This window comes from Phalacrocorax aristotelis, unplaced genomic scaffold, assembly GCF_949628215.1.
Source record: "Phalacrocorax aristotelis unplaced genomic scaffold, bGulAri2.1 scaffold_34, whole genome shotgun sequence".
In the NCBI taxonomy this organism is placed as follows: domain Eukaryota; kingdom Metazoa; phylum Chordata; class Aves; order Suliformes; family Phalacrocoracidae; genus Phalacrocorax; species Phalacrocorax aristotelis.
The window spans coordinates 283,296-352,641 of NW_027441361.1; the positions used below are offsets into that span (position 1 = coordinate 283,296).

Genomic DNA, 69,346 nt, shown 5'->3' on the forward strand with positions numbered 1-69,346 from the left:
CCCTGGCTGCTTCGCCAGCTGCAGCGAAGAGGAGTGACCCTCTCCCAGCCAAAACCAGCGTGGTCACCACCCCTTATTCCACACCGTTTTCGCCATGCCCAGGTCCCATACGATGCAACGCAACCCCACCAACCACCACCCCTCCCCTCCCCAGCCTTTGGCATCATACACAGACATCACTCCCTTCGTCTATGGCCCTTCCCTGTAAAATGTCCATAAAAACGTCCACTTGTGTTTCTCAGGGCAGCTGCGGTGCCGGGTCCGGCCCTGGCACAAGCAGAGGGACAGTCCCACGCGCTCCCATCATGTCACCCCCAGGAGCTCCCCGCAGGGGCAGGGAAGGATGCTCCGGGGGTTGGGAGCAGCTCCCAGGACTTCGGACACCAGGCACGGCCACCCTGGTGCCACACGGGCGGTGTGTAAGCGTTGCCGCGCAGGTGGGGGTTTGTGCCTCGGTTTCCCCGTGGAGAATTGCTGTGTCGCTGCAGAGGGGGGTGATGGCACCCCCGTACCGGGCTGGGTGTACAGCCAGGGCTGGGCTGCTGAGGTGTCCCCTACCCACAGGAGAGAGGGTCAGACAGAGCCCGGCGGTGCTGGAGGGAAACAAGGAGGCAGAAAGGGTTTTTTCTTCTCTATTTTTGTTTTTAATTTGTAAATAACTTTCCATGAAAAACGTTAAATTGCACACGTGTATCTGCAGTTCTTCAGTATCATATAGAGGCCCCAAAACAGGAAAATATCACAAAAACAACAAATAAAAAGAAGCATCAGCAATACAGATACCAACACCTACAGTGACCCCCCCCCAAAACCCGCAAGAGGCATGACCCTTGCTCCCCAGCCCCGGGACACTGTCCCCAGCCTACGTCAGCTAGTGAAAGGCAGAGAGGGTTTATGGTGGTCTAGACCCCTTGGCAACGGCAGCGAGGGGTTTGGGTAGAAAAAATACCAAAGCCAGTTGTGGGAGCGACCCCGTCCCCGCTGCTCCTCTCCTGTCGCGGACAATTCCGGGACCCTTGATGAAACCTGTTGCTGCTGCTGCAGGAATCCTCCCTTGCCTGGTCTTGGTTTACAGAACGATGAACACAAGCCTTTAAACAATGAAAATATAAACCAACTCCCAAACTGCATTTCCCCTAACCCCACTCTTAGGAAATTCTAGTGCTAAAAATACAGGTTCCTTTGAATATATAATCGATAATAGATTCTATAAAAACATCTAAAGAAGCAGACTTGCTGAATTTATAAACCTTTTGTTCTTCCCTAGGTAGAACCTCCCTAGGAGGGAGGTTGAACTCAGAGGATCTAGAAGGGACCTCTACGTACTTGCTAGCTAATTATCACACTATACCTATGACCTACCCTAGGCAGAAAATAGGAAAAAGAGAGAGAGAAACAGAGGGACGAAGGGGTAAGAAAATTGCACTTAGTCTGTCGAGCCCTAAGCCACCAGGATCTCATGTCTTGGATGGGATTTAGCGGGTGCTCTGTTAGCCCTGAAGGAACGTAGGCCGTGTCCTTTGCCACGGGGAAAAAGAAAAAGACAATTCACATGTATTCCTTTAAAAGCAAAAAAATAAGCAGTGTTGTATTTCTTCTCCTGAGGAAACTCATGGACTAGAGACTTCTGACGTGGCCTTTAAAGCTCTATCAAGCTGTTCCTGTGGTGTTGGTTTTTTCTCCCCGCGGTGTTTCTGTGAATAATCTTACAATGAAGCTGGTAAAAGTCCCTGTGAATGTCTCTGTCTCTAGAAACTCTTGTCCCTTGTAAGTCCCAGCAGCTCTGGGGGAGCATCCTACTAAAGCCTGTGCGGGCTTTGGAGAGTGACTGGCCCCTTATAAGAGGGACGCCAGACTGCTCCAGTCGCTCACATCTGCTGGCAAAGAGCCGTCGCTGAGTTCAAACACCTCCTCCACGTTGCCGGAGTTGGAGAGGTAATCGTTTGCCCCTTGGTGCCAGGGGTGCTGCAGGAAGGCCGTGGCCATGAAGGTTTCATCCAAGTCCAGGTTGTCGTGGTTGGATTCGGTGAGGACGTGCTCCTGCCCCTGGGGAGAGGCGATGTGGTGCCCGTGTAGCATCAAGTCCAGGTCGCGTGTTATGGGGCTGATGGGAGGCGTGAGCTCCAGGTCCCCAAAAGTGGAGAAGTCTCCATTCAGGGTGGTGTTGAGGATGGCTTCCCAGTCAAGGCTGCCTTTCAGTGATGCCAGCTCAGTCTGCTCTTCCTGGGTCAGCAAGGCAGGGTTGGAAAGCCGAGGCGCCTTGGCCGTTTGCTCGGGCAAGGGCTGCTTGCGCTTGTGCCCTGCTTTGCCATCCGCTGGGTTCCAGTTCTGGTCACCGGTGACTTCTTCAAACTCTTTCAGCAGCTGCTGTAGCTCCACGCTGACGTTGAGGCTGTTACTGGAGGCGCAAGCTGAAGTGGCCGGGCTGGCGACGCTCTGTGCTTCTTGCTGGGCTCTGTCGGTGACAGCTGGGTGGATCTGCACCGGGGGCATCCTCCGCTTTTTGAAGGCACCACTCTTGAGCCGGTCGGCGTATTGGGGGTCAAGCTTCCAAAACCCACCTTTCCCTCGCTCGCCCTTCTCCCGGGGCACCTTGATGAAGCCCTTGTTCCAGGAGAGGTTGTGTCGGATGGAGTTCTAGACCCAAAACACGAAAAAACCAAGGCTGAACCTCCATTATCTTTGAAAGGTCGTGGAGGACAGGAGAGGTGCCCGAGGACTGGAGGAAAGCAAATGTCACTCTAATCCTCAAAAAGGGGAAGAAGGAGGACCCGGGAAACCATAGGCCAGGCAGCCTCAGTCGAGTGGTTCTGAAGCCCTGAATGTGCCTGGAGTGATGTGACTAATTCGAAAGGAAACTCAGCTATTGGGTAAATGCCCCAGCGTTGGACTCCACAAAGCTAAGACTGGATTAAGGGATTGGATATGGTAGAGGTGGGTGGTTTTTTTTGTAATGTTGCCTAGATACCTTTATGCTTATTTATCCATAACCCGTAGTGCTGAAGAGGAAAACCAAGGCTTGAACACTTAGAGCTGTTGAAAAACATGCGCACACCCACACCGCACCCCCACCCCCACCCCCAAAACCCCTCCTCCGGGCTGAAGCCCGGGTGTGTTGGCTCCTTTCCAAAGCACTCAGCTCCCACAGGGATATCTCCATCATCTCCCCCCAGAGTAGGTGGCATGACCTTTCCAGGCTGTCTTCATGTATGGGAATGAGGAGAGGGGATGAGAACACAGCCAAGAAGAGACCAAACCGAAGAGAGAAGAGACCTAAAAAAGTAGAGAAGAGACCAAAAAGAGAGAGGGAGGCAAGAGAAGCAATAAGAAAAAAAGAAAAAAAAAAGGAGAAAAAACAAAAATGAAAAAAAATTAAAAAAGAATAAAGAATAAATAAAAAAGAAGAAAAAATAAATAGAAGAGAAAAAAGAAAAAAGAAAAAAGAAAAAGGAGAAATAAAAAGTAGAAAAAAAAAGAAAAGAGAAAAAAGAATAAAGAATAAGAATAAGACAAAAGAATAAAGAAAAAAGGAAAAAAGAAGAACAGAAAGCACTGGGCTGCCAGAGGCGCTGGCGACCGCCCTGCGCAGGGAGAAGGTGGGCAGCACCCGGGCAGGGGGTTTGCAGCGCCGTCGCCCTGCCCTGCCCGGGCGAGCACCGCTGCCGGGATCGCTGGCGTGCTGCGGGCGCGGGCTGCGAATAACCCGAGCAGAGGGACGAGCCTCCCGGGTCCCTCCTGCCCTGCCACAGCCGAGAAAGCCCCCCGTGCCGGAGGTCCCGTCGTGTGCCGGGGGAGGGCAGCGAGCCAAGGTGGCTGGGAAAAGCCCCTGTGCTTCAGGCTGTCCCCAGAGCTGGTGAGCGTGGGGGAGCTGGCCCCTGCCCCCCGAGGGCACGCTTGTGCTGGCTGGGGACAGCAGCCCTATTTGACCTCTCTTGGGTTTCCCTCTGAGGCCTCACCGGCTCGTCACAGTGATGGAGCCTCCTTTGCCTGTCCCAGGGGTCAGGAGACCTGCCCTCTGCCCTGCTTGGAAAGCAGCAGCATTTCTGCTCTGGACCTCCGCAGCGAGGGATTTGCGCAACAATCTGCCTGGGGGTCGGCTCCGTCCCTCTCCTACACCTGCTCCTCAGCCCCCAGAGGCACTCGGCCTGGCGATTTCATGTGTGCTCACCCCCGAGGGACTGGGGACCCCACGAGAGCGCCAGGAAGGTGGAGCTGGGCACAGAGACGCCTTCGCCCCAGCACCAAGAGGAGCCGGAGGGACCAGCAGACCGGTGGGTACCTCCTCGCTCCCAACACGGCCCCGGGCTCTCCCCTAGAATGGCTCCTTCCCTCCGCCGCCCTCATGGCCGTGGCATTTCTGCACACCCAAGCTCTTTCCCGTTACAGCCCTTCCCCGCTGGCTGCCGGCATCGCTCTCCTGCCAGCGGGATCCAGCGTCCCCGCGGGACCTTGCCTTGCACCGTGGGGGCTGTGGAAAGCCCTCCCCAGCCCCGTGGGGAGAGGGGAGAAGGCAAGAAGTCTCCAAATCTCGTACCTGCCAGTTGGGATCGGCGTGTCGGAAGTAGCAGAAGTTGTCAGTAATCCACTTGTAGATGGCGGAGAGGGTGATTTTGGGCTTCTGGCTGGCTTCCATCGCCATGCAGATGAGGGTGGCGTAGGAGTAGGGTGGCTTGATGTGTGGGTTGGTCTTGTAGTCGATGTCCTGCATGAGCTGAGGGTGCGCGGCCGTGGGGTGGTGCGCCGTGCTCAAGGTGGGGGAGGAGATGGGCTTGCAGGGAGTGTGGGGCATGCCCATGCGTGCCGGGTCGGCGGCCGAGCTGGGGATGCTGTGACAGTCCTGGGGGTCCGGGTCACTGGGGCAGCAGGAGGACTTGCCCATGCAGGCGCTGATTGAGAAGTCCTGCAGCCACATGAGGCTGGTCAGGCTGTCGTCCAGGTCGTCCGAGTCCCCCACGCTGCCCTCCGGCCCTCCGTCCTTTCCTGCCTGCAGGCAGCGCAGCCACCCCTCAGCCATGCCTCGGCACTTCGGCAGCTCCTGCTTTCACGGGGTGCACGTGAAGGGAAGGGAGGGGATGGGGCAGATCCTGCAACAGCAACAGGGAGAGGGTTGAAGCTCCCTGAAGCGCAGCTGCTCTCCGGCACCCGGGCAGGGCTGGCCCTGGGTGCTCCGGGTGCCGCTGGGCGAGACCCATCCCCAGGGTGCTGCGCACTGGAGCCACAACACCTCCCCGGGGTGCTTGAGCAGCCCCAAACTCAGGGAAATTCCCTCAAACCCCTGTGCCACGGTGTCACCCAGACCCCAGCGGGCCAGTGCTGCCCAACAAGCCTTCAGCCAAAGTAAGAAAGAATAAAAACAGCCAAACCCCCCTCAAACAGCCAAAATCCAGCCCTGCCATCCCGCAAAGCAAGAATGATTCTCCCACCTGCTGCTAGCAGGACAAAATCTCAGGCTACACCACCTCGCCAAAATATCTTAACGTTCCCCTCCTGCTACCAGCTTCCCTTGGTTTCCTGCTCTTTCTGCCTCTCCCTTCACCTAGCGGCCCTAAAACAACCCGGGGAGGGGGCACAGGCCCAGCCCAAGCACACCCTTACTCAGCGAGAGCCGGTGGATCCAGGCGTCCGTTATTCCCGGGCTGGGGCTGTGGTGTCCGGCTTCGCTGCCGGGCTGTGAGCCCAAACTCGCGTGTCTTTGGGCGAGGAGAGGCCCCCGAGGCCGAGGAGCCCAGCACCGGCTGCACTGGGGCAGCTGGGGCCGAGGGTTCCGTCATTCGAATGATGCTGCGACCAACAGTCAGGGGGTGTGGGCGGAGCGGAATCACCCGCTCTGCTCCCTCAAAACAGGCTTTTCCCCCCAGAATAAGGCTCAGCGGGGCGACAGCTTGTTTGGATGCCTGATCCCCAGTGTCACCACCCAGCCCTTGCACATTCCTGTGCCCCCGGTAAGGGAGAGCCCAGAAACCCTCACGGCAGTGGTTGGGGGGAGCGGCGGAGGGAATGCAAATAACAATAACACAGCTCCTGGCCCTGCGGTTGGTCCTCGCATGGCCATGGGGAGGTGGAGGGGACCTGCCAGTTTGGGCTGAGACTCGGCTATTTGAGGGACGGAGCCCCGGGGTGGGGATGGGCAGGGTTGGGGTACGCGGGGAGGTGGCAGGGAGGATGCGGGATCCCACCGTACCCCGCACCCAGTGCCAAATCCATCCCCAGCAATCCCAAACCCCACATCCTGGTGCCCCCGTGGGGCTGGTGCAGGGGCAGCCCCAGCCCTTCCCTCCTGCCTGGGACCCCCCTCCACTTGTGACCGCTGAGGAGCCCACAGTGACCAGGGCAAAGCTGAAGGGGGGAGGGGGGCTGGTAGAGCCCCAGATTCAAGGATGGGGCCTGCCTTTATTTAATTAGAAGGATTACAGACACATGTCTCTCTAAGAACTCCCCAAGCCCCACCACTGCCCGCCCAAGGGCTTTAACAGAGACCAGGGAGGGACCCCCAGCACCCCAACCGAGGGGGCCAAGAGCAGCCATGAAAGCCAAGGGAAGCCGTTTGCTTTCCCCTTACACTGTAAGGCCTGCCCTTTGCGGGGTGGGGGGCTTCGGGGTGTCTCCGGGAAGGTTTAACCACCAGGCACTCGTCCTGCCCACTGCCCCACGGGGGAAGGACCCCTGAGACCAAGGGGCAGGGGGGCGGCCAGACCCGCTCTCGGGGGCTGCTGCTGCCACCAGTGGTGCGGACAACAAGGGCTTTTCCTGCCAGGACCCCCGGGGGTTTGGGCCAGACGAGCTGGGAGGGTCAAACCCTCTCCCCAGCACATGGGCAGAGTCTCCTCTGCTTGCGCCCTTCCCCAGCGGCCGCAGGCTGGGAGCTGGCGGGTGCTGGGACCAGCCGTGGAGGAGGGAGGAGGCGACTCCCAGGGGAGCGGGAATCTCTATCTCCCTTTTCAGCAGACCGACAGCCAGAAACCAACCCCAACCCTCAGTTTGCTGCCCTTCTAACAAGTCACCTCCCTCGGGAGCAGGGCCTGCCTCTGCAAAAACACACCTGAAGGCAGCAAGAGCTCGAGGGCTTTCCTGAGCAGCCTGCAGCAAAGCACTTCAGGCCTCAGCGCTCCCATCCCCACCCTCCCCCTGCGCAGGATGGGGCTGTCTGCGAGCAACCCACTTGCCGCAAGGTGCTTCCCCCCACCACGCATCAGCCCCTCCATTAAAACCAAATTATAACCCCCCCTTACAGCCCTTCTCACCTTCAAGGCATCAGCTCCCAGCACGAGGTTTCTTCCCCGGCGCTGGAGGGATTTCTCTTCAGCGCTCCTCTTCTCCCCTTCCCCTCCAGGAAAGGTCCCCTCTGGGTGTCTTCATCCGTCCCCGCAGTGCCGGGGCCCCGGCGCCTGTGCCCACTGCCCGGCCACCCGCACCCCGCACCAGGAAGCTGCCGCTACCCCCGGCCAGGCTCTCCCTGCAGAGGTTTCGTTTGCATTTGCACCTTCTCCATCCTGGCAGGGCTCGGAGGAGGCAGGATTTAGGATGGGTCGGTAATGCGGGTTGAAAGGGACATTGGGAAGTGTTTAGGAGACTTGAAGCAGCTGGGCTGGTTTTGGGGAGGTGCAGGGGGACGGGTGGGTGGATGCTCCCAGCCAGAAAGGGTTTCCACCCACCGAGCCCCCAAGACCCCGACTGCCCTCGCCTTGTAACCACAGAACGACTCTGGACACTTTGTTGACATAAGATACCCTTTATTAAACGCGCTCTTCAAATCCAAAACACGCTCAAAGCAAAGCCGTAAGCAGCAATCTGGTTTCCTTCCTTCAATCCCTGGCGGGTGGATCCCTGGAACAAGGGGCTGCCCTGCGAGGCAAGGGGCCGTTGCTTTTCACGCCACGCTGCCGGCACTGGCAGCTCCTGCCCACCCCTCGTCCCTGCTGGGTGGCCGAGGGCAGCGCTGGCATCACCCACGCCAAAATCCCGTCTCTCCTGAGCCACGGCGGAGGATGCTCGTGGCTTTGCTCGCAGCACGCTGCATGGGCACAGCCTCCTCCCGGCTCCTCTCCATCGCCGTGCGCTCGCTGGCAGCCACTTGCTGCCGCTTCTGAATTTGCAGCGGAACTGCTCTAGAGCTTTCCTGCACGTCCTACCTTGATAAACGCTCCAGTTTCTGTCGATGACCAGCGTAGTAGCTCCGAATCAGAGGATAATTGTAGAAAGGTCTAGAGAAACGCATCTCATCACCTACAGGCAATAAATAAGAAGTAAGTTAAAGAAGTCATATCACATTTTCAACCTACAGTTTTTGACTAAAAAGACAGAAGAACACACAAGCTGAGCATCAAAAGCACAGGCCAGCCTCCGACTTTGAAAGAAGCCCATCCTCCTTCTGCCTTTGCTAAAAGAGACCTACGACACAGGAGTCAATTCCTCCTTGTCCTAAGTGCCATTTCAAGCTTACAGGTGATGTAGCATCCAGAACATGTAGTGTCAGCTGAAGTTCACTCTAAAAAAAAAACCCCAGTTCTCAAAGGGAATGGGTTTTTAAACATGTCATGTGAACATGCGTAAGACAGTTAAGGCTGACAATAGGGTTTATAACCCATCCAAATGATGAACTATTTCCAAGGTGTATTTTTTCCTCAAACAATCCGTAAAAAGTTCAAAACACGCACGTCAGGCTTTTACTGTAAAATCAAGCATTCCCGTGTTGGTGCTTTAGGAGTTACTTGTTTACAATCCCAAGGATTTCAAGCTGTGGGCACGAGCAACTCCTTCACTCAGAGGCTTAGTGCTGTTTCTGAGAAACACCCCGGAAAGAAACTGCTTCCATCATTCTACACGACGGAGTTGAAAAAACAGTGAAATCTCAATTTCAGCAGCAGAACTTCAGCATCTGCTGTCACTGAACCGGCACGACTTGGTGTTGATGAAGCCTTGACAAAACCATGGGGAAGCACGTGTTCATAGGAAGCACTGACTGCTACAGATGCGTGACAGTTTAGGCTTACCTGAGCCCTCTGGCAGGAGACGGGACCCACAGAACCAGAGGACCACTCGTGCATACAAAGCTGCGAGGCTGGTCACCGCCAGCTTGTTTGTCAAGTCTGCAAAACATGAAAAGAAGCTTAAGAGGACTGTTGGTGTGCAATTTCTTTTGTTTTTTTATAAAACTCCCCTCATTGCACTAAAGAGAAAGTAGAAAAATAACACGGTAGGAATCTTTGCCTGTGCATTTTTCACTCCGTATCACTTCCTTAACTGAAGTAAAAGCCCACAATCACAAGCAACCCCTACAAAGAAGAAGATTCACTAAAGGTTTAATAAAAAAAAGTGAAGTCGGAACTACTAAATCCACTCATGGATAAGGCACTTGTTCTTCACGTAGCAGAGAGGTTTACTCTAGCAAAGGGATTTTCTCTTTTCTCCTCGATATGCCAGGAACAAGTTCTAACAGAAACAGCTACAGAAACTCATGCAACTCACTTCACATGTTACTCATTTAGGCTTCCTCTCTGATTTTAGTAATTTCCAATCCAATATTTGCATGCAATTACGCACTGCTAGCTGACAATCAAAGGGAGTATTTGTCACAGTGCCACATCCCGTTGCTGTAATTTCAAGCCGGGTGCTTGCACAGCTCCTTGCTGAACGCAGCCTCCCCACCCACTCGCACGAGCTCCCCAACAAACTCGTGCCCTGAACTCAACGCGCGTTAAGTGGCAGCCCCAACCCCTCCCATTTAAGCCCCTTCTCCCCGCTACATTTGACTTTCTGCCAATCAGCAAAACCAACAACAGCTCCTCTTTCCACAATTACAGCCCCAGCATCGTTCCAAATCTTCATAAGACACACCAGAGAGTTAGAAATACTGTGACAAACCTTTTCCAGCGAGCTCTTGTGCCTCTGTTAGAAAACAGTTTAAGACTGTGCTAAGGTTGCTCAAAAGCAACTGGCGGTGCTGCAGAGCCTGTAACCTCTGCGGGTCAGTGGAGCTGCAGGAGCCGTCAAACAGCGCAACACCTTTTCAAGAACAAGTATGAAATCGTTAGCCTACAGAGCCATTTCAGAGTTTCAAAGTGCACTTCCAGATCTGCGGGCAAGACCATCTACCAGCAGATCACTGAATAAGCTCAACTGGAAAGACTGATTCTAGGTTTGCAGCATGGCTGCACTAGTACTCACAGATTTGCTCAAATGCGCCTTTTGTATAGATCACTCTGCTCCACGTCCAGTCAAGGGCCAACTGTAAATTAGCAGCAGAACTTGGCTGCTCTTTAAAAAGAGAGAACAAAAAAGAAATGAATCAAGAATTCCAAACGAAGAAACCATGCAACATAAAAAAAACATAACAAGTCTTACCTTTAGATGTCCAAAGCTTAATGCAGCCAGTCAGAAGCCCTAAAGAACCTGTCTGGGCAGCAGCTGACAAGACCGCCTCTAACTGCTCCTCCTAAAAGTAACAGGCGAAATCAAAGGAGAATCCTACCTGCTTTCAACATCCAAACCACCAACAGTAAGTGCTTGTTTCTAACTCTACACTCACTCAGGCATCACAGGCTGGGCTGCTTGTTGCTTTGAGGAGCACATGGAATTTTTCCCCTGACACATGAACTTCCCAAAGGCTAATTCTAATCTTTATTTGCATGCCTCTACATTACCCTCTCAATTTACTGCGTTCCAATTAACTATTCCCAGCAACGTGCCCTGCTTATACCCATGGCACATGGGGTGCAGAGAAGTTTGCCATCAGGAATGCGCGAAGGGGACAGAACAAACAGAACTCTGCAACGTTTGCATGGAAGCAGTGAAGCCAAGATCAAGCAGCTTTCCAGGCTATGAAGACATGAAGGAGTTACGACACCCCAAACATTAAGTTGTCATTTCCCAAAACGACAGAAAAGAAGTGAAACATTGATGTTCTAATAGGTTTCAGTTTTAGGCGCTTCAAACACTGTGTTCTAATGCCATGGCAATCCTTCAGAAGGGCAAAGCACAGGCAGGCACAGACGTGCACTGTTAAGGAGTAGCTTAGTGCAGCTGGTGTTCTGATACTTCTTCCAGGTGAAATGATCATCGAAACATAGAATCATAGAATCCTTAAGGTTGGAAAAGCCCTCTAGGATCATTGAGTGCAACTGTCAACCCAACACTACCATGTCTCCTAAATCGTGCCCTCAAGTGCCACGTCTACATGTCTTTTCAATACCTCCAGGGATGGTGAGTCCCCCACCTCTCTGGGCAGCCTCTTCCAACGCCTGACCACCCTTGCAGTGAAGGCATTTTCCCTAATATCCAACCTAAACCTCCCCTGATGCAGCTTGAAGCCGTTTCCTCTCGTTCTATCGCTAGTGACCTGGGAGAAGAGACCAAGCCCCACCTCACAACAGCCTCCTGTCAGGCAGTTGCAGAGAGCGATAAGGTCTCCCCTCAGCCTCCTCTCCTCCAGGCCAAACAACCCCAGGTCCCTCAACCTCTCCTCATGAGACCTGTTCTCCAGACCCTTCCCCAGCTTTGGTGCCCTTCTTTGGACACGCGCCGGCAACTCTATGTCCTTCTTGTCCCGAGGGGCCCAAGACTGAGCCCTCAGCAAATTTTCCTTTTTAGGGCTTTTGCTTTTTGTTTGCTTGTTTCTTTGGCTTTTTAAGCACATTCAGAAGTATCTTTCCCTTCTAAATAAAATCATCACATTCAACGCCATTTCTACACATTCGAATACACACATCAGATTTCCATCTTTTTCTGAAAACCAGCCTCAGACAAGGAAACACACCGAGTACAACTTACGGTGGCAAACAAAACCCCAAACCAAGCTTCTTGCCCCTAATTCTGAGATTTGTCTTACTCACATTCACAAGCAATTCCTGCTCAAATGCCTAACAAGCCTCTGAATGATCTAGTCTCAATTCAGCAAAGGGTGTGACAAATTTCTGCATTTCCCAATTATTTCCAACGTGGAGCTGACATCAGATCACCCAATCTGAATGGAAGAGCCTACATCAGGCTTGCAAAAGAGACAGCCTATGGGCCAGGCCAACCTGCCAAGACGTTCATGTTAGCTACCACACTGTGCACAAGTGCTCTTTGCCCCAGCGCACCCCCACAGATCTGGTGAGGAATCCAGTAGAGAGGAAGATGAGGGCAGGGAAAGCCTGCTCTCCCCTTCCTACTAAGTGCTCCTCTGCCTGATGACTCGCTCGCTCAGCATTTCGCTTGGAGCCTGCCTGGGTGAAGATGGGTTCTTCATCACAAAGGCTGCATCTCTCAGGGAAATCCTTCAGAGGAGAGAGAAAGGTTGGTGCCCTGCAAATGGGAAACCTCTGAAGGAGGGGGGTGAAGTCACTGCGGTGGGATAAAGCAGAGAGAAGGTGGTGGGTGTCACGAGCTAAAGGTGACTGAGGTGTTGCAGCAACAAGAGGGCAGTCCCAGAGGAGTCAATTGGGCACCTGTAGCACAAGGCAAAGGCTACAGGGGTGAAGATCTGCTTTGAGAGGCTGCAGCAAAGCCGACCGATGAAGGGAAAATACAGGGAAGTCATCGGGTAGAGCTGCCAACAGCAATTGTTTGCTGCAGCTCACTGCCTTGGAAGCAAATGATCAGGTATAGTCCCGCAAGCGGATGTTCGCAGACACTCGCATCCGAGTGAGACACCCCCATCGTCAGGTTATGCACGGAACCTAATGCTTTGAGAGACTGACGGGGTAGAATGTTGTTCTGAGGGAACGATGCTTCCTTTTCTCCGTTCTGTCCTCTTTTCCAAGGTAATCAGGGATCAAAACCCGAACTCAGGACCACGCAGGCAGTTGCACTCATTGATGAGAGAGAAGGAACAGCTTTCCCCGACTTTCTCTTCCTGCTCCTAGAGCAGCGCTCTCTTCCTTTCTAGACATTCAGGCCCTGATCGTGCTTCAACAGGAGACAACGGTGGGTTTACACTCCCAAGAGGGGACCTCAAACATTACATTTGATAAAACTGGTAGGGTACAATTGCAGTTACACGTGTGGATGGGCAGGAGGAGCATTAAATGGTCCCTGACACCGAAAGCAGCGCCATGGAAAGCTTAGGGAAGGTCCATCTCTTGACATTCTCCATAAAGATACAGTAAAAGCTCACCTCCTTCTGGAAGCCGCTGCACGTCATATGAACAACTCCAGAGCTCAGCAGGCACGTGCCATCTGCAGAGACAATGAACGTTGGACAACATTCCATACTCTCACCGTGATGGTGGCACCAGTTTACATTTTTGTCACAGCAACCTCTGGAAAGGTACAACTGAGTACCCGTTCTCCTCATCACATCACTTACAGCCTTTTTTAGAAAAACGATGACTGAGTGTAGAGATTTTCCCTCCGGGGCTATCGAGGTGCTGCGCTTTGAGCTTCAGCCCAGAGTCATTTCATTTGATCACCAGCACCACCTCACGGGCTGCGTTACAGAAGCACCCAACCCCCAGACCCAGCCGCCTGTCAGGCAGGTGTCACAACAGCACACACTTGGTCAGTACAACGTCATCAGAGTTGGGTGGGTGGGGGGTTGGGGTGTTTCGGTTTGGTTGGGTTTTTGCGTGACAAACAGTGAACAGGAGAACCAATAAATGGCATTTGAGCTCGTTTAAGCTTATCACTATTCAAAGCCGTGTAATACCTACCAAAATTATAGGTGCTTGGATGAAAACACAGCTCAGGTTGTGGATAAGAAGGAGGAACTCTCCAGCTTAGGCTGCGCTCCTGCACCACAACATCCAGAAGGAGGTTTGGAGCAGTCGTGCTTGTTACAGCGTCCAGTGACCACAGTGCAAAATAGGGGCAGTCCTGAAGGGATTCTTCTGGCCTGAAAGAAAACAAGCGCAGAAGCTAAACGCCGACTTTCCAATGAATTATGGGGAGGGATACTGAAACCAGCTTCATAAAAACCTACCTTAGCGAGCCTGGCTTTTGAGCCTGATACCAGCAGTCAAAGTCAAATACACCCAAATAAGTAGATGGTTTTCCCTGACCGCGTGTATTCACTTGCCAGCTGAAGACTGAGACACTGGTGCCAGGAGATATGACTGGAAAAGGCAAGACATTGTTTCTTAGTGGGAGAAAATACAATCTATCTGACATTTTCAAAACATCACTTTCTATTTTGGATTCATTCTGTTACGTCACTCATGAAATGCAACACTTGACTAAGAAGAATTTTAACAATGTACACCATAGCATCACCTCTGTGATAGGTTTCAGTCATGCTGCCCCCCTTTGCGAGTTCAACCTGTATCCGTCCTAAGACAAATCCAATACACAATTGTCAGGTAATCAAGTTTCCCATACAGTAAGAGTGCATCAAGATGGTTAGAAAAAAACAAAAACCAGAAACCAACCCACCACCCTAGGAAAACATACATTGCTGCTTTTAGAAAGCATACAAATTCTTGTCATATACACTTGATCACTCAGCTGGCATGATTAATTTCCAGATTCGACTCGATTACGAGTGTTACGAATAGCTCCTTTCCAGCACAGTCAGAATGAAAGAACACAATTATCACACAAAACAAACACCAAAACCCAACCCCAACAAACAGGAGATTGGAACAAAGAGTTTAACATCAAACATTGACCATGTTACACTCGGGTTCTCTCAAGAAGTGGCATGGTCTGTCGCCTCTGGGGAGAAGGCATTCTCCAGATGTGAGCAAAGTGGGGGGTGCATCCTTTACCCTGACAGAGCAGGGAACCAGGAGACAGGTCATTTGGCAAAATGGGTCTCTGTTCTCTGCTGAGTTCATCAGGGCTGCTCAGGGAGCCTCCCACGCTTTACTGTGTTTCATCGTGAGCTTCTGTGCCCTTTCACTTGTGTGAGCCGCTGAAACTGCCTTTGAAGATGTCAATTAGTTTCATAAATCAGAAGCCAGCTGCATTTCTAACCTCAACCCACATCCAACAGAAGCTCATGTGGGCCTACAACTTGAATAGTTTCTGGATAAAAGCTAATGAGGAGCCATCAGAAAAATGACAAGCATTTTTCCATGCCTCAGACTTCATGAAAAGGGGACCGAAAGGGCCTTTTTTGTTGGTTTTGGTTTGGGTTTTTTGGTGGGTGTGTGTGTTGTTTGTTTTTGACAAGGTTTTAGAAGGCCCTCTCCTCAGAATCGTGACACAAGTGGAGAAAATCCAAAGGAGTTTTCATTAGATTTTGACACGCTGTTGTTAGAGGGTGGCACCCCAAAAGAGGTGGAAGCTGCCTCTTCAGGACTAAGTCAAAGCTAATAAACACAAATAGCCTAGAAAGTCATGCCAGTGTCGTCTTTGTAACAAGCAGACATAAGTTAACGCCAGTAAGAAGAGAGGGAAGGGCATTCACACACCCAAACAAAAGGCTGTGAAAGTTATCACTGCAGCCGGCTCAGAGATGTGCTCAGAGCATCACTGGATGTGCAAACCCAGAGATGCACATCTCATTATTGCAAGGTAATGAAAGACACCAGAGGAGTTTTAACTGTCAGTCCGGACGAGGGAAGCCAGAAGCTATTGCTTTAAGAGCTTGTAGGTGTAGGAACCTATTAGACACAGAGAGGGCAAAGTGCACAGGCAGATCATAGACTCGTAGAATCATTTAGGTTGGAAAAGGCCCTTAAGATCATCGAGCCCAACTGTAAACCTCATACTGCCAAGTCCACCACTAAACCCTGTCCCAAAGCGCCACGTCTGCACGTCTTTTAACTCCCTCCAGGGATGGTGACGCCACCACTTCCCTGGGCAGCCTGTTCCACTGCTTCGCAACCCTTTCTGTGAAGAAATTTTTCCTAAGATCCCAACTAAACCTTGTGCTCTAGACCCTTCACCAGCTTCGCTGCCCTTCTTTGGACACACTCAGCACCTCAGTGTCTTTCTCGTAGTGAGGGGCCCAAAACTGAACACAGGATTCGAGGTGCAGCCTCACCACTGCCGAGTAGAGGGGGATGATCACTGCCCTACTCCTGCTGGCCACACTATCTCTCATACAAGCCAGGATGCTGGTGGCCTTCCTGGCCACGCGGGCACACTGCCGGCTCATCCAGGTGGTTGGGGAAGGCATCAAACAGATCTGGCCCCAGGACCGAGCCCGGGGAAACAGCACTCCTGACCGGCCGCCAGCTGGATGCAGGTGCAGGCATAGGTTGGAAGAGGGGAAAAAAGAAAGTTGAGGGAACAATCCTAAGCAATGGAGGGGATGATCTTACTGTTCAAAGACGAGAGCTGGAGGAATAAAATGACTGACAGGCGTTATAGAGGTGACCCCACCATACATCGCTACAGCATGTCAGCAAGCATTGAAGGGAAAAATAGGGTTTATTTTAACAAGTCCCACAGAATTTCAGCACCCAGTTTTTCCTTTGAAATAAGCCCAAGAAGTTAGTTTATACAGAGACTTAAGACTTTCAGGCTGTGGGTATGGAACAGCATTCATTGCTTGGATGCCAAAACCATTTAGTTTAGAAAACCCAAACAGGGACATCAGGAACAAACCTTCATCAACGCTGCCTTCTCTGTCAATGCAGTTGGGAAAGGTTTCTATAGCCTGACAGCTGAGTAGTTTGGCCTTGCTGCCCTGCCCTCGCAAGGGAAAGGCTCCGCCCGTCAGATCTAAACTGTACTTTTCAACACAGGATGCCAAACGCTGCGGAAAAAATCACAGGAGAGAGAAGGGTCATTCTGAGAGAAAAGCAGACATTACACCTCAGTAGGAAAGAATGTCTATGTCTACTAGAACCTGCATATTGTACTGTATCTCTCCCAGGCGCTTAATCTGATGGCAAAGAGAAACTACAGCTGACAAGCAAGAGAACTGAGTGTCAAACCGTAACGGGTAAGTTTGGCCGTAAAAAAGCTTTGCACATTTTCAAAACTGAGCATTTCCCTCACATTATTGGTTCTAAATGTGTTTTGCAGAATTCCCTGCACCATCCCGGTTTCTTCACAAACCTACGTATTTAGCTACAAAGGGAGATCTGAAATAATGCCATACATAGGCATGCAAAGCGCTTTGTTCCATGACTTGATCACAGAACTGATGAAGTTAGAGGAGTCACGGCCTTCCAGCAGCCAAAGCTCTCTTGCGAGGCATTATCTATAGGCACACACCGCTAGAGTGAAAGCCCATCCCTCAGGAGTAGCCATGAGAACTTCTTACTGAGTCACACTCTTCTCTCAAACCACGTCAGCTCCTGCCAGCTCCTCCTCTCACCTCCTCAGGGACTAAAGGGTGAAATATGCCTCCCTGCCTTCACCAAGTGCAGCCAACAGCAAAACAACCCGGCGGACATGGCATGCACGTGGGCAAGGCGTTTAGGATCACAAATCCCTACAGAGTCAGCAAACTACTTTGAGACCTACAGAAACTCCAGCAGGATTGTGTGGAACCTCTGAGACCACCATTTGCTAAGCAAGCATTGACTGAAATACTGTCTTTCCAAATACAGCACTTGGTCAAATGCTCTACCCTACGACACATGGGTATTACTCAGCCCTCAGCCCCACCACCCTCCTCCTTCTCCCACATCTGGCCATCTCTGAGGCCACCGCCCCCCCGCGCCCAAACCCCCCATATTTGGCCACACGCGTCGCCCACAGGCACAATCAACACCACAATGGGCTCCTGCTGCCAAGAGCCACCTCGCTGTTGCTCGGGACCTATAAAAGCAGGGCCCTGCAGCTGGCCCACACTGTGCCGCGCTTTCAGGACGTCGCGTGCCCAGCGTGCTGGGGAGGAAGAGGAAGAGGGGTTTAGAAGCTGAATGTGAGGGTTTGGGTGTTAAAAATGATGCTTTCCTGTTAAAAAAGGGGTTTGGGTGCTTTAAAGTGAGTCTTTTGGCACCTAAAAATGAGGTTTTATTCTTTAATAGAGGGGTTTGGACCCTGAAAGTGAGGGTTTGGCACCTAAAAGGGGAAGCTTTTAGCCTTAAACAAGGGGTTTGGAACACCAAAAATGAGGGTTTGGGACTTAAAATAAGGATTTCAGCATTAGAAGAGGGGTTCGGCACCTGAAAGTGAGGGTTTGGGACCTAAAACTGAGGCTTTGAACTTAAAAGACAGGTTTGGACTGTGAAAGTGAGGGTTTGGCTGTTAAAAATGAGGCTTTGAGCTTAAACAAGGGCTTTGGACTCTAAAACGCATGGTTTGTAATGAGAAAATGATGGTTTGAGCATTAAGAGACTGGATTTGATGCTAAAAGGGCACGGTTTGGGGCCTAAAAAGGAGGTACTGAGCATTAAAAGAGGGGTTTGGACCCTGAAGGTGAGGCTGTGAGACCTAAAGCTGAGGCTTTGAACCTAAAAGACAGGTTTGGACCCTAAAAGTGTGGGTTTGGGACCTAAAACTGAGGCTTTGCAGGTGAAAGGAGGGTTTTGATCATTAAAAATGAGGTTTTGGCACCTGAAAGTGAGGGTTTGGATGCTAAAAGTGAGGGTTTGGGGCTTTAAAAGTAGGCACTGAGCATTAAAAGAGGGGTTTCGACCCTAAAAATGACGCCTTGGGTGGTAAAACTGAGGCTGTGAGCTTTAAAACAGGGGTTTGGACCCTGCAAGTGAGGCTTTGGGTGGTAAAACTGAGGCTTTGAGCTTTAAAACTGGGGTTTGAACCCTAAAAGTGAGGGCTTGGGACCTAAGAATGAGGGTTTGACCCTAAAAAAGACAGGTTTGGACCTGAAAAGTGAGGGTTTGGCACCTAAAAATGAGGCTTTATTCCTTACTAGAGGGGTTTGGACCCTGAAAATGAGGGTGTGGCACATAAAAATGAGGCTTTGAGCCTTAAACAAGGGCTTTGGACTCTAAAATGCACGGTTTGGAACTAAAAAATGAAGGTTTGAGCATTAATATGCTGGATTCGATGCTAAAAGGGAGGGTTTTATGTCCCAAGCCTGTCTTTCAACACTCAAAGCCTCAGCTTTCAGTCCCAAACCCTCACTTTCAAGGTCGCAACCCCTCTTTTAAGGCTCAAAGCCTCATTTTTAACACCCAAAACCTCACTTTCAGGGTCCAAACCCCTCCTTTTTAGGGACAAACCCTCACTTTTAACAGCCAAACCCTCACTCTCAGGGCTCAAATCACTCTCTTGACTCTCAAAGCCTCAGTTTTCAGTTCCAAACCTTCACTTTCAGGGTCCAAACCCCACTTTTAAAACACAAGGCTCATTCAGGGGTCCCAAACCTTCACTGTTAGGGTCCAATCCTGTCTTTTAGGCTCAAAGCCTCAGTTTTAGATCCCAAACCCTCACTTTGGGGATCCAAACCCCTCCATTTCATGGAGTAACCCTCATTTTTAAATACCAAACTCTCCCTTTCATTGTCCAAACCCTTCTTTTAATGCTCAAAGCCTCATTTTCAGGTCCCAAACACTCACTTTATAGCACCCAGACCCCTCTTTTAACCTCAAAGCTTTATAGTTAGGACCGCAAACCTCACTTTTAGGGTTTAAACCCCTGTTTTAAAGCTCAAAGCCTCATTTGTAAGAGCCAAACCCTCACTTTCAGGGTCCAAAGCCCCATTTTTACACTCAAAGCCTCAGTTTTAACACCCAAAGCCACACTTTCATCATCAAAACCCCTCTTTTAATGCTCAGTGCCTCCTCTTTCGGTCCCAAACCCTCACTTTTAGCATCAACTCTGGTCCTTTAAGGCACAAACCATCATTTTTTCTTTCCAAAGCCTCACGTTTTAGAGTCCAAATCCCTCGTTTAAGGCTAAAAGCCTCATCTTCAGGTACGAAACCCTCACTTTCAGGGTCCAAACCCCTCTGTTAAGGAACAAAGCCTCAGTTTTAAATTCCAGATCTTCAGTTTTAGGGTCCAAACACCTACTTTTAAGGGACAAACCCTCATTTTTAGGTCCCAAACCCTCACTTCTAGCATCGAATCTGGTCTTCTAATGCTCAAACAGTCATTTTTTCGTTCCAAACCGTGAGTTTCAGAGTCCAAACCCCTGTTTTAAGGCTCAAAGCCTCATTCTTAACACTCAAATCCTCACTTTCAGGGTTCAAATCCCTCTTTTAACTCTCAAAGCCTCAGTTTTCAGTTCCAAACCCTCACTGTCAGGGTCCAAACCTGTCTTTTTTACTGTCAAAGCCTCATTTGTATGTTGCAAAGCCTCACGGTTAGGGTCTAAATCTGTCGTTTAAGGCTCAAAGCATCATTTTTACGTCCCAAACCCTCCCTTTCAGGGTCCAAACCCCTTTATTATGGCTCAAAGCCTCATTGTTAACACCCAAACCCTCACTTCTAGGAACCAAAGCCCTCATTTAACAGTCAAAGCCTCATTTGTAACACCCAAAGACTCACGTTCAGTGTCCAAACCCCTATTTTAATACTCATTGCCTCCTTTTTAGGTCCCAAACACTCACATTTTTTGCTCCAAACTGTGAGTTTCAGGGTTCAAACCCCTCTTTTAAGGCTAAAAGCCTCAGTTTTAGGTTCCAAACCTTCACTTTCAGGGTACAAACCCCTCCCTTAAGGTTCAAAGCCTCATTTTTAAATTCCAAACCTTCACTTTTAGGGTCAAAACCCCTACTTTTAAGGGACAAACCCTCATTTTAGGTCCCAAACCCCCCCTTTAAAGCACCAAAAACTTCACCTGTAACAGCAAAGCCTTATAGTTAGGACCGCAAACCTCACTTTCAGGGTCCAAATCCCGCTTTTTAAGCTCAAAGCCTTATTTTTAGCAGCCAAAGCTGCACTTTCAGGGTTCAAATCCCTCTTTTAGCTCTCAGTTTTATGTTCCAAACCTTCACTTTCAAGGTGCAAACCCCACTTTTAAGGCACAAAGCCTCATTCAGAGGTCCCAAAGTCTCACTGTTAGGGTCCAAACTCCTCATTTTCATGGACTAAATCTCATTTTTAAATTCCAAACCCTCCCTTTGATTATTCAAACCCTTCTTTTAATGCTCAAAGCCTCATTTTAAGGTCCCAAAGACTCTCTTTATAGCACCCAAACCCCTCTTTTAGTCTCAAAGCCTTATAGTTAGGACTGCAAACCTCACTTTCAGGGTCCAAACCCTTGTTTTAAAGCTCAAAGCCTCATTCTTAACACCCAAATCCTCACTTCCAGGGCTCAAATCCCTCTTTTCACCCTCAAAGCCTCAGTTTTCAGTTCCAAACCTTCACTTTCAGGGTACAAGCCCCTCTTTTAAGGCACAAAGCCACAGAGCAAATGCTTGATATGGGAGAGGAGGAAACCTTGGGGCTCAGGGGTTGGGTCATTTTTGCCCACCTCTGTGGGGAAAAAACAATGTATAAAGAAAAGGATACCTTGTGATGCTCACTCCTCTGTGTTCCTGTCCTGTGACACGTTGCTGTTGATGTAAACCTCCCTGTTGTCACTGGGGTGCATTTTGCAAGGAGGCCAAAGGATCGCCGGTATTCAACTTATGGGCTGTTCCGTCTGCACAAGCTGGCGGAGACGGCGCTGCGGAGGCAGCCTCGGATGGGTCTGACCCACGTGCTGCTGCCGCCGGGCGTTGTGTCCTGCCAAGAGGGGCCCCAATGGGGAGAAGCGGGCGGCAAGCAGGCCAAGGGAAAGCTGGACGGCGACAGGGCAGTGCAGGTGGCAGCGGGCTGCGGGTGGGAAGCAGCAAGCGCAGAGCATCCAATACCACCAACGTGCCTGCCAAGCGACGTAGGACCCAAGAGGAAGCCAGAAGGCAAAGGCTCTTCATGGGGCGGAGAAGAAAGGTTTAATGCAGCGGCCCACCCAGACACCACAGCACGGAGGCCTTGAACTGCTGCTCTGGGACTCCCACCCCACGCCCCACCCCAGCCTTGTGACCCTCAACTGCTCCAGTCCCACAGACCCATGCTGGAAGCTACGGCCCCCCGCTGCCCGGGGGCTGCGATACGTTCCAGGGAACACACAGCATTGCCAGGTGCCAGCACAGCCGGTGTCAGGGCCCAGCCGGGCCCCGCAGCTCCCGGCAGCACTGGGCCGCACGCCCCTGCAGCACCCCAGGGAGGCCCCAGGAGGCCCCGGCCCGGGAGGAAGCCGCGGAGCAGTGGGTGCAGGGGCAAGGCAGGGCAGACGCGCTCACCGCTCCAGTGAGACATGGGAGTCCCCTCTGCCCGCCCTGATGGGGCCAGTCCTAGGCCCACTGGGTGCCACCTCTGATCCCACCGCCTTGACCCTGCGCCGCTGCCGGCATCCCCACCGCAGCCGGGAACCGGCATCCCCAGGAGCAGCATCCCCACCCGGCGCTGAGGACGCTCCGCATCGTCCTGAGGGTGCCCTTGCTCAACTCCAGCCACAGTTTCCACCTCCTGGGGCACACAGTGAAGGTGGTGGGGCTGATGCCCCAACCACCCAACCCGGAACCCAATTCCTTGATGGCAGCCCCAAGACCCAGCGCAGCACTGGATGCCTCAAGCCCCCGCTGACAGCAAGAAGGACACGGCACCGGCGGCACCATTGAGCAGCAAGGCACGCACCAGGTCTGCCGCCAAACCCCAGCAGCCGAGCGGGCTGTGCTTGTCGCCCACAGAGGCCAAACCCCACGGGAGGGGCTGCCGCAGCAGCTGCACATGCCGCCACAACCTCCCAACGACTCCCCGCTGTCCTTCGGGCCCTGGGGGGGCTCACGGCTGCGCCCACCCCGCTGGAGGAGCAGGAGCAGTCGGTGCCCATCACACGCAAGCAGCGGCCCCAGCGGGAGCGTGTGAAGGCGCTGGCCCAGGAGGAGCGGGAGCGGGCGGCCCTGCAGGTGTCACCGGGCAGCTGCACGTTTGTGTGCAGAGGGAGGCCAGCATGGACATAGCCAACGACTACGGCTACCCATAACCCACCGGCCCAGAACCGTCCCCCCCTCTTCGGAGCTGCCTTTTCCTCTCTAGCATTTGACTACCGACAGAGCAGTGCCGCGGTGACGGCCTCGGTCAACACCTTCCTTCCGGCTGCCCTGCGAGGTCCTTGCACCTCTCGTGGTCAAGACAGTGTGATCCTGTTCTACCTCATTTGGCTGCAAGAAGAGTAAAGGAAGAAGCAGCTCCCAGAAGCTTCAGCAAACAGTTTGGCAAGGTCTTCTAGCCTGCTTCCACAGTCACAAGACCCAGTGCTGTTAGTATAATGTCTCATTGCCTTCTCTAGAAAGGCACTGAAGCAGAATGGCCTCCCTGTCACTGCTCGCTACCAGCAGCAACAGAGGCCTCAGAAAGGCCAGGATTTCGAGTCTTTCACCAGCAGGCCAGGAGTAGTGCGTTCTACGGGATGTGGCCACTTGTAGCCACTTGCAGTCCAGACACTCAAGGTGGTTTTAGCTTCAGCTGCGGTGGTTGTAGGCACTGAAGCTTAAACCCAAAAGGAAAGAGAAAAAGAACAGCTCTCCAGGCACACGCTGTTCGGAAGTTAAAGCAGAAGAAAGGCCAGCGTGGCACACGCTCAAGGACAGGGCTGCCTATAGCCCTTTGGCAGGGAAGCTTCTCCCCAGCCAAGCGCATTTCTCCTCCTCTCCTACAGTTCTCCTTCCTCTCTGTCCCCGTACCTTCAGCTGCAAGGCCTGACTGCGATTCAGCACTGCCCGGAAAGTGAACTGTCCCAGGAGCCTTCCCTGCTCCTCAGGTTCCTACTTCAGGCCCAAGAGAAACACGGGGGTGGAGAAACCAGAGCGCCTCACACACTGTGGGAAGACTTAACTTCAGTCGGTGAAGCACGGGTTTATTTCAGCTACGCAGTCAAAGGAAGACGAGCGCAAGGAGCAGACAAGAAGCTGCACCTAGGTAGCACGCCACGCTTGCCTACTCAGCGAGTCTAGGCTGCCACTCAGAGAAGGAGCAGATGTTCCCAGGGGGAGGGGGGTAACCTGAGGGTCACAAATGCCCACGGGGATTGAAAGCCAGAAGGGCTAGGACAGTGCGCTGTGCCACCTCCTCTTCCCTGTGGCTCCCCGAGTTCCATCATGCCCCAGAACCTTCCTTTCGAACAGTATATTGGACAGAAGCGCAATACAGCTCCAAGGAGCTTGCTGCTTCTGCGAGCCAGGAGGAGGCCAGAGGCCGCTGGACTCTTTGACCCATACTCACCCCCGGCTTAGAAACGCTGTGCAGCACCCAGCCCCCCACTCTGGAGAAACCACTCACGTAGACAGCCATGTCCTTTGGAGCTCTCCTAAGCTATCTGAAAGCACTCTGAACATGAGGGACACAGTTTTACCTCAAACACAGCAAGTGAAATCCACCTGAGGGTGGCACCCCAGCGCCTCTCAAGGGAGGCCAGCCGTGCAGCCGACCTGCTGAAACAACCAGCCAGAGAGCGCAGCGTGACCACAGCAGTGCCCAGCGCCTTACGAGACGCACTGCTGGCGCTGCTGCAGGGACAGGGTTTGTGTCCACTGGAACAGAGGCTGCCGTCAACCCAGCGGCAGCCGCCAAACCCAAAATAACCCTTAGACCTGGTAGCATTGCCCCAGTCCAGGAACAAACCCTAAATCCAGACGCACCCCACACCTGGCTGCTCCCACCAGACCTAGCAGCATGCACCTGACACAGCAACACCCCCAAATCCTCAAGTTTCCCCCAAAATTGGCAGCAACCAGCAGACCCAGGCACACCCCCCAAAACCTGTCAGCGACCTGTCAGCACAATCAATAATTATACAGCTAAATAACAAAAGGATTAGACAATACTTTGTCTTCACTGCCCCCCAATCCATTTTCTTTCTCTTATTTCATTTTTTTTTTTGCATTTTTACTTTCAGCTTGTTTTGCTTGTGATTTTTATATAAGACCTGCTTTTGTAGAAGCGTGAAAGGTCTCTGTGGTCCCTCTGCTCATGAATCCATTTGCTAAAATAATGTTTTTGAAATCCTCTTTTTTGAAAACCTCTGTTTTAGGTATCTTACTGACCAGTTCATTCATGTCTAATATTGAAAGCTTTTGAAAAGCAGGAACGGGTTTGTTTCTATACAGGACAGCGTTGCTCAGAAATGGACCCTAGTCCCTGCTGGCCTCAGCGACCCAGTGGCACACACTCCTGTTACCGGCTCATCTGGTGGCTGGCTGTAAAGAAATGTCATCTTTTTTGCCGTGGCTGGGGGTGGTGATGGTGGTGTTGCTGGTGTTCTGTCTCAGCTCTATAATCCATAAAGGAACAGAGACTTTAAGGTGTATCATGTTACTGGTTTGACGGGACTTGCATGCTAGAGAAGAGTTGCTCAAGTGACTTGCTACTTTTACAACCTCTTGCTAGAAGGAGCAAGAGGGAACAGGGAAGGGTGTAGAGGAGGACTGGAGCAGCCCCGTAGCCGGTGTGTGCCGCCAGCATCGCCCTCGTACAGCCGTCTCGCCAGCAAAACGCAGGAGGAACAGAGCAGCTTATGGCCACTGCACAAAGCAGCTGCAGCGCAGGAAGGGGAATTTAACTGCGAGGCTGTGGGGCACAGCCCGCGTGGTAGCCGAAGCCTCGCGGGAATCACGCGGAGATGTCAAGCTCTCTAAAGGACCCTGAGATATGAACAGGAAGAACTTAGCAATTGTTGACTTGGTATTTCTTGCAAACGGAAGCAGCTGACGGCTTCCTCTTTATTTGCTTCTAGTCCAGTCCTTGGGCCGATAGGCCAGACCTTGCAGCAGGGCATACCTGCTGGAGAAAAACTGCTAAAACCGCCTCTTTGTTGCTGCTCCTGTAACCAGAGCGATCGAATTAACCAACCATAGACGTTGCTATACTTCTTGTACAGCCTTATCCAACTGGACGTTAAGTCTGGGGACATGGAGTATACCAATCAGTGCATTCTTTGATCTGCGTTTTAGTCCCTCGGCAATCATTAATGTGAACGAAACAATAGACAATGTGCTTCTGTCAGAAAAGGATGACAAAATGTGGTTTCGTGTAGTGGACTGAGAAAACTGGCCAGGACTGCCAAGATTAAGAGCCAAGTAGGTAAAAGGTAATTCCGACAGGGGGAGATCGCGACCACCGACTCACGGACCACCACCGACCCAAGTAATACCACCTACTCAAAAGAGAACAACAAAGAGGATAACTGAGTCTGCGCAGTAATTTACATACGGAACGAGCAAGTTTGTACCAATCGGTAGAAAGGACAATAATGAATATCTATGAATATGTAAATTTTTGATCTATAAATTGTACGGGAAAGGTGCGTAAGGTACGCACGTTAGGAGCGGCGATCCCGCGTGCATCCGGCGCTGTGAATAAAGAATGCCTGCTCTTTAATACTAAATTGCTGTTAAAGAGTTGTTTCTGATTTTACCGCGTTTTTCGGTAACACTCCTACCAGTCTGTCACGATCCACTGTCGGGCTGAACAATTTGGCAGAGGTTAAACCCCCTTGCTTTCCAACCGACCTCAGGGAATTCTGGGAGGTTGGGGGCGGCTGGGCTTAACTTCTGACTGACTCCAACGTGTTGCCGTGGCCACGTTCCTTCTACATTCTCGGGAACAGAACTAAGACTCAAAACGGAATCAAAGTGCCAAGTCCCTTCATTTGGCCAGCGATGGAGACGCGAGAGAAAAGCAGAGAAAGAGAGAAAAAAGGGAGAAAGGGGGGAGAGACAAAACGAGAGCGACACGAGAGTGTTGTAATACCTACCGCCGCGGGTCTGGGGCGGTCCGTCCTTCCGCGGGGTCCGTCCCTCCGCGCGGTCCGTCCTTCCGTGCGGTCCGTCCTTCCACACGGTCCGTCCCTCCGCGCGGTCCCTCCCTCCGCGCGGTCCGTCCTTCCACACGGTCCGTCCCTCCGCGCGGTCAGTCCTTCTCTGCGGTCCGTCCCTCCGCGAGGTCCCTCCTTCCACGGGGTCCGTCCCTCCGTGCGGTCCGTCCCTCCGCGCGGTCCCTCCTTCCACGGGGTCCCTCCTTCCACGGGGTCCCTCCTTCCACGGGGTCCGTCCCTCCGCGCGGTCCGTCCCTCCGCGCGGTCCGTCCCTCCGTGCCGACTGTGAGATTTGATTCTGCGCTTTTGAACAACTGAGGAGACGATAAGCAGTGAGTCACGTGTCTCTCTGATAATGTTTTCCTAGCGTAAGCTTACCTGGGGCTGGGGGCATGATATAATTCAATAGGCTGGAAAAGGAGAAAGAGGACAGTTACCCTTTTTCCTTGTGGTAAAGCTGCACTTGAGCCTGAGCTCTCAAGAAACACTGCTGAGTTTATTTCAGTAAAACTGAAATCGAGAGGTTCTAAGGCAGTGTTGCAAAGCCCTTCAGGATTCAAGGGACACCTGGAGTTATAAACGTGAAACGCTCTTTTTTCCAGGTCATAGACGTTAAATAAGTCCATCAATCGCTCTCTGAGAGCTTGCTTGCATATTTTTATGTATTTCAATATTGCTGGAAATTTTTTCAGTTTTCAAGTCCTTTAATGACAGTTCACGGTTTTTAGTATTTCGTATAAAACCAAGATGTTGCTGCTGACCCCACCTATTGAATAGTTGCGTGTTTTAATTGCCCAAGCCTCTGGCTGAGTATTCATGCTATTGAACGTTACTCACTGAAGGTGTGTGCGTGAGGCATGAATCCAACCTTCGTACCCAGGTGGCGAATAGGAGTTTCCCCAGGGACGGATCCAGAGCAGGGAATTAAGCTCTCACTGCACTGCGCTTTGGAGGAGGAGCGGGTTTGTGCCCCTTCTCTGAGTGGATGGTGAGCTGAGGGGTGTTTCGCCCTTAGGGAACCTGAAGCTAAGCCAAAGAATGTCGAGTGAGTTCAAAACCCTGCCCAAGCCTTTGGAACATCCCGGCTCTATTCACTGAGGCAAAGGAGTATTTTAGTTGAGCAACACTTATGCTGGGTAAAATGAGAGGATGAGAGGCTTTTGCTGCTTCAAATACTCATGGAAATGTCATTTTAAACGTGGTTCTTCAGACGAGATAAGTCTGCACCTCTTTTCTTAGCAGGACAAAACTTCTGAGCCTGTTCCCAGAGATAGAAAGAGCACAGGAATTCCGTGGAGTTCCATGGTGGAGGTGAAAGATCCCAACCCAAAGGGTGCTGTGCTGACAAGCAGTGGGAAATACGCGATGCCAGCTCTTCCTGCGTAAGTATGGAATGAATTGGACTGACCGAGCAGTGAACAAGAGAAACCACGTGCACAAGTGTGAGTGGCAATGCAACCGAACTGGCCAGCGCCTGCAGTTACGGGGGAGGAAGCACTGTCACTGCGTCTTAATCTTAAAATCTGTGATACTGTCTAACGTCGCAGTAGGGTGGTCCCCGTGTTCATGCCCCTGGAAGCTGGTTAAACCTGTGCTGTGCTAAGAACGTGTATTTCTGCAAAGCATTTTGGTGGTGTTTGTAGCGGAGTTGTTCTCTTTGAGAGGTCGTTTTGGTTCTGTTTGATGTTGCAAAGGCTCCTTGCAAAACGTAAGAAATTGCCGCTGGACTGAGATGTCCTCCCCCTCTGACTTCTATGAACTCCCGTGTGTGGAAGAGACGGAACTTTTCCTGTTGCTGTAAATTAAGAAAACACTCCTGTGTGCTGAGAGGAGCGGCTGTTTTAAACTGCACTTGGTAGCACTTCTGTTTTGCTGCCATGGATCTCCTTCTGGAGAAGCTGTAACACAGGCTCCTTCCCTTTCTAAAATGTAATCACTCAGAGACTAACTTGATCGGAGACTAACTTGGTGCTGCGCCTGCAATGTACATTTGCCGTCTGGCAAAGGAGAGGTGGGATTCATTTCACCTGATTTCTCGCTGTCAAAAAGTTATTTTTCTGGTCTGAGCTAATTTCTTGCTTGATCAAAGGAAAGGGAGAGTTCTGCAGTAGGAAAATTGTTCCCCCCTCCCTCTTCTGGTGGTGTGGCTCTAGAAGAGTAGTTTAATCTGAAGGCCTATGTTTTAGAAGGCGAATGTGGAGTGAGAAGAATTCCACCTGTTCTCTTCCTTTGATAAAATCCAAAGCTTGGAAGAGTTTTCTTTGACCCATCTTTAAACTTTTCTCTCCCACCAGGCCCTCTCCCCCTCCAGGGAAGCTTCTGTGCGAGGAAAGAAGGAAAAGCCTCCCTTTTTGCCAGAGGAGCCATCGCCCTCTTCTTTCTCCTCATCCTGCTCTGGTGATCCTAGTCCAGATGAGTTGTTGTGTCTCATTTGTGAAGATACAATGTCCGATGCCGCTGTTAGTGCCTGCTGTGGAAGCAGTTCCTGTGACGGATGTAAGTGCAGCTCCCATGGTTGTTACTTCAAAACATCACATCTGATCTTCTGAAAGCAGAAAGAGGAGATCAGGGAATTACTTTGTCACCAGTTCTATTTAAGACTTAAGCAGAGCCTGAATAGGAAAGGACTTGTCTCACTTAAAGGGAAAAAAGGCAGGAAGCTTTTTTCCCTTTTTACGTATGTAGTTAAATCCTCTTGACAGGTGGAAGGAGGAGTTTGAGAAGAGAGCCTAACTGCGCAGGTGATTACAGTATTAGATATCAAACGCGTTTGGTTTGTCCGCAGCCCTTTCCCTCACACAAAATTATAGAGCCATCTCTGGTGCCTTCCTGTGGTCTGCAGCCAACGGGGAGCTGGGCACTTCATCCACACTCTTCTCCACGGGAGAGGTGGTTAAAAACTTCAGAGCTGTGCTGGTTGTAGCTGGGATAGAGTTAATGTCCTTCAGCGTCGCTGGCATAGTGCTGAGGGCACACTGATGTTTCAGCTGCTGTTAAGCAGCGGCTCCGTGTCGCTAAGTAGCGCCTCTACTAGTCAGGGGCCTCTCCAGCTTCCCGAGCTCTGCCCGACAGGTATGAGTGGCAGCGCCAGGGACCCCTCTGCCCGCCCCGCTCCATCAGGGGTGATGCCCAGGTGCGAGGGCAGAAGGAGGACCCGAGCCGTGCGTCAGTTGGCCAGAGTGAGTCGGCCAGCGTCAGTCGGCCAGCATCACCTGCCCGGACTCAGCTGGCTGGCGTCAGTCAGCGTCAGCGTCTGTTGTCGGGAGTCAGTCAGGACTTAATCCTGTCGGCACCGCTGACCCCCCGTCTGGGGTGTGGGGCTGAGCGCGGTGGTTCAAGTGCCGCCTTAGGCCCGTCAGTCAGGGTGGCTGTGTCAGCCTTGGCTGGCAGCTGTCACCTGTGTTTGGGCACACGGTGCCGTGTCCTGCTCTGCTGAGGGCGGCTCCTCATTCCCTGCCTGCTTCAGCTCGTTTTCCTGCATCCACATGCCTGGGGTTTGCTGGTTTAAGGCAGTGAAACGAACTTAATCAGGCTTCCCTTAACTTTGTGTCTTCTGCCTAGTGAGCCGTCGGACGGAGCTTTGGAGGAAGAATGGTGACAAGCCCCTGCTGGTGTGGTGGTGTTTTACTGGTGTGGAGGAGAGGATACTTCAGTTGGTCGGAGCGAGTCCCCAAACCCCTGGGCCTGTCGCGTGGGCTGCCAACGTTTCCGCAGTTCCCCTCGTCGGGCGGCTGTTTGCAAGGGGTGTGTTTGAGCACTGGGGGTTCAGCAGCCGCCGGGCCCTGGCCCTGGGCAGCCTGCTCTGGGTGACCCTGCCTGCGCAGGGGCTGGACCAGCTGCCCCCAGGGATTCCGGAAGGCCTTTCTCTCCCTTGTGACTCCGTGACTCTGGAACCGGTGCTGCGAGGGGCCAGCGCTGTGGGAGCACTGGGAACGTTGTCTTCGCTGGGCTCTGCCTCTGTCAGGACGGCTGCGTGTGTGCTCTGCCCTGAGACACTCGGCGCCTGCGCCCGTCTGTCCAGGTACGCCAAGCAGTGTGCAACAGAGCACACTTTCAGGAGTGACCTGAGGAGCTTTTGCTAGCTTTGCCGCGTTGGAGAGGGACTGCAGCTCCTGAATGCAGGAATAGTCATGTTGGAGAATAACCATAGGAGGCAGCTGGGTAAAGTGGCTCTAGTGTCAAACGCTGATGTGTCTCGGGTTTGGGTTTTTTCATGTAAAGGGAAATGAAATCTGTGGTCTGCATCAGATACGGGATCGGGGCTGTTGGGGGCTGTATTTCTGGGGAAAATGTCACTGAACCAGTCATTAATAGTAATTCAGAAAGCTCTATAATTGTGATCTTTCCCTGCTGTTCAACAAAGCGGATGCTGTTTTTTCTCAACAGAGGATAGTTTTTCTTCCATTTCTTCTTCTTTGGCTTCTTCCCACTCTTTGTCCTCTTTCCTTAGACAATGTGACCCGAGCAGTGTCAGGCAATGGTGTCCCTTCTCTGACCACCAAGTAACTAACGCTTCCCTGAGATCACTTTAGCTTCCACATCTGGCTGAGTGAAAGAATGACGCCCGTCAGCCTCAGCCTCCCTCCGTGCGAGAGTGAGCCTCTACGTGCACGAGGGAGTCCAGAGTTGACTGAGAGTGCCTTGGGTGCTGCCCTTTCTAAAAGCAAAGGGGTTTCTTGCAGCTCTCCTTGCAAAGTGAGCGTGTGGTTTCACACGTGCATGAGCTAGCAGGACGGCTTACGGCCACAGAATGGAGATGGGCAAATCCCCTCTCCTTCTCCCCGGTGCAGTGTCCTGCCTCCTTCCTTGTGCCAGCTTTTATGCTTGCTGGCTCTCTCTGCAACCCCGTTTCACTCTCTAAGCTGGTGGGAAACTCTCTGCTCTTGTGGGTGCGTTCCCTGTCTGCTTGGGGAGTTAATGTGGCTCCTAAGGAGCTCTAAAACGTGTGCAGGTCAGGGCAAGGGAAGGCACAGGGATACAGGAGCAGAAGGAAGGAGCAGATGGAGAGAGGGGGGCAGCAGCAAGGCCTCTCTTTTGGTGGCACTGAAGTGAACCTGGTTTGTGATATCACGTCTTCAGCTGCGACTGACCGTATCTTTAGCTTTTCCTTCAGTAAGCCCGTAACATTGTTGGCCTTTGAATCTGACTTTCATGTACTACATGTCAGTCAACGGTGACATCCCAGAACACTGACTTGGCTGGATGTGATTCTGCTCAAACATGTAATTTCTCAACTTGTTCTTTCTTATTTATTTTCTGGAGCTTTTTAATGCAAAACTCGGTCTCTGACTCGTGCCGTGTTGCTTGACTTGACTCCAGTGTCTTGGGCTTTTTCCCCGTGTTGTTTATCCTGTCAATACCCCTGCGTCCCTTTTTGTTGGTGATCTCGTAGGCATCAGAAAAGCAAAGGATTCTCCTTTTGCTCTGCTGTGAGATCCAAACCTGTCCTGAGTGCCCTTTTGTTAAGGAAAAGAGCCGCAGGAGGTGGACGGGAGATTTTTCACGGCAAAGGGATGAAAGTTCTGTCAATCTCAAAAATGTCGATGGCTGTCAGGAGCCTCTTTTTGCATTTTTTTCTCTATTCACAGTGAAGAATGCGAGACCTCGCGGCTCAGGTAACGAGCAGCCTGCTGCAGTTTCCCGAGGTGACCATTCAGGCTCTTGGGGAAGATGAGCTCACCCGAGGTTCTGTGCTGCGTGGGCGGTTTTCCAGAGGTGAGCCTTTTCCTTGAAATTGGGTCTTGCTCTGAAGTTGTTACTGCCTGGAGGTGACCTGAGGCACGGGGTCACAGTATCAGCTGTGTCAGGTTGGTGCTGCTCAGGTGCATCAGGTTTTGAGAGAACAGAAAGGATGAACTATGACAAAATGATGAAAAATGTTAACATTAAAACATTAGTAGAGTTAAACTTTGAAAGGACAACAGCCTGCGCCAGTCTTGAGCTATTAAAATAACACGGGCAAGTCAGTGAGCCCTCCTCAACTTCTAATTGAACGAAAGGCAGTTTTCAAAAAAGTCCTGGTGTGGTTTTGGGCTGTATTTATTTGTACCATCATAACATCCCATGCAGAACTAGTTCTTCCACAGTGTTAGAGAGGCAACCCCCCCTGCTTTTTCTTTCCTAGCCTGACTAAAAACAGAAGGAAGAGGAAAGCCCTGTTAGGCGCTGCAGCCAGGTTTGCAGAGTATTTAATGGGACGCAGAGGAGTGTCCCGGGAGAGCTGCTGAGAGCGGCTGAGCAGATGAGGTAGCTGACTTTGTCGGTGATCTGAAGGTAGCGCTGGGGGCCTGCCTGGGTGTCCGGGCGCCTGTGAAGACCATGTAGGATCTCTCTGTGTGACTGTAAGTGCAGTAGTTGAGTTAATACTCCCTTTGTGTTGGAAGTAGTTCAGTGAAACTAAATGTGCTAACTTCTCTCTGTGATCAGCGTGTGTAAAAGTTGAAATTGGCTCCCGCAGTGCCCATTTTAAGGTAATTCCTTGTTGAAGTCCAAATCCCTGCCCAAAGTAGGCGTGTGTCGAGCAAAGTTAGTAAACTAGAAAAGAATTGGCTGAGATTTTGCCATATTTGAAGTATATGCTTTAGGAGTTGTATTCTCCTATGTATTTAGATGATTTCTAGCAAAACCAAGCTGAATATGGTATAAAGACTAGAGACCAATCTATTGTAATCTTTATCCCAAACAACCAGAATTCTTCAGTGCAGGAATGACAAGTCCAAATGCAAAATAATAAGGTGGTTCATTTTACGATGCATTGGTTGAGGATTCAGTGGGTGATTTTCAATAATCGACCGGAATTGGGTAAGCCTCTCTTGCTCTGTGAGGTACTTCTGTTGAAGCAAAGGGGCAGTGATTGTGATTTTCCTGTTGTTTTCAACCCTCTCTTGGGAGTTTGCTTTAGCCAGCCTTTTCTCTTCTTCCAGGGAGAGATGGGCTGGCCTGGCTGGCGTGTGGCCCTCAGCTGGAGGTCGTGAGCGCTGTGACGGGAGAGCGGCTCTCTGCACACCGTTTCAGTGGAGCCCGTGAGCAGCCTCCCACCATCCGCGTGGTGAAGGAGGTTTCCTGGCAGACGGGAACGGGGCTGCTGGTTGGCTTGAGAGAAGCAGAGGGAAGTGTTCTCTGCCTGTACGACCTTGGAACATCAAGCGTGGTTACAGCAGTAGTTCTGCCAGGAAGGGTAGGTCCTTTTTAATGGGGGAAACGTTGTCAGGTGCTGCATAACGCTGTTTCAGGAGCAGCTTTGGAGCGTCTCTTTGCTAGGACGTCCATTTTCTCTATTGTGTCATCATACTGTCACTGCAGAGTGTCCAGTCGAGAGCACCTTGATGTGAAATCGTGGGGTTAACGGTACCGTTATCCTTTGAGTTTGCTGAGAGAGTCAAACAAGTTTTCTGGTTTTACAGTAGAGCACGTAGTTACCTAATTCTCCACTTTGACAAAAAGGCCTTGAAAACTACCTTTTTTTTTAGCCAGAGTGACAAAGACCTCGTCCTCACCCTGCCTTTCAAGTGTTGGTAACATACATGTCCTGAATGGTTCATTATGTCAGAAATACTGTCTTTAAAATATCTCAGACTTCCATGGCTGTGCTGTAGCTGACTTCGGCACATTCCCAGGAGTCTGGGACTAGCAAGCAGGTGACTTTAGAGCAAAGCACATTTTTCTGTTGACTTAGGATGGGAAAAAACAGGCTTCACTGCGTTACCTGGCAGGTGGTTACAGACTGACTTTCAGCCTGAAGCCCTTGAACCTCTGCTTATTGCATATGGTGCTTGTGCGGGTGGGATACTCTGGTGTAATGTTGCTAATTTTCCCTGCCTTCTCTAACCCATAAACTCAAATGACGTCCTTTCCCCTCGGCTCCTTATCTGAATGTAGACAAGAGTCACCTTAAGGTAATGGAACATCAAGGTTCACTCTATCTTTACCACCTTAGAATCTGCGACAGATAAATACTTCCGTATTACTCAGCTTTCCAGAGCGTGATTGGGTTTGACTTGCTAGAATCCAGGCGGGGTTTGTTTGTCTGTAGCGCTACAGTGTGATTGCTGGCAGCGAGCGTTTGTGTGGTGGTGATTTCTAACGAGCTGAGCTGGGTTGGTGCTCCGCTGTGTGGGTTTGCCGATCGTCCTGGTAAATCTCAGCGTTTGAGATGGAAAGGCAAGCTGTGTGCTGACATAGACGTGCAGTCATTCAGACTTGTAAAAGCAAACCTGAATTGAAAATATTAATGGTATTAAATTGGTTTATAACGGTTGCATGTTTCAGAGCTCTGGAATGGTATTTTCCCCACTCTTCCTGGTTTGTGTGAGGCAGAAGGGCAGCTTTCAGAGTGAGGGAGCTGAGACAGGATTTCTGCGTTCGTTCCCAGAATGAGCTGGCAGCAGTGTAGGAGAGTGTGCAAAGCGAGTGCCTGGTGCCGTGGGAAAATAGGCAGTTCCAGGAGCTTCTACAGGGAAAACTGAAGCGTTAAAACTGGGAACCTGTATGCAAAGGTGGAAAAGGTGGATTTGGGGCCAGTAGTACAACAACAAAACGAGACCTTAAAAGAAAAAAAGTTAACAGGAACACGGGAACTTTGGCTGATTCTGCAGCACGATATGTGCAGTGTTTCTGCTTTCCTCCTGAGAGTCATCAAGGCTTGGAGCAGCAAGAATTCGAATAATCAACGCACTTTTGGTGGTGCTTTGAGTAGCTGAGAAGATTGGAGATTTCATCTGATTTCCAGGAAGTGTGAAACAATATAAAGTTGTGTCAATTACTGCGGGCACTTGTAGGAGTAGAATTCTTGTGGCCCAAAGGAAAGGTAAATTCTGTAGCAGATTGCCAGGCAGCGCAGTCACAGCAAGTGCTTGATACGGGAGAGGAGAGAACTTTGGGGCTTGGAGGTTTGGTCAATTTTTCCCCACCTCTGGGGAGAAAAACCAATATATATAAAAAAAGGAATCCTTGTGGTGCTCACTGCTCTGTTCCATTGTCGTGTAACAGGTTGGTGTTGATGTAAAGCTCCCTGGTGTCACTGTGTGACATTATGCAAGGAGGCTGAAGGTCAGCCCGTGTTCTTTTGTTGTGGAGCCTTAGTGCAGGAGCCCTCACGTGCTGGTGTCTCTGCTGGAGCAGCCAGGGCTGTCCCGGGAGGGGCTGCAGGTGCTGAAAGGTCTGTCTTCATCAGGGCCTTGTACTAAAGCTGCTGGCAGGCGGCTCCGCGTGTTACAGAGCAGCGTGCGCTTCTCCTCAGCGGGAGCTGGCTTTTGGCGAACCAGCTGCTGGGCTTTTTGCCGCTGTTTCGGCACTGAAAACTTTTCTGCTTTCCCTGGTTGCTCTTTTGATTCTAAATGAGGACTGGTGTAACTTTCCCTAAGCTGGTATCTCCCTTCCACTATCTGTAACAATACTCCATTGCCGTGGCAGCGGTGTGTCTCCCCTGCAACTTGGCCGCTGCCGCGTCTGACTGAGAGCCGAGATTTGCCCTAATACCTGTTTGGCAAAGAAGGCGTGGGCTGTATCCCAGTGCTGACGGGCTGGGGGCCGTGGGAGAGCGAGAGTGAGTTTGGTCTTTCTTACTCCAGTCCCTTAAATACGGTCAAGTTTCTTGCATTTAACGGATTTTCTGTGTTGTCTTCGAGTTAATGGTTTCTAAGTAGAAAATGGAACTTGGTAAGCTGTGATAATAGACTGCACCATTGCAGTTGGAGTGAGCTCAGCGAAATCCCTGCAGGAAACCCAGTAAACGGAAGGCAGTAACGGATTTTTGTACCGGACATTTTTGGGGGTTGGTTTGTTTGTTTGTTTTGTCTGGATATAATTGGGATCAATGCTGTGTTTTTAAGTCTTACAACCCTGTATTTACTTTCTTGCTTCTGATGGGCTGGTTCTGGCTTCACTTTTGAGTGATTTCTATTTAGCTTGTCAAAGAGCTTAAATACTAACTTGTAGTTTTCCTGTAGGTAACTGCTGTAGAGCCCATAACTAACCCCGGAGGAGCCAGCGTGAGGCCTTGGCACCTGCACCAGGCTCTGCAAGGGTTTTGTGGCGTGGCAGCAGTGGCGACAGATGTTGGTCATCTGCTTGTGGTGGACCTTGGTTTGGATGATCTCTCTTGCAGTCAGAGGGAGAATGAACCATCGGGTGAGCTTGCGGTTTCTAAACTTGAACGGAAAAGTAAGAAAACTTGTGTCTTTTAAATCACCAACACGCATCCCACTTTGAAGCTACTACTGTGCAGACGTGTATGGCTGCTGATTACAGGTGGCGGTTTGACATCGTCTAGTCCTGAATGGATTAAAAATGGGAGTGGCTTCATACTCCTCCTAAGGTTACAAATACCCCCTCCCACCAGGGTCCCTCTGTCACGGTGACTCTCGCCAGTGAGGGGTAGGAATTTGACCATCCGAGTCGGTGCAGCTGCCTGACAGGAAGGTGTGTCGGACGTGCCCTATTTCCTGGGAATGTTCTTCTGCTTCTGTTCATTGACGTGGGGCAAAGTTTAGGCTTGTTTTTTAAAGTAAATATGCCTTACCAAAATCCCTGCATTTGACCAAACGGAACCTGTACTTGGTATACTCGGATTGCATACGCTGTTTTTGCTCTTACAAGAGTGGCCTCGGGAGCTGGTGTCACTTCAAGTAGCTTCACCATGAGGCCCAAACTCCTGATGTGCAGAGCCCAGGAAGAATTTGTCTATGGAGGTTTCGCTTTCACCTGGTTTTGAAATAGGAGCGAGGATACCTGTCCAGTCAGAGAGTTCCTATGTGCTCTGAATGCGTACAAAATGGGAAGAGCAGACAAAGTATTGCATCAATGGGTATTTTGCCGGGGACGGTAGAATTAGATCATACATGTTGTCACGTCAGTGTTTCAAATGCAACCTGAATGGCATAACGCATTCCTTTATTGTGTGGTTTTGTGCGTGCAGGTCTAACAGTTGTCACTAGAGCTGCTGCTGGCGTTTCACAAGGAAGAGCAACCGTGACCAGAGCAGGGAGACATCTCTGCCTTCAGTTACAGTGTTCTTCAGGAACAGCAATATCGACCCTGTGCTACATCAGCAGAAGCAACCAGCTCGCCGTGGGTTTTTCCGACGGCTCCCTGTCACTGTGGAATATGAAAACTCTGCAGCGGGAGTAAGTCGGCCTTTGCACTTGGTCACGCCTGGAGGTGCAGGGCTCTCAAGGCTCTGCTTGAGGAGGAAGTCTGTTAATTTAAAGAGCCCTTTTTCAGGGAGGGAAATGTGGAGTGTAATCTTGGAGTGTTTAGGAATCCCCTTCTGAAGTAACCATTGAGCCATACCTGGATTCAGTGGGCCGCCTTCTCCCCAGCGGGCTGGGATTGTTCTCCTTATTGTGCCTGTGGGCTGAGGAACTGTGGAAAGCTCCCTTCTCTGGGTTCTGTCAAGCAGTTAGGGCGTGAGAGAGCTGCTTTCCATAAGGCAGTTTGTTCCACCAGCAGTATTCAGTGACAGCAGGAGTTGTGTGTGTTTCAATGAAAGAGATTGTAGACATTATTTCTCAGAACCAGCTCCTGCAATGAGGGCACCCATTGAAAGGCTGAAGTATGTTAATGATGGGATTGTGGTGATAATATTCTTTAAAGCGTCCAGGTTGAAAGGAGTGAGACATGAAAGCTCAAGAGCTGATCTGTGGCTGAAAAGACATTCTCTCCCACATTTCAGCCTCGACCAAAAGAGGGGACTGACCCATTCCAAGGCAGCGATGCATGGGAATGAAAGTCTGCTTGGAACACTTGGAGGTGGAATAAGGGTCGTGTCAAGGGATAAGCAACAGAGAAATTAGGGAGATGATTTCAGCTCTGCCAAAGAGCAATCCCCCCTGGAATATCTGACCCAATTCAGATCGGGATTCACTTAAGCAAATCTGCAGTGACTCACCGGGAACTATTGGCGGCATGAATAGAGAGTGGAGGGATAGTGAGGTGGCAAGAATAGATTGTGAAGGTGCAAAGAAGGTTCAGAAGTCTGGAGGAGAAACGCTTTAGATAGTCCAAGTAAAGAAACAAGACACTACTGGTGTTTGGCACTGTTTTCAGCTTGTGCAGAAGAGAGGCTGCATTTTCAGTTCAATATTGAAGCAGGCGACAAGAGTAGGAAGAATCTTTTGCCTGGCAGCTGAAGGAATCTTTCATGTTCCTGCTCCGCAGGTAGAGGAGGAGATAAAGCCAGGTTATTGCCCGTGATGGACAGTAATTTCCTCACCTCGTGGCTGTTGCATCAAAAGCAGTCGCTCCCGTGACTCCCTTGTTTGAGACGGGAGTGTGACCTTCTGTGCCTTGAGGAGAAGCACGTCAGGGGCTCTTTGCTCAGAAGATGCTTCTCCCCTTCTACAAACAGGCAGGGCCACCAGGCTCACCTGCTTTCTTTGTTTTTTTTAACCCTGCAGGCACCACTGTCAGCTTGAAGGAGGAAGGATTCCTGTCTGCGCCGTTACTTTTCAAGAGCCTGAGCATGATCCTCGCAACTGTTGCTACTTGTGGGCTGTTCAGTCGACGCAAGAAAGGTGAATAAAAGCTTACTATCGGCCACTGATTTTTCTTTTTTTTTTGAGTATTTGTTCACCTAGAGTTGACCCACGTGTATTTGTTTTGTTGAATTAGCCGTGCAGGAGATTCTCTCCAGTATGGAAGGAGCTGACGGTGCGATTTGTACAGGATGTAACAGGGATGAAGAGGGACCTACTAGTTCCTCCCTGCTGAAAGGCAGCAAAGCGACAGTGGCTCTATTTCTGTGCTGGCATTCTTAAATGGCTTCCTTTGTTTCCTGATGACTGCTTCATGGTTTGCTTGATATTCACACCGTGGTGTTAAGATACCATGGAGCGCAGTGGAGGCTGCAGCTCCAGAGCACTAAAGGTGCGGATCCACCAGCCTGCTGCCCCTAAAGGAGGAGGTGACAGCATGGCCGGTTCCCTGGTGCCAGCCTGAGCCTTGGTGAGCCAGCTCAGCTCGGCTGGCAGGGAAGGTGTTCAGCAGCCAAGTCGGTGGTTTCCTGCTGGGCTAATGACTGAAACGAGGGTGTGGAAGGTGCCGTGTGTGCAGGGGAGGGACTGGAGCTCTGGTGGGAAGGGAAGGGGAGAAAGATCTGCCCCCTTCCGCATCAGCAAGCTATTTACTCAGCTCGGCTGCTCATGGAGTGGCAATCTTTTTCAGTTTGACTGTAAAGCAGTTTTGATTGCGAGCTCTTCAATGCAAAGAACTGTTCCCAACCATTTTTATTCCATAGAACACCTTGAAGCTTCCAGATTGTATGGGTAGCCTTTGCCCCAGAAGCTGTTAGTGTCCAAATTTCCTCCTTTGTGGTTTGGTGGCTAAATGTGACCAATTCTCAGGTTTTGGGAAGGGCTGTTTTTCTTTTGAGCCAGACAATGCTATTAAGGAAACCTCAGCCTAGATCTAAGGAAAGGGTAACGAGGACTATAAAGCAGCTTTGTAACCAAATGTCATCATTTATACCTTTTCCAGTGAAGGCGATGCCGTGAGTTTACATCTGTTGCAGTTAGCGTTCGCAGACAGGAGGCGCTTGGCTTCAGGACAAGTCATGTACGAGGTAAGACGTGCACGTCCGTGAAAGGCTGGAAAGAGTCCTTTTCCCTAAGGGAGTATCAGTGAAGTTGGCAGGGGGAATATTGACCATGACAATTCAGAGATGACTTAAAAAGAAAGAATCTTTTGCTGAGTCTTCCTGGGCACGGCCTTTGTCCATACTTTTTGAAAAGAAGTCGTACAATTTCATACCGCCGTGTCGTGTGTTCCAGCCAGAGCCGTCTGCAAAGAGCCCGTATAAGTTCAGTTCCTGAAGAGGCAGCAGCTTTTACAAATAAAATGATTCTTCATTTAAACACCAAGTGAATGGCATGTAGGAAGAGAAGACAGGGCTTTGAGTAGCTCTGTTTAACCAAACTGCAGAATTGAATAAGGTTCTGTCTGTCTCCCTTCCTTAAAACACGGGCGTACAGCTTTATTCTGTTCCAGTCTTCAGGTTTAAATTCTTGCTTTCCCTTTGAGCTCTGTCAGCAGGACTTCACATGACGCTCACCTGCAGGGTCTCTTCGGTGCTGGTCCTGAAACTTAGTAGCTCTAAAGAGAACTCTTTCTACTTTTTGGCTGCGTTACCTATGAACTCTGCTCTTGAAGCCAGCAAAATACGCAAATACAGTAAAGAGTAGTCTGATTTGGTCAAAAAAGTATATGTAAATTTTTAGAAGTGGCTCCAAAGAGGTTGTGTTTAAAATAGAGATGAAGTAGCCTTACCTCTCTGTTATCTAACAGATAGAAGACGCGTTTTCAGAATGTATAATTTTATTCAGTGTTATGCCTGAAACCCTTGCAAAATCTTTTTGATGGGAAAGTAATCTTAATTCAGAGCATGTCTTTCCTGTTGAGGTGCAGTAGGAGAGGATCTGTGCTCTACAGCCTTGATATTTATTAGCAGTATTTCCTAGAATGGTTAAGAGAAAGCTTGCCTGTTCTCAGAGTAGGTGAGTTAAATGTAACATATCAGGTCATACGAGAATGGATTGTCTCGTGCCAGCTCATGCCAGTTCCTTCTAGAGCTCTGAAACTTTAGGAAACTTGGGTAGAATGAGGTACAATCAATTTTTTTATTTTCTGGTAGGTTTTTGGAGATTTTTAGCTGCTTAGCTTTTGGTTTTGTTTGGTTGGTTTTTAATTGTAGAGCTGCTCTTTGTCCACAATCCACACGCCCATGTGTTGTAGGGTAGATCATTTGACCAAGTGCTGTATTTGGAAAGACAGTATTTCAGTCAATGCTTGCTTAGCGAATGGTGGTCTCAGAGGTTCCACACAATCCTGCTGGAGTTTCTGTAGGTCTCAAAGTAGTTTGCTGACTCTGTAGGGATTTGTGATCCTAAACGCCTTGCCCACGTGCATGCCATGTCCGCTGTGTTGTTTTGCTGTTGGCTGCACTTGGTGAAGGAAGGGAGGCATATTTCACCCATCAGTCCCTGAGGAGGTGAGAGGAGGAGCTGGCAGGAGCTGACGTGGTTTGAGAGAAGAGTGTGACTCAGTAAGAAGTTCTCATGGCTACTCCCGAGGGATGGGCATTCACTCTAGCGGTGTGTGCCTATAGATAATGCCTCGCAAGAGAGCTTTGGCTGCTGGAAGGCCGTGACTCCTCTAACTTCATCAGTTCTGTGATCAAGTCATGGAACAAAGCGCTTTGCATGCCTATGTATGGCATTATTTCAGATCTCCCTTTCTAGCTAAGTACGTAGGTTTGTGAAGAAACCGGGATGGTGCAGGGAATTCTGCAAAACACATTTAGAACCAATAATGTGAGGGAAATGCTCAGTTTTGAAAATGTGCAAAGCTTTTACAGCCAAACTTACCCGTTACGGTTTGACACTTAGTTCTCTTGCTTGTCAGCTGTAGTTTCTCTTTGCCGTCAGATTAAGTGCCTGGGAGAGATACAGTACAATATGCAGGTTCTAGTAGACATAGACATTCTTTCCTACTGAGGTGTAATGTCTGCTTTTCTCTCAGAATGACCTTTCTCTCGCCTGTGATTTTTTCCGCAGCGTTTGGCATCCTGTGTTGAAAAGTACAGGTTGGATCTGGCGGGCGGAGCCTTTCCCTTGAGAGGGCAGGGCAGCAAGACCAAACTACTCAGCTGTCGGGCTGTAGAAATCTTTCCCAACTGCATTGACAGAGAAGACAGCGTTGATGAAGGTTTGTTCCTGATGCCCGTGTTTGGTGATTCTAAACGAAATGGTTTTGGCATCCAAGCAATGAATGCTGTTCCGTACCCACAGCCTGAAAGTCTTCAATATCTGTATAGACTAACTTCTTGGGCTTATTTCAAAGGAAAAACTGGGTGCTGAAATTCTGTGGGACTTGTTAAAATAAACCCTATTTTTCCCTTCAATGCTTGCTGACATGCTGTAGCGATGTATGGTGGGGTCACCTGTATAACGCTTGTCAGTCATTTTATTGCTCCTGCTCTCGTCTTTGAACAGTAAGATCATCCCCTCCATTGCTTAGGAATGTTCCCTCAACTTTCTTTTTTCCCCTCTTCCAACCTATGCCTGCACCTGCATCCAGCTGGCGGCCGGTCAGGAGTGCTGTTCCCCAGGGCTCGGTGTTGGGGCCAGATCTGTTTGATGCCTTCCCCAACCACCTGAATGAGCCGGCAGTGTGCCCGCGTGGCCAGGAAGGCCACCAGCATCCTGGCTTGTATGAGAGATAGTGTGGCCAGCAGGAGTAGGGCAGTGATCGTCCCCCTCTACTCGGCAGTGGTGAGGCTGCACCTCGAATCCTGTGTTCAGTTTTGGGCCCCTCACTATGAGAAAGACACTGAGGTGCTGAGTGTGTCCAAAGAAGGGCAGCGAAGCTGGTGAAGGGTCTAGAGCACAAGGTTTAGTTGGGATCTTAGGAAAAATTTCTTCACAGAAAGGGTTGCGAAGCAGTGGAACAGGCTGCCCAGGGAAGTGGTGGCGTCACCATCCCTGGAGGGAGTTAAAAGACGTGCAGACGTGGCGCTTTGGGACAGGGTTTAGTGGTGGACTTGGCAGTATGAGGTTTACAGTTGGGCTCGATGATCTTAAGGGCCTTTTCCTACCTAAATGATTCTACGAGTCCATGATCTGCCTGTGCACTTTGCCCTCTCTGTGTCTAATAGGTTCCTACACCTACAAGCTCTTAAAGCAATAGCTTCTGGCTTCCCTCGTCCGGACCGACAGTTAAAACTCCTCTGGTGTCTTTCATTACCTTGCAATAATGAGATGTGCATCTCTGGGTTTGCACATCCAGTGATGCTCTGAGCACATCTCTGAGCCGGCTGCAGTGATAACTTTCACAGCCTTTTGTTTGGGTGTGTGAATGCCCTTCCCTCTCTTCTTACTGGCCTTAACTTATGTCTGCTTGTTACAAAGACGACACTGGCATGACTTTCTAGGCTATTTGTGTTTATTAGCTTTGACTTAGTCCTGAAGAGGCAGCTTCCACCTCTTTTGGGGTGCCATCCTCTAACAACAGCGTGTCAAAATCTAATGAAAACCCCTTTGGATTTTCTCCACTTGTGTCACGATTCTGAGGAGAGGGCCTTCTAAAACCTTGTCAAAAACAACCAACACACACACCCACCAAAAAACCCAAACCAAAACCAACAAAAAAGGCCCTTTCGGTCCCCTTTTCATGAAGTCTGAGGCATGGAAAAATGCTTGTCATTTTTCTGATGGCTCCTCATTAGCTTTTATCCAGAAACTATTCAAGTTGTAGGCCCACATGAGCTTCTGTTGGATGTGGGTTGAGGTTAGAAATGCAGCTGGCTTCTGATTTATGAAACTAATTGACATCTTCAAAGGCAGTTTCAGCGGCTCACACAACTGAAAGGGCACAGAAGCTCACGATGACACACAGTAAAGCGTGGGAGGCTCCCTGAGCAGCCCTGATGAACTCAGCAGAGAACAGAGACCCATTTTGCCAAATGACCTGTCTCCTGGTTCCCTGCTCTGTCAGGGTAAAGGATGCACCCCCCACTTTGCTCACATCTGGAGAATGCTTTCTCCCCAGAGGCGACAGACCATGCCACTTCTTGAGAGAACCCGAGTGTAACATGGTCAATGTTTGATGTTAAACTCTTTGTTCCAATCTCCTGTTTGTTGGGGTTGGATTTTGGTGTTTGTTTTGTGTGATAATTGTGTTCTTTCATTCTGACTGTGCTGGAAAGGAGCTATTCGTAACACTCGTAATCGAGTCGAATCTGGAAATTAATCATGCCAGCTGAGTGATCAAGTGTATATGACAAGAATTTGTATGCTTTCTAAAAGCAGCAAAGTATGTTTTCCTAGGGTGGTGGGTTGGTTTTTGGTTTTTGTTTTTTTCTAACCATCTTGATGCACTCTTACTGTATGGGAAACTTGATTACCTGACAATTGTGAATTGGATTTGTCTTAGGACGGATACAGGTTGAACTCGCAAAGGGGGCAGCATGACTGAAACCTATCACAGAGGTGATGCTATGGTGTACATTGTTAAAATTCTTCTTAGTCAAGTGTTGCGTTTCATGAGTGACGTAACAGAATGAATCCAAAATAGAAAGTGATGTTTTGAAAATGTCAGATAGATTGTATTTTCTCCCACTAAGAAACAATGTCTTGCCTTTTCCAGTCATATCTCCTGGCACCAGTGTCTCAGTCTTCAGCTGGCAAGTGAATACACGCGGCCAGGGAAAACCATCTACTTATTTGGGTGTATTTGACTTTGACTGCTGGTATCAGGCTCAAAAGCCAGGCTCGCTAAGGTAGGTTTTTATGAAGCTGGTTTCAGTATCCCTCCCCATAATTCATTGGAAAGTCGGCGTTTAGCTTCTGCGCTTGTTTTCTTTCAGGCCAGAAGAATCCCTTCAGGACTGCCCCTATTTTGCACTGTGGTCACTGGACGCTGTAACAAGCACGACTGCTCCAAACCTCCTTCTGGATGTTGTGGTGCAGGAGCGCAGCCTAAGCTGGAGAGTTCCTCCTTCTTATCCACAACCTGAGCTGTGTTTTCATCCAAGCACCTATAATTTTGGTAGGTATTACACGGCTTTGAATAGTGATAAGCTTAAACGAGCTCAAATGCCATTTATTGGTTCTCCTGTTCACTGTTTGTCACGCAAAAACCCAACCAAACCGAAACACCCCAACCCCCCACCCACCCAACTGTGATGACGTTGTACTGACCAAGTGTGTGCTGTTGTGACACCTGCCTGACAGGCGGCTGGGTCTGGGGGTTGGGTGCTTCTGTAACGCAGCCCGTGAGGTGGTGCTGGTGATCAAATGAAATGACTCTGGGCTGAAGCTCAAAGCGCAGCACCTCGATAGCCCCGGAGGGAAAATCTCTACACTCAGTCATCGTTTTTCTAAAAAAGGCTGTAAGTGATGTGATGAGAAGAACGGGTATTCAGTTGTACCTTTCCAGAGGTTGCTGTGACAAAAATGTAAACTGGTGCTACCATCACGGTGAGAGTTTGGAATGTTGTCCAACGTTCATTGTCTCTGCAGATGGCACGTGCCTGCTGAGCTCTGGAGTTGTTCATATGACGTGCAGCGGCTTCCGGAAGGAGGTGAGCTTTTACTGTGTCTTTATTGAGAATGTCAAGAGATGGACCTTTCCTAAGCTTTCCATGGCGCTGCTTTCGGTGTCAGGGACCATTTAATGCTCCTCCTGCCCATCCACACGCGTAACTGCAATTGTACCCTACCAGTTTTATCAAATGTAATGTTTGAGGTCCCCTCTTGGGAGTGTAAACGCACCGTTGTCTCCTGTTGAAGCACGATCAGGGCCTGAATGTTTAGAAAGGAAGAGAGTGCTGCTCTAGGAGCAGGAAGAGAAAGTCGGGGAAAGCTGTTCCTTCTCTCTCATCAATGAGTGCAACTGCCTGCGTGGTCCTGAGTTCGGGTTTTGATCCCTGATTACCTTGGAAAAGAGGACAGAACGGAGAAAAGGAAGCATCGTTCCCTCAGAACAACCTTCCCCCCCCGTCAGTCTCTCAAAGCATTAGGTTCCGTGCAGGACCTGACGATGGGGGTGTCTCACTCGGATGCGAGTGTCTGCGAACATCCGCTTGCGGGACTATACCTGATCATTTGCTTCCAAGGCAGTGAGCTGCAGCAAACAATTGCTGTTGGCAGCTCTACCCGATGACTTCCCTGTATTTTCCCTTCATTGGTCGGCTTTGCTGCAGCCTCTCAAAGCAGATCTTCACCTCTGTAGCCTTTGCCTTGTGCTACAGGTGCCCAATTGACTCCTCTGGGACTGCCCTCTTGTTGCTGCAACACCTCAGTCACCTTTAGCTCGTGACACCCACCACCTTCTCTCTGCTTTATCCCACCGCAGTGACTTCACCCCCCTCCTTCAGAGGTTTCCTATTTGCAGGGCACCAACCTTTCTCTCTCCTCTGAAGGATTTCCCTGAGAGATGCAGCCTTTGTGATGAAGAACCCATCTTCACCCAGGCAGGCTCCAAGCGAAATGCTGAGCGAGCGAGTCATCAGGCAGAGGAGCACTTAGTAGGAAGGGGAGAGCAGGCTTTCCCTGCCCTCATCTTCCTCTCTACTGGATTCCTCACCAGATCTGTGGGGGTGCGCTGGGGCAAAGAGCACTTGTGCACAGTGTGGTAGCTAACATGAACGTCTTGGCAGGTTGGCCTGGCCCATAGGCTGTCTCTTTTGCAAGCCTGATGTAGGCTCTTCCATTCAGATTGGGTGATCTGATGTCAGCTCCACGTTGGAAATAATTGGGAAATGCAGAAATTTGTCATACCCTTTGCTGAATTGAGACTAGATCATTCAGAGGCTTGTTAGGCATTTGAGCAGGAATTGCTTGTGAATGTGAGTAAGACAAATCTCAGAATTAGGGGCAAGAAGCTTGGTTTGGGGTTTTGTTTGCCACTGTAAGTTGTACTCGGTGTGTTTCCTTGTCTGAGACTGGTTTTCAGAAAAAGATGGAAATCTGATGTGTGTATTCGAATGTGTAGAAATGGCTTTGAATGTGATGATTTTATTTAGAAGGGAAAGATACTTCTGAATGTGCTTAAAAAGCCAAAGAAACAAGCAAACAAAAAGCAAAAGCCCTAAAAAGGAAAATTTGATGAGGGCTCAGTCTTGGGCCCCTCGGGACAAGAAGGACATAGCGTTGCCGGCGCGTGTCCAAAGAAGGGCACCAAAGCTGGGGAAGGGTCTGGAGAACAGGTCTCATGAGGAGAGGTTGAGGGACCTGGGGTTGTTTGGCCTGGAGGAGAGGAGGCTGAGGGGAGACCTTATCGCTCCCTGCAACTGCCTGACAGGAGGCTGTTGTGAGGTGGGGCTTGGTCTCTTCTCCCAGGTCACTAGCGATAGAACGAGAGGAAACAGCTTTAAGCTGCATCAGGGGAGGTTTAGGTTGGATATTAGGGAAAATGCCTTCACTGCAAGGGTGGTCAGGCGTTGGAAGAGGCTGCCCAGAGAGGTGGGGGACTCACCATCCCTGGAGGTATTGAAAAGACATGTAGACGTGGCACTTGAGGGCACGATTTAGGAGACATGGTAGTGTTGGGTTGACAGTTGCACTCAATGATCCTAGAGGGCTTTTCCAACCTTAAGGATTCTATGATTCTATGTTTCGATGATCATTTCACCTGGAAGAAGTATCAGAACACCAGCTGCACTCAGCTACTCCTTAACAGTGCACGTCTGTGCCTGCCTGTGCTTTGCCCTTCTGAAGGATTGCCATGGCATTAGAACACAGTGTTTGAAGCGCCTAAAACTGAAACCTATTAGAACATCAATGTTTCACTTCTTTTCTGTCGTTTTGGGAAATGACAACTTAATGTTTGGGGTGTCGTAACTCCTTCATGTCTTCATAGCCTGGAAAGCTGCTTGATCTTGGCTTCACTGCTTCCATGCAAATGTTGCAGAGTTCTGTTTGTTCTGTCCCCTTCGCGCATTCCTGATGGCAAACTTCTCTGCACCCCATGTGCCATGGGTATAAGCAGGGCACGTTGCTGGGAATAGTTAATTGGAACGCAGTAAATTGAGAGGATAATGCAGAGGCATGCAAATAAAGATTAGAATTAGCCTTTGGGAAGTTGTCATGTCATGGGGAAAATTCCATGTGCTCCTCAAAGCAACAAGCAGCCCAGCCTGTGATGCCTGAGTGAGTGTAGAGTTAGAAACAAGCACTTACTGTTGGTGGTTTGGATGTTGAAAGCAGGTAGGATTCTCCTTTGATTTTGCCTGTTACTTTTAGGAGGAGCAGTTAGAGGCGGTCTTGTCAGCTGCTGCCCAGACAGGTTCTGTAGGGCTTCTGACTGGCTGCATTAAGCTTTGGACATCTAAAGGTAAGACTTGTTATGTGGTTTTTATGTTGCATGGTTTCTTCGTTTGGAATTCTTGATTCATTTCTTTTTTGTTCTCTCTTTTTAAAGAGCAGCCAAGTTCTGCTGCTAATTTAGAGTTGGCCCTTGACTGGACGTGGAGCCGAGTGATCTATACAAAAGGCGCATTTGAGCAAATCTGTGAGTACTAGTGCAGCCATGCTGCAAACCTAGAATCAGTCTTTCCAGTTGAGCTTATTCAGTGATCTGCTGGTAGATGGTCTTGCCCGCAGATCTGGAAGTGCACTTTGAAACTCTGAAATGGCTCTGTAGGCTAACGATTTCATACTTGTTCTTGAAAAGGTGTTGCGCTGTTTGACGGCTCCTGCAGCTCCACTGACCCGCAGAGGTTACAGGCTCTGCAGCACCGCCAGTTGCTTTTGAGCAACCTTAGCACAGTCTTAAACTGTTTTCTAACAGAGGCACAAGAGCTCGCTGGAAAAGGTTTGTCACAGTATTTCTAACTCTCTGGTGTGTCTTATGAAGATTTGGAACGATGCTGGGGCTGTAATTGTGGAAAGAGGAGCTGTTGTTGGTTTTGCTGATTGGCAGAAAGTCAAATGTAGCGGGGAGAAGGGGCTTAAATGGGAGGGGTTGGGGCTGCCACTTAACGCGCGTTGAGTTCAGGGCACGAGTTTGTTGGGGAGCTCGTGCGAGTGGGTGGGGAGGCTGCGTTCAGCAAGGAGCTGTGCAGGCACCCGGCTTGAAATTACAGCAACGGGATGTGGCACTGTGACAAATACTCCCTTTGATTGTCAGCTAGCAGTGCGTAATTGCATGCAAATATTGGATTGGAAATTACTAAAATCAGAGAGGAAGCCTAAATGAGTAACATGTGAAGTGAGTTGCATGAGTTTCTGTAGCTGTTTCTATTAGAACTTGTTCCTGGCATATTGAGGAGAAAAGAGAAAATCCCTTTGCTAGAGTAAACCTCTCTGCTACGTGAAGAACAGGTGCCTTATCCATGAGTGGATTTAGTAGTTCCGACTTCACTTTTTTTTATTAAACCTTTAGTGAATCTTCTTCTTTGTAGGGGTTGCTTGTGATTGTGGGCTTTTTCTTCAGTTAAGGAAGTGATACGGAGTGAAAAATGCACAGGCAAAGATTCCTACCGTGTTATTTTTCTACTTTCTCTTTAGTGCAATGAGGAGAGTTTTATAAAAAACAAAAGAAATTGCACACCAACAGTCCTCTTAAGCTTCTTTTCATGTTTTGCAGACCTGACAAACAAGCTGGCGGTGACCAGCCTCGCAGCTTTGTATGCACGAGTGGTCCTCTGGTTCTGTGGGTCCCGTCTCCTGCCAGAGGGCTCAGGTAAGCCTAAACTGTCACGCATCTGTAGCAGTCGGTGCTTCCTATGAACACGTGCTTCCCCGTGGTTTTGTCAAGGCTTCATCAACACCAAGTCGTGCTGGTTCAGTGACAGCAGATGCTGAAGTTCTGCTGCTGAAATTGAGATTTCACTGTTTTTTCAACTCCGTCGTGTAGAATGGTGGAAGCAGTTTCTTTCCAGGGTGTTTCTCAGAAACAGCACTAAGCCTCTGAGTGAAGGAGTTGCTCGTGGCCACAGCTTGAAATCCTTGGGATTGTAAACAAGTAACTCCTAAAGCACCAACACGGGAATGCTTGATTTTACAGTAAAAGCCTGACGTGCGTGTTTTGAACTTTTTACGGATTGTTTGAGGAAAAAATACACCTTGGAAATAGTTCATCATTTGGATGGGTTATAAACCCTATTGTCAGCCTTAACTGTCTTACGCATGTTCACATGACATGTTTAAAAACCCATTCCCTTTGAGAATTGGGGGGTTTTTTTTAGAGTGAACTTCAGCTGACACTACATGTTCTGGATGCTACATCACCTGTAAGCTTGAAATGGCACTTAGGACAAGGAGGAATTGACTCCTGTGTCGTAGGTCTCTTTTAGCAAAGGCAGAAGGAGGATGGGCTTCTTTCAAAGTCGGAGGCTTGCCTGTGCTTTTGATGCTTAGCTTGTGTGTTCTTCTGTCTTTTTAGTCAAAAACTGTAGGTTGAAAATGTGATATGACTTCTTTAACTTACTTCTTATTTATTGCCTGTAGGTGATGAGATGCGTTTCTCTAGACCTTTCTACAATTATCCTCTGATTCGGAGCTACTACGCTGGTCATCGACAGAAACTGGAGCGTTTATCAAGGTAGGACGTGCAGGAAAGCTCTAGAGCAGTTCCGCTGCAAATTCAGAAGCGGCAGCAAGTGGCTTTTCCATCAGCAGCTGTATTTGCTATGCTTCATGCGTTTGCTGGCAACACTCTTGACTGGAGTGATGCGTGTGTCCTGCTGAACAGAGAGGTTCCTTTCCTGTGTTGAAATGTTGATATATACCTCTGCTTAGTGCCCTTTGTTGGTATCATCATTGTTTTGACGTGCACGTAATTCACTGGCAATTCTGTGTCATTTGTTACCACTGGAAAAGGTCGTGTGGTGAGGACAGGATCAGTCACGGCCAGGTCAGCAAGGCACGGCCTTTGCAGAGCAATTGTTCTGGACACAGAAGAAAGCATGTTTTAGAAAAAAAAAACCAAAAAACAAAGCAAAAATAATCTCTCTCAATGACCAGTGATAGATGGCGATAAGGGGATTGGCCCAAATCTCCTACTCCCAAGCACCGCGGTGTCATTGAAGGAGATGGGCAGAGTCACATGCAGCTGGCACAGCCAGCGCGCTCCTGGCTACTGGATAAAAGTGCCTTCCTCACGGGAACTGCCTTTCCTGGGCTGGCTCATGAGCATAATGGTGATGTGCCTTGGGTTAGGTGAGAACAGATTTTTCTTTGGCAACTGTTCTGTAACCTAAAGAAAGTCCTCAAGTAGCCGTGGCTGTGGCACTGTGAACAAGGTGCAGCAGGAGGAGTCCAGGTGGAAGCTGCTCTATGTCAGGCGTTGGCTTTCAAGCTCCTCTTCCTGCGCGTCCTTCTCAGGTAACTCTCGTACAGGCTCACGGGTTCCTTAGAAGCACCACCTCCAGCGTGCTGCTTCTGCTCGTCCTCCTCGGGAAATGAAAGGCTGGCGTCGCAGCCCGCAGGAGCCTGCGATGGGCTTCTGAGCACTGCCGTGTTTAACAGGCCAGCCCTCCGTCACTGTGATGGCATGTGCAGAGGCACAAACGTGCTGCTTCAGGTGATACCAGAATTCAGCTGTGGGCTCAGCTTTCTGACCGTGACTGTTTTTCAGTAACAAAAGCGAGGTGCTGAGACCAAAGCCTGACATTTCCGTGCTGTGGTCTCACCGCTGTGTGTGGGAACGCTCCCACTGGAGGCGTGGGGTTTGGGTTAGCTTTGCTCACACTGCCCTTGTATTACAAGTAATGCGGCACAAAAGAAAACCTGAAAACTAAAAGGTCGCTGCAACTTTCCCCTTAATAAGGGAGCTTTTTGGATTCCTATTTGGAGCTCCTTTAATAATTCACTAGGATCTAATGAGCACCTTTCACCTGACTCCGAAATTTCTTTCCAGTCTATTTCAAGTCACGATCATGCCTTTGTCTGTTTGTTCCTTTCTTGGAGTCGTGGGAGCTTTAGCTGGGTTTGTTTTGGCTGGAGGAAATCTGTGACACCGAGAAGCTGGAATTAGTGTTTTCCTCTGTGCAAATCCTCGCTAGGTTTTGTTCCAGAAGAAAATGGGACTCTGACTGCCTGATGGTCGATGGCATGGTTTCCCAGTTAGGAGACCGAGTTGAGAAGTTGTGGCAGAGAGATGAAGGAGGAACGGGGAAATACCCACCTCCTAGTTTACGGGTGAGTGTTGTGTTCGCTGAAGGCAACAACAACAGCCACAACAAACCCCAGCCCCAGCCCAGCCTTCCCCCAAAGTCAATGATTTCTCAAAGAGAGGAGTTTTAAAAAGCTTCTACCTTTTCATTCCAGGCACTGCTGGAGCTCTATTTGCTAGAAGGTGTTGAAGAAAGCCACAAACATGCAATCGTATCCCTTGGAGTTATTTCTGTTACACCTCCAGTATACGCGCATCAGGGGTCTGAAATGTCTGTCACCTACGTGTTCGATGCATTTTCTAATTTGTGCTTCAAACACACTGCGGATGAACACGTGTAGTTAAGAATTAAGTCGCAGACAGAAGCATTGTTTGATTTCTTTGTACTGTGGATTTTTTAGGAATTTTTAAAATGGTTTGTTGCAAAGTCTTTTCTGATGTGAGAAAACAGGTCTACTAAGCAATGTTAAAGGTAGAAAGCTCCCCTAGATTTTCTCAAAATGTAAACTGTTTTTCATTTTTGAAGCACCCATAGCTGTAGCAAACAGCTGCTTCCTCAAGCGCTGCACTAGAATGTGCTGCTTCAGAGCAAAAGGATTTCTGACAGCGGTTTACCAGGACCTGATGTTGCTGAAATCATCCATTTTCCAGCACAGCTAAGAGGGCTTGCTTTTGTGCTGTTACAAGTGCAGGCACACAGAATAATAGAGAGAGAGAAGGGAAAAGCCATTAGGCAGAAACTGAATTTTTAAGCTGCCGAAATACACTGTGTTGCTTTGGTTGTTTGTTGCCTGAGCCGAGAGGGGAGCCTAGAGAGCAGGGGCTTTAAAGCTGTTGCACCCCAGAGCTCTCTGATGAGAATAGACCCCCCAAACCAGCTGTCAGAAAGAGAAAGTGACACTGCCGATGAGTGATCCACATACTGGTTTAAATCCAGTTTTAATCATTCAGAGCTAAGCTGTGCTGTAAGGACACCCGAATTTCACTTGTTTTATATACGCTGGAAAGGAGGGAAGAAACCAACTGTAGAATTTGTTTGCTTTAATAATCAAGTATTGGCCGTTCTCGTGTTTTGAATGTCCAGCTGGTGGCTCCAGTGACTAAAGAGGGAGCCTGAGTTTCCAACAGAACTGTTTAAATATCGAAAGGCAACCTTTCTGAATGCCTTAGAGAAATCAAAGAGTCTGTCTTTCTGGTTATTTATTCAGAATGCAATTTTGTTGTTAGGGCCTGACTATCTTCAGGTTGCAACAGCATAAAACGGCAAGACTAATACAAGAGTATTTTCTGCGTCCTACCACTATGTTATTCTTATTTCCTTTTATTATTTATTCCTATTATATTAATCATAGGAATAATATTATTTCATGTGATAAATTGTTGGTCTTGCAAATTTATTAGCCTTAATTAGATACTTGATATCAGACAATTTACTTGCTGCTGGACATCATACATTCCTTTCCGAACAAAGCAGAAACTTCCGTCGACTCCTTCGCAGCTGCCTTTGCCATCCCTTCGGGCCTTGTTAAGCTTATCCAAGGATTTTGGCTTCTAGACCACAAGGACTATGAAGTAAGCATGTGACAGTTTAGTTAGGCATACGTTGTAGTGCAAGGCTATGATCTAGCAAATGACTTTAAAACCCTGGTGCTTAGCTAATAACAGGTGATAAAACATGGGAAGCTTCTTTTGTAATCCTGCTTCAGCAGCACCTTCAGCAATACGTGATGATCTGCAGTTTGGTTTTAATTGCGTTGAGAGGAAATGGATTAAGACAATGAAGAAGTCAGCGTTAATAATGCTTGAGATGTGAATTGCCAAAGCCGTCTGTTCAGGTTGTTCTCAGCAGAGCAGTCGAGCGCTTTCTCAAAAGCAGTGGTTTGGGTACTTTAAATAGTCAAATGACCATCCTGGCAGCAAGATTTGAGACAGAAGACCGCAAAAGTGACTCTTCAATCTAATTCATGTTCCTTCTGATGCTGAGGGTTGCTCTTTGCCTGTCACAATTTTAATACAACCTGTCTGGGAGAATAACTTGTATTTATAAGAAGTGATGTTTGCCTATGGGGATTTGGTTACCCTAGCCGAGTGTGAATCACTCCTTTTAAAAGACTCTGGTTTTTTTCTGTATGGCTAACTGATTTTTTTTTCCTGCAAATAGTAAAGAATGTATATTTACCTGTCCGGTATCAGGGACATTCACCCTTACTGAAGAAACTTTTGAACAGTTTTGTTGTGTGCTTGTGTGTCCAGTCTGATCCCCTCTATACAAACAGGCTGTGGCCAGGCTGGAAGGGGCCCAGAGAGGGGCCACCAGGATGATCAGAGGACTGGGAAGCTGCCATACGAGGATGGGCTGGGAGAGCTGGGTTTGTTCAGCCTTGAGAAAAGGAGGCTCAGAGGGGATCTCATCCCCGTGTACCAGGACTTAGGGGGTAGCTACAAAGAAGGTGGAGACTCCCTTTTTACACGGAGTCCCATAGAGAGGACAAGGGGGATGGACACAGGTTGCTCTTGGGGAGATTCCGACTGGCCACCAGAGGGAAATTTTTCACACTGAGGACAGTCACCGTTGGAATAATCTCCCCAGGGACGTGGTTGACTTGGCCACGTTGGACACCGTCAAGAGTTGTCTGGACAGGGTGCTGGGCCATCTTGTCTAGACTGGGCTCTTCCCAGAAAGGTTGGGCTAGATGATTGCTGAGGTCCCTTCCAACCTGGGATTCTGTGATCTTAGTAAACCTGATCTCCACCTTCTGCAGAATTCCCTGGCCCTGCTCTTTCACCCAGCTACAACCAAACCTGTGTCGTGGCAACACGTGAGAATTCTTCGGTCCCTCATGTGCCAAGGAGAGCATGGGCGAGCCCTCAGATACATGCAGGTGATGAAGCCACCATTCGCAAGCAGTTGTGAAGAGCGACTTTTCCTCACTGTGCTGTTGTCCAATAGGTAAAGAAATATCTGCCACCATTTTGGCATTGAAATACTGTGAAAGGTGGAGAACAAACACTAGAAATCACAATCCCCTAAATTTCCTTTAAACTTTGAGCACAATAACTGTGGGGCATCTTTTTAGTTATACTATTAATACACCTTTACATCTCAAAAAATTAACTACAGGTGCATGGCGGAGGCTTGGGCTCTGCTGCAGGAAGACGCCGCTCAGTTAAAGGAGGAAGAGCTATTAAAAGACATGTATGACATCTGTCGGGAGATGGGACTAGTGAGAGACTTCCTGAGGCTGCCTTTCACAGACTCTGAACAAGTAAGTGTGGGCAAGAGGAAAATCTGAATCCCTTCTTTGCCAAGAGAAGAGGCAGGATCATGATATATGTTTTAAAATGTGTTATTTCTCATAGAAGTGTTTGGAGAAATTTTTACGGATTCATGAAATTCTTTTAGCCCGGCAACTGCAGCGTGCCAACTGTATGGCAGCAGCACGGCTGAACCAGGCGATGAAGGTTCATCTCATGGTAAGCGTAAAAGTCCTGCCAAGTGTGCCAGTTTCTCTCAGGGGTTACTGACCGGTTTAACAGCGCTCAGTAAGAATCCTGCTTTCTTTATCACACCCTTCTTTGAAATACTTGCAATAAGCCTCTGCACCTTACGTTACAGCTGAACCTAAAAGTTGAACAGAATGTGTCACTACTCCAGAGCTACCCCGTGCAGTTGGAAATTCTGTGTTCCAGGCTGTTGTTGACTCCACTTCGAACAGTTTGTTTGTGTCTAAGGATTAAATAAGTATCTCCTGTCAGCCACTCTTACCATTCAGATATTCAGCGACGTACGTTATGTAGGGTTCGGATGATTGGAAGTTGTTTGGGTTACTGTGGAATGAAGAGTGTGTTGTATGTCATCTCCTGTATCTCACACGCAGCTCTGGGTGCCAACCCACAGGCAACATTTGCATCATGGGTTGATGTTTTTATTATTTCCTCAAGTTATAGCGTGAGGTCTGCAATTCCACAGCTTTCATTTTACCACTTTTTGGACAGAAAATTCTTACCTAACTTCTGTATCTCAAAGTAGCCATATCAAATTCTGTGTTATGTGAACTTCTGTTGTGGTTCTGTGATCCATGTGCTGCTTTCCGGAACCATAGTTCTCCGGGGAAGCAAACTTATGGGGTGGTTCTGGAAGGTTGAGGTCCTGCATTTGAAAGCTTCCATCCAGGGGGAAGGGGTGTGTAGGTAGCTTTCTCTTCCTCATTTTAATCCTTACTTCCTCTTGTCCAACGTAACCCGCCGCTGCCCTGGAGATTCAGTCACCTGGGGCAGTGGCGTTTCAGGAAAAACAAGGGAAAGGCTGCTGTTTTGTCAGCCACGTGAAACTTGTGGGTGCTGACAAGTGTGTCAGAATGAGGTTCTGCAGGATGCCGGCATGGTTTTACCTTAAAGTTGTAGGTTCTGCTATTATTCTAGTCTTCCTTCCACTTGGCTAAAGATACAGGGTGAAACTTCTTGCTTTACGCTTTTTGTTCACCAGAATGATCGTGCTCCTCGCTGGAGACAGAGAGCAGTTGCCAGAAATTCTCTCTCAGCCCAGCACGGCAAGACCCTTCCTAGAGGTCAGAGGCAGCTGGCTGTAGAGAGAGCCAAGCCTTACCATCTGCCTTCGTCCGGACCAAGAGAAGGTAATTTTTAGGGGGGGAATATAACGCACAACTAACCATTGCATTGATTGCACAAGGCTGATCGTTTTTCCCTCGTGCTTTACAGCTGCAAGACCAAAGCCATTCTCGACAGTAACAAAGCCAGCTAATGCAGGAAATGTGCATCCAAGGGCACCGTTCAGCAGTCGTGTGTTGGCCAAAGTTAGAGAGTTATGGGTAGGAAATGAGCAGAAACCCAGCTGAGAGAGAGTTTTTCTGCTATGATAATGTTTGTTATGCAAAATACATATATTTATATTATGGTAAATATGTTTAGAGAATTTAAGAGAGCTGAAACTAAAACAATGATTAGCATCAAGCTATTGGTGTACACATCTTGCTAGACTTGATTGTGTGATCAAATAGTGATCTCTTCCCACTTGCTGACACCTTTCTGCTTTGTTTCTGCCTCTTTTACTTAAAAATAGGCAGAACGATAAAGAGCAGGAAAGAGGCCAGTAGATGTCAGATGATTTTCCTACAGGTGGTGTGGCCAAATCAACCTCAGTTCTGGTATATTTGGACTTGAGGGCAATGAAGGTCAGTTACTGTCCTTCTCTACTGTCCTTTTGCCATGAGAAAAGACCAAGACCTTGGGCAGATCGTACTATAAGGACATGCCCAGCGTGCAAATAAGGCCGCAGATAACTAAAAGTAGTTTAATCCCCCATCAGAACTTCTTCTCATGGAAGATGACTCTCAGGGTTGTCAGCACACTCCATTTATTTGCTGCAATTCATCCCTTCCCATGTAACCAACCATAAATAGCTTCTGGTGAGGAAGAAGCAAGCTCCAGGCAGGAGCCAACCCATAGTCTCTTGTGAGTTGTTAGGCAATGCTTGTAACCTCTTAGCCTAGGCCAGTCGGAAAATGCAATGAAAGAATAGAATTTCTTGTAGTAAGATAGCATTTGTTTCTTATGTTGTTGGTACTTTTGTCTTCTGTGCAAAACTTGCAGGTTTCCATCGCAGGAATGCTGTTCTCACCAAAGCAGTCACGATAATGAGTGCCTTTGAGATGCTCGGAGAGAAATGTTCTGCGGTTCCTTCTGAATTACAGCTGTTCCTCAAATAAAAAGCGTTTTCCAATGCACTGAGCTGTGTGGGTGACCCATACGTGAGGCAGAGGGAAAAATGCAAGTGGCGGTTCCTGATGTGCCTGTTGGTTCAGGTCACTCACTCCTGGGCCGTGCATCACCCGGCGTGGTTCAAGAGCAGGCTTATCCCACAGCAGCCATCGGTGTGGTGTGCCTTGCTGTTGAACTTGGTTTAAACCCAGACTAGACCATGAGTTATTAGTGAAAGCCTGATTGCTGGTAGTTTGATACTACAATTGTAATGTTAATAGGCAGGGAGAGAAGGATGCGGGAAGCAGGTGTGTGACTTCTGTGAACAGCGGCAGCACAGGCGTGTGTGACCCTAGGAATCCAGGGCACAGCAAAGCCTTTGCTTCTGATCCAGCCTATTGGTCTCAGAGGAGCTTCCGAAAGGACGAGAACGGCGTGCTCATCTCCGCAGGATCCAGCAGTTCCGTGGTCCAGGTAAGCCTTGAGTCAAAGAACCAGCTGGAAGCAGCTGTCACTAATACGCAGCTGGAGGCCGGTCAGTTCCTTTATCTCCCGTTATTAACATCCATGTCAGCGTAACCGGCATTTATCACTTTCCTGGTGTGAAGCAGTGGCTAGATTTTATCTACTTGTCTTGTCATCCTGGAACTGAGTGTTGCTGTCAAGTGTGCTTGCCAGTCTTGATTGCTAATTTAAACTGCTAGTGAGGGCTCTCCTGGCAGAGAGCAGTGCTTGTGTGTGCATTTGGTGGCTCGCTTATGAAGAGGAGGCACTTGATGGTTTGTTAGAGAGAGGTCTCTGGTGATCATGGTCAGGGAGTGCTGGAGAGCGCCTGGCAAGGTTATAACGCCACGCTGCCGGCGTACGGTCAGAGGGGCTCAGGGAAGAGCCCATGAGCAACGATCGGGTATGGTGCGAACAGAGGCTGGGTGCCCGTTGTGCGCCAAGAGCTCTTCAAAGCCCCCCGCACTCGGGAGAACCACAAGCAGTGCCAGGTGGGATTAGCACAAAGTGATGCTACATGGAGTAAATGGGTCGCACTGGTCACCCAGCGGGCTTGAATAGGAAACCCCAGCGGCCCAGGAGTCTTGGAAGTGACCATGGGCTGGCCAGAAGGCAAAGACTTTGGAATATCCCCAGAGGAGGGGGTGCCACGTGCTGAAGAAGCCCCACTGTATAACAAACTGTTGGAAGATTAAAAGCAACACGCCCTGTTCATTGTAAGCGCCATGTGCTTACAATGGTGGATGCAGCGACCGGCTGGCTGGAAACATATCCCATCCCCCCCACCCCTGCCCAGACACCATTCTGGGTCTGGAAAAACAAGTCCTGAGGTGACATGGCACCCCAGAGAGTGGTCAGACAACGGACTCATTTCCGAAACAACCTCATAGACACCTGGGCCAAAGAGCGCGGCACTGAGTGGGTGTATCACACCCCCTGTCACGCACCAGCCTCTGGGAAAATGGAGCGGTACAATGGACTGTTAAAAACTATGCTGAGAGCAAGGGGGGGTGGGACATTCAAGCACTGGGATGCACATTTGGCAAAAGCCACGTGGTTAGTCAACACGAGGGGATCTGCCAGGCGAGCTGGCCCTGCCCAGTCAGAAATCCTACATGCTGTGGGAGGGGATGGAGTCCCAGTAGCGCACGCAAAAAGTACGCTGGGCAACACAGTCTGGGTCCTCCCTGCCTCAGGCAAAGGCAAAGCCATTCGTGGGATTGCTTTTGCTCGAGGACCTGGGTGCACTTGGTGGGTGATGTGGGAGGACGGAGAAGTCCGATGTGTGCCTCAAGGGGGTTTGATTTTGGGCGAAAACAGGCAATGAACTGAATGGCGCAATGCGAACTGCTATATAATACTGTGTGTCACCTCTGTGTTGTATCCATGATATCAGAGTACGAGCCTCCCAAGCCATGGACGATAAACTGCGACACAAGCAGAGTGCAGCAGTGACGGAAGGATGCCTGACTCGGCGTGCAGCAGCCCAGGTATGGGACCTGGGCATGGCGTGAGCGGTGTGGAATAGGGGGAGGCGGCTGTGCTGGTTTTGGCTGAGAAGGGGTTAATTCTCCTCACCGTGGGGGGCGGCTGCCTTTCCGGCTTCCCGCGCTCTGCCGCGGGGGGGGGGGGGGGGGGGGGGGGGCTGGGAGGGGCGGGGCCGCGGTGGGGGCGGCTGACCCCGACTGGCCAGTGGCAGGTTCACTCCATACCACGTGACACCACGACCAGGATATTAAGGGGGGGTGGGGGGGGGGGGGCAGTTGCGGCTCGGGAGCGGCGCGGCGGCGGGTCGGCGGTGGGGGAGCGGCTGCGGCGCGTGGGGTTTGTTCCGGCGGTTCGTTCCCCCTCTCCCGCCCCCCCCCCCCCCTTCCCACCCCTTTCCCCCCACCCCGCGGGGCTTTGCGCCTCTCGTTGTTCTCCTTTCCATTGCATTTCTGTTGTTGTTTTTTACTTTCATTTATGAAACTGTTCTTATCCCAACCCACGAGCGTTACCCTTCTGATTCCCTCCCCCATCTACCGGTGGGGAGGGGGCGAGCGACTGTGTGGGGCTGAGCTGCCGGGCAAACCACAGGCCCTAGAAGTGAAGTTTTGGAATTTAACGGGGAGGCCTTTAGCTTTAAAAGTGGGGTTTGGACCCTGAAAGTGAGGGTTGGGGCCTATAGATGAGGCTTTTAGCCTTATACGAGGGGTTTGGATTCTAAAAGGCACGGTTTTCAAAGAAAAAATGCTGGTTAGTGCATGAAAGGACCGGAGTCGATGCTAAAAGTGAGGGTTTGGGAGCTAAAGAGGAGGCACTGAGCGTTACAGGTGGGGTTTGGATGCTGGAAGTGCGGCTTCGGGTGTTAAAACTGAGGCTTTGACTTTTAAAAGAGGAATTTGAACCCTGAAAGGGGGGGTTTGGCTGTTACAAATGAGGCTTTGAGCGTTAAAAGAGGGGTTTGGACCCTAAAAGTGAGGTTTGCAGTCCTAACTATAAGGCTTTGATGTTAAAAGAGGAGTTTGGGTGCTTTAAAGTGAGTCTTTGGGACCTGGAAATGAGGCTTTGAGCGTTAAAATAAAGGTTTGGACGACGAAAGGGAGGGTTTGGAATTTTAAAATGAGGGTTAGTCCATGAAAAGGATGGGTTTGGGACCTCTGAATGAGGCTTTGTGCCTGAAAAGTGGGGTTTGGACGCTTGAAGTGAAGGCTTGGACCTAAAAACGGAGGCTTTGAGAGTTAAAAGAAGGCTTTGAACCCTGAAAGTGAGGGTTTGGCTGTTAAAAATGAGCCTTTGAGCTTTAAAACAGGGGTCTGGACAATAAAATGGAGGCTTTTGAACTTAAAAATGAGGGGTTGTCCCTAAAAAGGAAGGGTTTGGGTCCTAAAAGTGAGGGTTTGGGACCAAAAAATGATGCTTTGAGCCCTAAACGATGATTTAGACCCTAAATGTGAGGCTTTGCAAGATATAAATGAGGTTTTGACAGTAAAAAAGACAGGTCTGGACCCTAACAGTGAGGGTTTGGGACATCTAAATGAGTCTTTTAGATTTAAAAGAGGGGTTTGCACTCTAAAACTCATGATTTGCAACAAAAAATCTATAGATTGAGCAATAATATAGTCGGTTTGATGCTAAAAGTGAGGGTTGGTTTGGCACCTAAAAATGAAGCACTGAGCGCTAAAAGAGGGGTTTTGATGCTGAAATGGAGGCTTTAGCTGTGTTAAGAGGGCTTTGGGTCCTAAAAGTGAGGGTTTGGGACTCCTAAATGAGGCTTTGTGCCTTAAAAGTGGGGTTTGGACCCACAAGACAGGGTTTGGCTGTTAAAAAAGGAGGCTTTGTGCCTTAAATGAGGGGTTTCGACCTTGAAAGTGAGGGTTTGGGACTGAAAAAATGAGGCTTTAAGTGTTGAAAGACGGGCTTGGCACATAAAACCCTCCCTTCTAGCATCAAATCCTGTCTATTAATGCTCAAATCATGATTTTTTCCTTCCAAACGGTACGTTTTAGAGTCAAACCCCCTTGTTTAAGGCTCAAAGCCTCATTTTTATGTGCCAGACCCTCACATTCAGGTTTCAAACCCCCCCTTTTAACACTCAAAGCCTCATTTCTAGGTGCCAAAGTTTCACTTTTAGCACCCAAACCTGAGCTCACTTTTAGGAGCCAAGACCTCATTTTTTATGTCCAAAGCCCTATTTCCACCGGCAAAGCCTCATTTTTAGATCCCAAACCCTCATGTTCAGGGTCCAAACCCCTCTTTTTATGCTCAAAGCCTCATTTTTACCACCCAAAGCCTCACTTTCAGTGTCTAAACCCGTTTTAAACCTTGCAGCCTCTGCTTATGGGGTCCCACAGCCTCTGCTTCTGGGGTCCTGCCGCCCCTCATTTTTTGAGTTCCAAACCCCTCTTTTAAGGCTCAAAGCCTCCTCTTAAGGTCCCAGACCCTCACTCTCAGGGTGCAAACATGTCATTTTTACTCTCAAAGCCTCTTTTATATCTTGCAAAGCCTCACGTTTAGCTGCCAAACCCGTCTTTTAAGGCTCAAAGCCTCAGTTTTCTTTTCTAAACCGCCACTTTCAGGGTCCAAACTGCTCTATTAAGCATTAAAACCTCACTTTTAGGTATCAAAACCTCATTTGTAATGTCCAAAGCCCTATTTTCAACTGCAAACCCTCATTTGTAGATCCCAAACCCTCACTTTCAGGATCGAAACACCTCTTTTAAGGCCCAAAGCCTTATTTTAGGTCCCAAAGCCTCATTTTTTTGGTTCCAAACCCCTGTTTTAAGGCTCAAAGCTTCATTTTTAACTCCCAAACCCTCACATTGACGGTCCAAACCTGTCTTTTGGGTTCAAAGCCTCATTTTTATCACTCGAAGCCTCACTTTCATGGTCCAAACCCCTCTTTTAATGCCCAATGCCTACTTTTAAAGTCCCAAAGCCTCACTTGTAGCATCCAAAGCCTCACTTCTAGGTGCCAAAACCTCATTTTTTAGATCCAAAGCTCTATTTTCACCCTCAAAGCCTCATTTTTGTATCCCAAAGCCTCACTATCACGGTCCAAACCTGACTTTTAAGGCTCAAAGCCTTATTTTAAGTCCCAAACCCTCATTTTTGGTGTTCCAAATCCCTGTTTTAAGTCTAAAAGCCTCCTTTTCATATCCCAAACCCTCACTTTCAGGGTCCAAACCCCTCTAGTAAGGAATAAAGCCTCATTTTTAGGTGCCAAACCCTCACTTTTCAGGTCCAAACCTGTCTTTTTTAGGGTCAAACCCTCATTCTTAGGTCCCAAGCCCTCACTTTTAGGGTCCAAACCCCAGTTTTAAAGCTCACAGCCTCATTTTTACCACCCAAAGCCACACTCCAAGCATCCAAACCCCTCTTTTAACGCTCAGTGCCTCCTTTAAAGGCCCAAAGCCTCACTTGTAGCATCCAAAAGCTCACTTTGAAGTGCCAAAACCTCATTTTTACTGTCCAAAGCCCTGTTTTCACCTGCAAAGCCTCAGTTTTAGGTCCCAAAGCCTCACTTTCAGGGTCCAAACCCCTCTTAATACTCAGTGGCCTCCTTTTTAGGTCCCAAAGCCTCCCATTTAGCATCAAATCTGCTCTATTAATGCTCAAACCGTGCGTTTCAGTCCAAACCCCTTGATTAATCCTCAAAGTCTCATTTTTAACAGCCAAGAGGGGCCCAAACCCCTTTTTTAATGCTCAGTGCCTCCTTTAAAGCCCCAAGCCCTCACATTTAGGTACTAAAACCTCATTTTTATTATCCAAGCCTCCTTTTTATATCCCAAACCTTTACTGTTGGCATCAAATGAGGTCTTCTAATGCTCAAACCGTCATTTTCTCTTTCCACACTGAGTTTTAGAGCCCAAAGCCATCTTTTAACGCACAAAGCCTCATTTAGTGGTCCCAAACCCTCACTGTTAGGGTCCAAACCTGACGTGAGGCTCTTCGCTCTTGCTGCAAAAGCTATTTCAAATCACAGCTTTGAATAAGAAACACTATACTAGGTTTGTTCCAAGTACATTCATCATCCACTTGTTTCTTTCAATATCTGATCATTTCTATTCAAGCCAAGTAAGAACAGGGTCTCTCCCAATGTCAGGCAACACTGGACCTGTCCAGCAAGCGTCAGTCATACTAGAGAGACAGTAAAAAGCTGAGTATTGTAAAACTCCTGCTTCGGCCCTATTGGTGAGAGAACTTTTGAAGGGAAATATTTCTGACCTTCAAGTCAGTCAAAAGCCAAAGTCAGTCAGCTATTGCATTTCCTCTGGCTGTGGTTCCACGAATGGATCACACTCAGGTGGAATAAATCTGCTTGAGATGCTTGCAAGCACAAATGCTTACAAACCAAATCATTTCTCTTAGTCTGGCACTGCTTAGCTCATGCAAGGACGTAAGTTTACTTGGTTTAGGTGTAAGGACGTCAGCGGCAAGTCCTCTGGAACCGGGGCTGGAAGTTGTATTTTAGCTTTACGTATCTGGAAATCACAACTCCTCCTCCTTTTTCTTGTTCACTAAGTAGCATCTACGTGAAGGGCATGAACAGACGTAGGTGAGCGCACAGAAACGTTCACCGTCCTTTAACTCTGCCGCATTTCCGATTTTTAACATTATTGTATTTGTGTGTATATACCATATATTAAGTTTATTGGTTAATTTCATATTTGATAAAAATAGTCCATTTGCTTTCCCCTGCCGTTTAATTTTAATGGTGTTTACTGACTGTGACAGAAATGTACTTTGTTCACTCAACACCCTTTCCCCTGCGCTTTAATAGCCTACTTTTTACTAAAGCATATTTTCACATTTTCTTGCCGTGTCAATATTCCAAACATCCATTTTGCACAAAGTATTTCACCAAGTAATTACGTTTGGCTGCTCCTTGGCTACTGGCTCTAAAAAAAAATTAAATTTTTGAGGTTAATGGGTTTTCTTTATTACAGCTTAAAATACTTCATTGTCACACTGTACTAAATTGCTAGCCTTCCATGTCTCTGTTGGGGGGAAATACACACACACACACCCCCAGCAGTGGGTTGTTGATTGATTTTTGTTCACATCTGCACAAACACATTTCTTATCCCGTGAAGTAGTTCTCTTTATTCCAGAGGACAACGCCCGTGCCATTATTCCTCAAAAGGAAACAAAACCATCTGCTTCTCATAATTTGCACTTGTATTTCCAGATTTCCTGATTATTTAAAAACCTAAATACTTTGGTATGTGCCACAAGACTTGGATCAACATGCTGTCTTCAGGTTATGCCATGCACGTGCGGTGAGTCTTTTATACAAGCACCAGATCAAATTCACCCCCTGCTGATCAAGTATTTGACAAAATGTTTTTTTGTCAGCGATAACGAACAGCTGACCTGATACATCCATCAGTTAACTCACAAAGTGTAAGGTCAGCTCAATAAGCGTGACATTTGGAGCTAGCTTAAAAAGAAGTCTGGCAGTCACCTAAGGGCTCAGAAATCTTTCAATAATTTTATTGACTTGTTCTTTGCCGCTAAATACTGTAGCTTCATTCTGAAAAGCTACTCTCAACGTTGCCTAAAGGCTGATGCTTTCCTACAGCACTCTCAGGCTAGCTTAACCCCTGAGCTTAAGGAGCAAAGGGACAGGAAACCAAGTCACGCCATCAAGTATTGCTAATAGTCATGCTGTAACCAAAGTGATGAACTTAATCAACCAGGGATGTTGTTATATTTTGGGGACATGGAGTGTACGAATCAGCGTATCTGTCGACCTGTGTTTTAGTCCCTCGTCAATCATTAATGTGACCGAAACAACAGACAACGTGCTGATGTCAGAAAATGATGACAAAATGTAGTTTCGTGTAGCGGGCTGAGAAAACCGGCCAGGACCGCCAAGATAAAGGGCCAAGTAGGTAAGAGGCAATTCCGGCAGGGGGAGATCTGGACCCGGGAAGATTTAAGGTTGCTGGGAGGTGTGAAGGTCTGCATGTGGGATCAAGTCAGCTCAGCCCTTTAAGGTTTTGAACTGCTTTTCATTTGGAGGAAAACTAAAAGCTTATAACACTGGGAAGCCCTTTACTGGGAAGCCCTGGGATCTGTGCTCCCCAGCCCCACGGGAGTGTGCCGCACCAGAGGTTAATGATGGGGAAACCTCAAAACATCCTGCCCGAGGGAAAGCTGCAAACCTTGAAGTCCTTCAGGCAGGGATACTCTCACTGCCAATGTGTTTGTTCTCCTTTTCCCCTTTATAACCGTTCCCTTCCCGGAGCTTTCTATTTGCTGGTGCCCTTAATATCCAGAGCTGTCAGGGATGAAAACCGAAGCCCTGCCAGCAGCTCAGGGAGGGTGAGCGGCTGCCCTTTTCCAAGCAAGCGGCTGAAATACAGCACGGTCAGCGGCACTCTCAGTGTCCAGGCCTGTCACTGTCACGCTCCCAGAGCACCTCCACCTGCCCAGACCCCGCCGGGGGCTCAGCCACCGAGAGCAGCTGTCCTGGGGAGAGACTGGGGGGGCCTCGCAGGCCCTGGGGGTGTTGGCATGGCCCAGGCCCCTCTCTCCCTTCGTCCCCTCTCCAAAGCCCTGCCTGGGAGGGAGGCTGCTCATCTCTCTCGGGAAGTGCAACCTGTTGATAGTCTTAAAAGAGGTTAAATGCAGCCTCTGTGGGGTCTGGTACCCCCATGCAGCCCCCTCAGGGCAGCCTCACAGAACTTGCTTCCTCAGCAGGCACAAAGCGATACCTGAATCAATACTGAGCTGCAGCAAAGTGATGAAGCAGGAAAAAATTCCGTGCAAGTTTTCATACTCTGGGCAAGTTTGATGCGAGATGTGGTCACGCGAGGCTCTCAATAGGATCAGGTTAGGAGCGCACAATAAATACTGCCAGCTGTCCCCTGCAGCACTGGGGCTTGTTAGCTGACTTGTGAGCCAGGCTGAGCGTTGCAGTAAGGAGCCGTTCCTCCGGCCCCAGGGACCGTTACGCGCTCACCTGAGGCTGAAGTGAAGCATGGGTTCAGAGCTCAGTGTCAGCGTGCCTGGGCAGAAGCCCAAGCTGCCACCCCTTTGCATCCAAGGGGTAGGTGCCATCAGTGGGTGCAGACGCTGGGGTGCATTTCCCACAGCTCGTGGCACTCTCTGTTTATACCAGCACGGTGCATTAGAATGGCTAAGCCGCGCTTTATTAGCTCGCCAGCCCAAAGGGCTGTGATTCAGGCCGATAGTGGTGTTGCTCAGCTGGTTGCGAGCTGGTTACAGCACAGCCTCACCCTGTGGGGTCTGTTTCCCAGCAAACAGCGGGAACAGATGAGGAACAGAGGGCTCTGCAAGGGGCGAGTTGATCGATCTGAAGTGAAACACGAAGGCACGAGCGAGCTGGAGCGACGCACTGAGTCCCTCCTGCAAGAGCTGAGTACGGGGAGGTGCTGGCAGAGGGGAGATAATTTGGCAGCCTGGAGAGCAAAGCAGGCACTTGGAGGAAGCGGAGAGAGAAAGAAACAAGAACGACTGGCAAGAGCCTGTGGAGGGTGTGAGAAGCAAAGATTTAAAATCAGACCTTGAAATAATGCTGACTCAGCACAGCTGCTGCACGCTATTGCTAATGGTGAAAAGCCTCAGGGATTTTTAGAAGCAAAACCAACAAGCAAACCAACAAAAAACCAGCTGGGTGATTTTTTCCCCCTCAGCTCGGTTACTTTTCCCCAGCCCTGGCCACTCTGCAAGGCGATGCTCGTCACCCATATCAGGGTGCAGGATTGGGCCCAGGGCAGGGCTTTTGCAGGCAGCACATTTCTTGTTCCCAGTAACGCAGTTGCTGGGCATTGATCAACAACTGGGGCAGTTGCCCAGAATTACCATTCTTGCTCTCTCCCCAGTTCCCTTCACTTTTGCTCTTCCTTTTTCTTTCTTTCTCTGTCTGACTCCCTGCCTGTATTTTCTAACTCCTCCCTGTCTGTCCTACAGCCTGATGCTGTGTTTTCCTTTCCCTACACCTCTCTCCCGCTCCCTGGCCTTCTCCTTCCTCTGTCGCCGTGTCCTGGCCACCTGGTTCCCCTCTGTGCTGCAGCCTGTCCCCTCTCTCCCGCCTGTATCCCCCGCTCAGCTGGCCCTGCTGCTCTCGGGGCCTCCGTCCTGCTCCCCGGCCCCTTCTGCTCCTCCTGCGTGAACCCTGAAACTCACGGCTTGGGACCTAAAAAGGAGGCAATGAGTGTTAAAATAGGGGTTTGGACGCTGAAAGTGAGTCGTTGGGTGTTACAAATGAGGATTTGGCTGTTAAACAAGGGCTTTGGTTCCTAGAAGTGAGGGTTTGGCTGTTAAAAATGAGGCTTTGAGCCTTAATAAAGGGGTTTGGACCCTGGAAGGGAGGGTTTGGGACCTAAAAATGATGCTTTGAGCCTTAAACAACGGATTTAGACCCTAAACGTGAGGCTTTGTGACATACAAATGAGGCTTTGACAGTAAAAAAGACAGGTTTGGACCCTGACAGTGAGGGTTTGGGAGCTCTAAATGCAGCCTTGAGCCTTAAAAGTGGGGTTTGGACCTTGAGAGTGAAGGTTTGGAACTGAAAACTGAGGCTTTGAGAGTTAGAAGAGGGGATTTGAACCCTGAAAGTGAGGATTTGGGTGTTAAGAAGGAGGCTTTGAGCCTTAAAACAGGGGTTTGGACTCTGAAACTCACAGTTTGGAATGAAAATATGACTGTTTGAGCATTAGAAGACCAGATTCGATGCTAGAAGTGAGGGTTTGGGACCTAAAAATGAGGGTTTGTCCCCTAAAAGTAGGGGTTTGGACCCTAAAACTGAAGATTTGGAATGAAAAACTGAGGCTTTTAGCCTTAAAAGAGGGGTTTGGACCCTGAAAGTGAGGGTCTGGGACCAAAAGATGAGACTTTTAGCCTTAAACGAGGGGTTTGGAGTCTAAAACGTGAGGCTTTGGAAAGAAAAACTGATGGTTTGAGCATAAAAGGACTGGGGCCGCTGCTAAAAGTGAGGGTTTGGGACCTAAAGAGGAGGCACTGAGCGTTAAAAGAGGGGTTTGGACATTGGAAGTGTGGCTTTGGGTGTTAAAAATGAGGCTTTGAGTGTTAAAAGGGGGCTTTGGACCCTAAAAGTGAGGTTTGCGGCCCTAACTATAGGGCTTGAGGTTGAAATAGGGGTCTGGACAATAAAAGGGAGGCTTTGGAACTTAAAAATGAGGGTTTGTCCCTAAAAAGGAGGGGTTTGGATCCTAAAAGTGAGGGTTTGGGATCCAAATTAATGCTTTGAGCCCTAAAGGATGGTTTTAGACCCTAAACGTGAGGCTTTTCAAAATATAAATGAGGCTTTGACATTAAAAAAGACAGGTCTGGACCCTAACAGTGAGGGTTTGGGACATCTAAATGAGGCTTTGAGAGTTAAAAGAGGGGTTTGGACCCTGAAAGTGAGGGTTTGGCTGTTAAAGCCTCATTTTTAAGCTTTAAAACAGGGGTTTCA

At 49.3% G+C, this 69,346-nt stretch overlaps 2 protein-coding genes across 2 annotated transcripts; one reads left to right on the top strand and one right to left on the bottom strand.

Annotated features, from left to right (window-relative positions):
- Window positions 1–1,836: 1,836 nt before the first annotated feature.
- Window positions 1,837–5,036, bottom strand: LOC142051440 (forkhead box protein J1-like). Its single transcript, XM_075080570.1, has 2 exons — window positions 4,535–5,036; window positions 1,837–2,637 (listed from the first exon to the last, which is right to left on the bottom strand). Exons 1-2 carry the CDS (start codon window positions 5,012–5,014, stop codon window positions 1,837–1,839), a joined length of 1,281 nt encoding a protein of 426 aa, XP_074936671.1. The 5' UTR covers window positions 5,015–5,036.
- A 27,071-nt stretch (window positions 5,037–32,107) lies between these two features.
- Window positions 32,108–57,053, top strand: LOC142051422 (protein ELYS-like). Its single transcript, XM_075080556.1, has 24 exons — window positions 32,108–32,301; window positions 33,510–33,763; window positions 36,534–36,714; window positions 37,502–37,709; window positions 38,982–39,098; window positions 40,060–40,144; window positions 42,135–42,285; window positions 44,725–44,857; window positions 44,945–45,126; window positions 45,600–45,661; window positions 48,324–48,414; window positions 48,502–48,591; window positions 48,754–48,898; window positions 49,399–49,403; window positions 49,669–49,764; window positions 50,532–50,625; window positions 52,100–52,223; window positions 52,353–52,409; window positions 53,623–53,769; window positions 54,960–55,147; window positions 55,319–55,463; window positions 55,558–55,671; window positions 56,684–56,831; window positions 56,917–57,053. The coding sequence occupies exons 1-24, from the start codon at window positions 32,181–32,183 to the stop codon at window positions 57,051–57,053; spliced, it is 3,075 nt and encodes a 1,024-aa protein (XP_074936657.1). The 5' UTR covers window positions 32,108–32,180.
- The last annotated feature ends 12,293 nt before the right edge of the window (window positions 57,054–69,346 follow it).

What these genes read in the sequence shown, in the direction of transcription:
- LOC142051422 (XM_075080556.1), top strand. Translation starts at nt 32,181, where the DNA reads ATGCGAGACCTCGCGGCTCAGGTAACGAGCAGCCTGCTGCAGTTTCCC. An exon ending in AGGCGCATTTGAGCAAATCT is followed by an intron (nt 48,592 to 48,753) that starts GTGAGTACTAGT and finishes GTTCTTGAAAAG; the next exon opens with GTGTTGCGCTGTTTGACGGC. An exon ending in CTTTCACAGACTCTGAACAA is followed by an intron (nt 55,464 to 55,557) that starts GTAAGTGTGGGC and finishes TATTTCTCATAG; the next exon opens with AAGTGTTTGGAGAAATTTTT.
- LOC142051440 (XM_075080570.1), bottom strand. Translation starts at nt 5,014, where the DNA reads ATGGCTGAGGGGTGGCTGCGCTGCCTGCAGGCAGGAAAGGACGGAGGG. An exon ending in ACGCCGATCCCAACTGGCAG is followed by an intron (nt 2,638 to 4,534) that starts GTACGAGATTTG and finishes TTTTGGGTCTAG; the next exon opens with AACTCCATCCGACACAACCT.